The sequence below is a fragment of the Mchenga conophoros genome, linkage group LG17, assembly GCF_057382185.1.
Source record: "Mchenga conophoros isolate Kocher_MC1m ecotype Shallow Benthic linkage group LG17, M_conophoros_male_GT1.1, whole genome shotgun sequence".
In the NCBI taxonomy this organism is placed as follows: Eukaryota; Metazoa; Chordata; class Actinopteri; order Cichliformes; family Cichlidae; genus Mchenga; species Mchenga conophoros.
The window spans coordinates 11338404-11410492 of NC_140542.1; the positions used below are offsets into that span (position 1 = coordinate 11338404).

The 72089-nt window shown below is 40.3% G+C and overlaps 2 protein-coding genes across 4 annotated transcripts in view; both read right to left on the minus strand.

Annotated features, from left to right (window-relative positions):
- LOC146555119 (regulator of G protein signaling 21) overlaps nt 1-872 on the minus strand; it is a 3814-nt gene extending 2942 nt beyond the window's left edge. Inside the window, exons 1-4 of one of the 2 annotated variants that reach the window (XM_085252949.1) lie at nt 711-872; nt 531-602; nt 394-443; nt 127-293 (exon numbers count right to left, since the gene is read on the minus strand). In XM_085252949.1, the coding sequence (XP_085109075.1) occupies nt 127-293; nt 394-443; nt 531-602; nt 711-787 (366 nt within the window). In that variant the 5' untranslated portion in view covers nt 788-872. Of the gene's footprint in view, nt 1-126; nt 294-393; nt 444-530; nt 627-710 lie in introns of both variants that reach the window. The other variant, XM_085252947.1, reaches the window with a different exon arrangement.
- Nucleotides 873-20120: 19248 nt separating this feature from the next.
- Nucleotides 20121-33451, minus strand: LOC146555120 (regulator of G protein signaling 8-like). 2 transcript variants are annotated; one of them, XM_085252955.1, is made up of 5 exons: nt 33353-33451; nt 32488-32652; nt 25919-25984; nt 21969-22135; nt 20121-21736 (listed from the first exon to the last, which is right to left on the minus strand). In XM_085252955.1, the coding sequence occupies exons 3-5, from the start codon at nt 25971-25973 to the stop codon at nt 21560-21562; spliced, it is 399 nt and encodes a 132-aa protein (XP_085109081.1). In that variant the 5' UTR covers nt 25974-25984; nt 32488-32652; nt 33353-33451; the 3' UTR covers nt 20121-21559. The 2 variants fall into 2 exon arrangements, with proteins under 2 accessions (XP_085109081.1, XP_085109080.1); XM_085252954.1 differs by lacking the exon at nt 32488-32652 and having other exon boundaries at nt 33353-33432.
- Between the last annotated feature and the right edge of the window lie 38638 nt (nt 33452-72089).

Sequence of the window (72089 nt, forward strand, 5' to 3'; positions counted from 1 at the left end):
TTGATAAAATGCAGTTTATATTTGGGCCTACTTTTAGTTTACAAAGTTACTCAGAAAGTCCAAGAAAGTAATTTCTTCTTTTAAGTATGAAATATGATTTAGCTCTGGTATAACAGACAAACTGACCTCTCTGCAGGCTGTAGGCTGGATGAACTCCCGGTAGATCTCCTCTGCTCTCCATTGAAGGTCTTCTGGTGAGGTAGTCAACCTGAACTCCTCACATGCGAGCCAGAACTCAATGTTTTCCTCACTGAACTCAGACTGCAGAAAAGAGTGGAATGCTGCTAAATACTCTGCAAAGAGGGAAAGGGTTAAACATACAGAATTATTCATTACGTGAAATTCATTTGTAGAATCACATGGCTCAGTTTTGTGAAGAGTAACACTTCTTACTTTTGTCTTTTAGCAGTTTTTCCAGGTGAAGTTCATGGTCAGTCTGACAACTATAAGGAAATGATATATGGCTATTATTTTCTTTATAATATACACCATGGAGATGAAAATAACTAACACTTCCAATCATATGATACCTTAGCTTTGAAGAGTACATCTCATCATTACATTTCTGTACACTGACACACTGGATATCCTTCTTACGCCTCCTGCAGTTCAGTACAATGTCAAACCTTAAAAACAAACTCAAGTTCAATATGTTTGTTAATGTAAAGTTTATAAATGTAAACTTAGTATCATTAGTGTGCTTGGCTTACCTTCGTGGCTGCTTCATGTTGGGCATTAAATCCTTAAATTCGTAAAGTCGAATCCTTGAAAATAAGAGTTTGGGCATTTTAATATCCCTGTAATTCCCTGTAGGGAGATACAATAGCCTGCTGTGATATGTGTAAAAGCACTGTTCCCTCCTGGGCTTGTCCTTAAACTGCCAGGAAAGGTATACCTATGACGCTGTGGGCCTGCTGGTACCTGTATCTAAATGCCAATTGGATACGAATACAAATGTCTGTTGTTAGACTGATCTACCCTTGTTACTGACTCACAGCTGTAAAATTCCTATGGGAGAATTTTTTTTTCCGTTACTCAGATTTCTGGAAAAAGGTATTTAGGTGACTGATTGACTGCGTGATGTATGTGTAGTCCATATAGGGCGATATGAGCGTTTGCCTTTTACTTGTCTGTATGGAGATTCTAGATGCACTACCTATGCCATATTTTAAATCAGTACTTCACAAATGGTGTGCCGAGACATGGGTGTGCCGTAAGGGAAGTCCAGGTGTGCTGTGGGATCTTGTGAGAATCATGATTCATTTTTACAATGAATGGCAGGGCAAAGTCACGAATTAGCAGTTAATTTACTGATCAGTTGTTTGCATGCATTCATGTCCCTGAAAAAAGGCATAACATTTGTTAAAGGCAACCGACTGACCGTGATTGACAAGATTTGCTTGTGTGAAAGAGGCTATGATTACTTAACCACCAGCAGAGATGACCCACTATCTTAAAAACCCAGGAAAAAAAACAGCTGTATTGGGATGTAAACATGCAGTAAAACAGGGATTGGATATTGTATCTATGTCCATTTTTTGTTGCTATGTGATGACATGAAGAGAAAAATTATGGGAATTCAACCAATTGGTGAAGATGTGATAACACATACAGTGAGCCCAGAGGTACTAACAGGTCAAATAATCTTGAAAAGGAAGGGCGCCAAGGAGATGATGCCATCAGATAAAAACATAGCTGACAATGGCTGCAGTGAACAATGTCAATTGTTTTTAACACTGTTTCACTCAAACATTTTTGACACTGTTGTAGCAGTGATATGGTATAGAGCTGTTATATGTCGACAAAGCATCTACGGATTACCAAGACAATCCCATGCATCCACAAATTTTTTTTTCCCCCATCAAAAATACCTATGACCTCATCTTCTGATGCTTCTCGCACACACTTGTTGCCAGGTTACAAATAAACATTTTCCTTCCTAGTTCAATCCCCACTTTATTTTGATTAGTTGGCGAGAGACATTAAACATGGATGAGCGCAGAGAAGATTCAAAAGTTGAATCGTTTTGAGCTGAGTGCAGAAGCAAAAATGAACTTGGGGTTTTTATTTTTGCCGAGGACTCTGTGAACACGGAATTTCATTTGTCTAGATTTGTCTAGAACATTAGGCACTACAGGTCAGTTTGTATTTGTAGGCACAGGCCCTAAGCCACCCATTGGCAAACATTAGCTAATGCTATCACTGTGCACAGAAAATAAAGAGGAACCAACCATGCCTTCAGAGACAAACCTCACCTATTTCTGAATCAGAGTGCTGGATCTGAATCAGAGGGAGCAAAACTGTGAAACTGTCTACATGACAGTCTTGATTTTCAAAATATTAAAAGTATTTGATGAATTGGACAAACAGACTTTTACATTTTCTTGTGTAAAACAATAAAAGTAGAAACAAAGACAAGGCATAAAAAGGCTGGAATGTGCTTGAAAACTGCTAAAGTACCACACCCTTGAATCACTCTTTTTGCTAATTTGATTAAATGATAAGTTAAATATATTCTGCATACCAACAATAAATTGAACGTCATGGTAACAAGTGGCTTTCAAGTGAGAGCGGCATAACTCTAACACCCTAAATATTGGGTTGCAAGGCAATACATTGTAGAGCTAATGCCCTCTGATTTTAAGCAGGCTCCTGGACAATTGACCACCAAGTTGGGCCTTTGAAGGTATTGTTGAGGAATAGGGCCCAATAAGTCATTTGCAGGAAGCTCTTTAGATCAAAGACAGCATTATTTTTGTGCTGGCTATAAGAAGGACAACCAAAAAATGAAAAAGAATAACTCAAAAAAAGCTGTTTTGAAAACTGTGATGGCCCGAAAAACATGCGCACAGAAACTGAAACATGCACTGAGTCATACAAGGACAGAGTAGCAGCATTTTAAGGCACAGGATATTAGTAGGGAAGTTTCTATAAGTACTGAAACTCCTGAAGCAAGTGACCCAGACAGTTCTGAGAACGACTCCTAAAACACAAATGTTCCCTCTTTACTGTCCCCATCAGCCTTAACATGCAAGCCTTAGACTATATGTGTAGACAAAGTTCCTCTTCTCTGATGACCCATATTGATATACTAATGGAAATTTTACAACACACAAAGTCGGTGCTTGTGTGCATTTTTGGGTGGGTGCGTTAAATCAGGTGTATCCATTTGGTGCTTTTCAAGATTCCCTCAGGGGTCTCGTTGTTGGGTATACTGCTGTGTTTGTGGTTAGGAGAATGTTGAAGTGGGTTTATTTCAAACTTTCCCCTCTAACACTACAGGAGCCGTAGTAGATGCACATGTGAAGCTGGAGATTTAAATTTTCAGTAGCCAACACCCTTAATATTGCATGCTTGATTGAACTGCACTTTCACACCAGGGCATGAGAAAATCCACAGAATACAGAACAGCTCTTTGTTAATCAATGTCTTCATCATGGGTCCATTGAGTTTGTGAAATTGCAACGTTGTGTCGCAAGTTCATTAAGTTGTAACAAATGGAAATGGCATTTTAATAGTCTATATAAAGTATTAGCATTATACAATACTGTACAATCTGGATTATCATTGTTAGCTTTGATATATTGCCCACTTCCAGGTTAATGTCTCTTGTACACCCAAATAGGTTGTTAATCTGCTAACTGTGCACAAGCTATAGATAATAGCATGGCTAGCTAACTAGATTCAACAATAATCTTGTAACATTCAAAAGAAATAAGAGCTTTTGATAATGTAGAGAAACATTCAGCGAGGTTATCAATCACATTTAAAAATCTATATCAAAATTGTAAGCCAACGATTATTAGATTTTTTTTCTATTGCTGTCCTAACTCCAGAAGCAGTGTATATTACCATGCCTAGCTACCTACTAGCTTCTGCAGTGACCTTGTAACCAGGTGTTTTTCAAAAGGACAAGATTTACATATAGTTATTTTGCGAGTCAATAAATTGAATATGTATGTAGAGATAATAGTTAAATAATGAACCAAGATGAAAATATAGAGTTGTCTAGAAAGAAAATATTATAGGGTCATTTAGACTAATTGCAATGGCATTTACTGAACAACTGGTTATACAAAATATTTTTTCATCTGCATTCAATTGACAATAATTAAAATCAAACTTCATATTTTGAACAATCTCTTTCTATGTTAAAGTGTAGCTCTTGCCAGAAACAGAATGTGTTTCAGGTGTGATGCACGTAAAAGTTCTGTATTTGCAGCTGTTCAACATAAGTAGCAAACATGACTTTTAAAGTTTCTTTTAAGTTTAAAGTTCCTTTTAAAGTAAGTTTAAAGTGGAAGCATTATGTAGGCCTGTACATATGATAGAGGATACTACAGCATCTGCTGTGTTACAGGAGAATTATAGACTAAATGAAATACACTAAACAAGGGAAAGCCTCATGCTTTAACATATGCTGAAATCATTTCTTTAGTCAAATAAATGTAAATAATATGACCCGAATACAGGCTAAAATAAATTATGATAAGTTCATACAATTCAATTTCTAAACTGGAACTCTTTGGACCGTGGATAGAATTAGAAAGGTAAGGGTTGTATGACTATCCCAAGGATCAAACATACAGAAAGGACCATCACATTGTAGAAATGGTTCATTTTACTATAGGACTTGTATTCAGCATTCTTTTAAATAATAGACATTGAAACATGATTTTAAAGCAGAATTTAAGCTTCCCAGTGCATGAATTGACCTCAGCAATTAAGATAATTTCTAATAAAATAGTAATCCCAAGCATGCCTTTATCAAGTATGTGAAATATCTGAATTTGAATCCCACTGAAAGTCTCTGTGGGATCTACAGAAAAAAGCAGTTTAGGCATAGAAGAAAATTAGTAAGCTGGAAGCTTTACCTTAAGGAATAAGCTAAAATTGGAAGTTTAAATGTGTTTGAAGATTGAATCATTTTCCATTTTTTAACATTGTGTCTCAAAATACATCTTAAAAATGCTCTATTTAGTTATCTTTTTGAAATAGTTTATCATGACTGGCTGATATTTTTTCACTGAATTAAATTTGCATTAATATCTTGGTTAATTTATTTATCTCACCCTGCTTTGTTTTTATAGCCTTTAAAGTAAATGTTCATGTGTGCCTGGGCCGGCTTGAGATTTTGCAAATGGGCAACAACCTGCTACATGAATTATTTCCTGTTAGTATTTTTATACTTGATGCTGTTTCTAAATGAAAATGAAAGGCAAATGATAAGAGACCAGAAAGAAGAGCAACAGCTAGCCAGCTTATCTCAGTGATCCTGACACAGATTGTATTCCTTATAAGGTAAACTACACGGGACCCATTCAGTGGCCCAGGTGTCATTCAGGAGTCATTACAACAAAACCACTCCACAGCTTCATAAAAGTATGATTGGAGTCATAAAATATTCCAGAGATTATATTTTTTTCATGCAATTTACAAAAAAGTGGAAAAAACGGCTCTGTGCTAATTAGCTTGTGATGAGTGACGCTAGTAATGAGACGTCTTCAAGTTAACAAAACAGGTTTCAGTTGTGCCCTTTTTGTTCTCGAATTGTTTTCAATTTAAATATATAAAGTAATATGATTTTAATAGACTAAAATCTCAATTGTTTGTATATAGATGGTGAAAAATTTTAACTTCCGCAGTGAAACACTGGAGCTTACTCAGTCAAGAGGTGGGTTATCAATGAGAGTCAGCCTTTTGATTACAACACATTAAAAAAAACATGCAGGGCAGGGCACTTCCAGTTCTGCGGCTGCATGTGACACTTGCAAAACATTGTGGCTCTACAGCCTTGTCTTCTTCAGTCTAAAACATCAGCTAGCCTGACTGACAGTTTAATTAAAAACAAATGGAAACACACAGTGGGTTGATTTCCTCTTGTGTTGCACGGTCGTACAACAGAGCAACCGAACAACGTGCCTTTTTGCAGCAGTAACTTTATTGTAATTTTGCATCACAGGGCACTCGGGTGATTTTTGCCTATACTGTACATGAGTTTCATTCAGATTTTGTGGTAGTTAAAATGATTCCACATGCGTTTAAACTTCATTTACAAATGATCTAGAAATATGTGAAAATGCTTATTTTACTCAATTAATTATACCATCTTTAGTGACTCCTTTTTCTATTTTCTACTTTACTTACTGTGTCTGTTAACGTCATTCTAACATTATATCTTTGCTATTTTCCTGGTCAAGTGCAGTCCTTAGAAAATCAAGTAATGTTATCTGTAACAGACTGTTCTGAGGTGACAGCACAGAAGCACAAAACTACGTGTCATTTTTGCACTAACGAATTGAGTCAAATATTCCGCTGACGAATAGCAGTATAAAAACAACAAACACAGGCATCTGACTGAACAAAAAGCATGGTCGTGAACATTCTTTTCATATTTAGCCATTCAGAGGAGCTATTTTTAGACTACTAATATCTCTGTAGATCTTGTTGAACCTGACACATACTTTCCATCAAATCAAGTTCATTCCCACCTGCGTGCAAAAGAACATACAAAAAAAAAAAAAAAAAGCTTTATGCATCAATCCGGTTTACCTCCTTTTTAGGGTTTTTCAGTTTAAATTTGTATTCTCCCATTAAATATCTAATGGTCTCACTGTTATAACTTATTAAACTACGTAATGGCTACTGGTAATGCAGTAGCAGTGGTTCTGCAGCTTTGGTTTTGGAAGTTAAGGAGAAACAAAAGTTTTTAGCAAGGTTTTAAATACCTAATGTAGATAGAGACAGTGCTAGCTAGTTGCTGTTTACCAGGAGCAGTGTTTTTACTCTTGTTCTGATTTAACCACTTATTTGCATTTTAAACACCGTGGTTCTTCTTTTCTTTGTGTCGTATGTTTTTTCCAAGTATGTTTACTGCATTAGAATTTCCCCAGATTTTCAATAATGTCCTTCTTTCTTAGTCTGCTGTATAAAACTACCTTTCAGAAGTGCGGTTGTGACATTAGCATTACATAATAATGGAAACTCATGAAACATTTCAACATATCAGGCCTGACTGACTGACAGGAAGTGGACTTGGTGAGACAATAACTCTAGCAGCTGTAATAATGTGGTGGAAACAAAAAAAAAACTGAAACAAAAAAAAAAAACTAGAGACCATAAAAGGTTCTGTCACTTTCACTTAACTTTGTAGGAACAGCTTGCAATAATTATGTTTAATTAATTTATTACTAGGTAAAAAACAAAACAAAAACAAAGCGCCAGCATGTTTTCATTCTACACAGATGACAGAGAGGTATTTAAGATTTTGCTGTGAGTACTGGGAACGCTGTTGTTACTCTTACACGGAATTCAAACAGCTCTTTGATTTCTACACTTTCACAGAAGAAGAACAAACTCTGTTTTCTTATAGATGCTTTCAGGTCATTACAGCTACCAGCACTAACCCTACTCTGAGCCCAACCCTATGTTTTGGAGAAACACATGAGTGTCAGATTGATTATTTTCCTTGTTCCCTTGTTACAAAAACATATGAAAAAGATGTCATAAAACAAAAATTACATCTTTTGATTGCCTACGATGATGGTGTTACGGTTGGGGACTTCACCACAGGTGATCTCAGAGGGTTTAGTGATACCCCTCACCACTGGAATCCTCTGAGTTATCAGTAACCCCTACCTCTAACCGAGCCTAAGCAATCAGAAATTGTAGTTTGGATATTGAATCAGGGATGGGGTTAATTCTCATCATCACCCAGTCACTTAAACCCTTCTCTGATCCTAAGCTTATGCTATCAAATGATGTATTTTTTTCATTAAATTATCTCAGCCGTCTTGGAAAAAAGACATTTCTGTGAATATACAGAAAGGCACTTTTTGCTTGTTTCCAGACCACAGGGGTAGTTTTCAGGGCTAGATTTGGGGCTGACGTAAGCCTCACAGTGATAAGAAGAAGAACAGCATTGATGTTGCCCACAGATCTGAACATATCCTCTCCTGTGCTTGCTTGCCCTGTGGGGAATAACAGCTTTTAACTAGATTTTATCTCATCAATCACAGGCAAGTTTAAATTGGCACCAAGTTTTGTTTGCATGCATGACTCAGACGGCTCAAGAAAAGACCCTTTACTATTTTAATCATCATACGACACAATCGTATCAACCCGAGGAGCTAGAAGAGAGAGAAAAAAGCCCTATCTTTGTTTTTGGAAATGATTTCTGCCAACCACATAAATGATTGCAAACCAAAAAAAAAAACTGTGGTCACTGTGACATGCCGTCCCACTGAGCCTCAGGGTCGCTCGTAAAAGTGCCGCATTGGGAGTCGGAAGAGACGCACAGAGCTGATCCTCCGTGCTGTCTGGAATGAGCTTTTCCATCATGTTGGACATGGTCATGTCTATATGAGGTACAAGTGTGAATGAATAACCAGCTCGCAAGAGGAAGTGAGGAATTCTAGTACTCTTTTCTACAACAAGGCTCTGTGTTTCAAATTTAAAAAGCCCAGAAAGGGATTTTTTGGGAGTCTCTTTTAGTTTCTTTCACCGAGTAAACAAAAAAATGTTTTGTGATATAATTTTTGGTTGGGGGGGCTTCACACAGAGACATGACTCACAGCTCAAAGGAAGCGCCTATGTAGGTTTTGTTTCTTGTGAAAGAGAGGTGGGATGAGGAGCCGGTCAGGTTTCATTTTCAACATCGTTACAGTTCGAGAAAGCTGTATGCAGCGTGATGTTAGCAGCGCACATTGCATTCAGCATGATCATATTCCTGCTTTTCCACCCACGATTAAAGATCAGCTACTGAGCTCTAAAGCTTTGCTATTAACCCAAGTCTAAATATGTAAACAACTGATGCTATTAAATATAATAGACAATATCACAAATTGCATGCTGAGTCTGCAAAGACCTTCACTCATAGTCCTGCTACATTTAAAATCATGTCTCTTGGTGTGCTGACCTTCAACTTGGTCACATTGAAAACCACCTCTGTCTCAGCAGCCTGACACTGTGAGGAATCGGTGTCGCAAGTGTTTCACCAGAACACTGTGTGGAAGTGAAACGGCTTTCTATAGCTGATGGACACGAGGCCGTTTTGGAGGGAAGTCAGACTGTCATTTTCTTATCATGTCATCTACATTCCCCAGACTTGAGCCTGTGCCGCAAGTGTCACTCTTTGTGTCAGCATGAATTTTTACCACATGACACTTTCCTGTTTTTAGAGCATAGCTAATGATGAAATCTCTCAAAAGTCTTGTGAACATACACAACCTGGTGCTCATTCGAGTCCTGCAGTGTTGTAAACACAAAAGTTGCTCATTCTATGTATGTAAAGTTTGACCTAAGGTTAGAGTTAGGCTTGATGGCAACTTATTCTCGGTTTATGGTGCAGTGGTTGTGTTCCTACAGGTTATGGAACTATTTGCACTCCAAAAACCGCTATAGCATGTAGTAATTTGACTATGTGTAGATCGAATAATGATTGGTTGAAAAGTGGGCTGGAGCAGGGAAGGGAATGCCACTAAAAGTCACTAAGAGTGGAAGAAGTGCAAAAGAAGTTATCAAAGATCAAAAAAGAGAGCAGGGAAAGAACAGAGATTGGCTGCAGTGGAGACTTTTCATTGTTTTTAAACACTCTGCCTCAGTTTGGCCCTTTTCTGTGGCTGCTTGAAGGACCAACAACGGCGCAAACAAGAGTGGCCCACACACTGGTTGTGCCTACTTAAGACTCTTTGGAGCACCCAGCAACCAAAGCTCCACAGCCAACAGAACCATGTTCCAGGATAGAAGCACCTCAGAGGGTTAAAAAGCTTGCTGCCTTTCCTCAAAATAAGATTTGGGAAAAAAAAACAAAAAACCCACAAAGCCTCCAGGTATAATTACACAACATGCTAAGCATAACATGTGGTCTCAAAGGTCCGAGAGACGCAAATGAAATAAAAAATAATAGTTAAAAATGTGCAGTATAGTTTACTCTGCCTGATCCATGCCATACCCGTCTCATATGAGGCTGAAATGATAAGAGCTGGCATTTGTCTCCATCTAGTGGTTGGGTGTGAATGCTAATCTAAAAGAATATGCAGAGTGAGGCAAGACTTAATTACCCAAACAGTTGATACAAAAAAAGGAAACTACCCTCAGGCACAAACAGTACCTGGTCAGAGGGCCCGGTGGCGCCAGTGTCTGGCAGCCTCGCCTCTGTCAGTGCGCCCCAGGGTGGCTGTGGCTACAATGTAGCTTGCCATCACCAAATTCAAATTCAAATTCAAATTTTATTTGTCACGTACACAGTCATACACAGTACGATATGTAGTGAAATGCTTGGACAACTGCTCGTGACCTAAAGAAAACAAAAAAGGAAAGGCTATGAATAAGATAGGAAATAAATATGAAAAATTAAAAAGGGTAAATTTAACTAGGAAGGAATAAAATATAAATTAAGGTTAAAAATGAAATAACTGTACAACACAAATTAGAATGAAGGGTAAATTTAACTGGGAAAGAATAAGATAAAATATATAAATTAAAGTTGAAAATAAAATAACTGTACAACAAAATACACAATACACAATATAGAACTATATAAGAATGTATGAAGAAATCTAAATCTAAATAAATATATACACAATAACAGCAGCTGTACAAGTATTAACCGGAAATGAAGAATATAGTGACCAGTGTTGTGCAAAACCAAAGTCCAGAAAGTCCAGTGTGTGTGTAAGAACCATATGTGTGGGTCAGTACTGTGTGGTGGTGTGATTGAGAGACCGTATCGCCTGCGGGAAGAAGCTCCTCCTCAGTCTCTCTGTGTTGGTCTTCAGGGAGCGGAATCGCTTTCCTGACCTCAACAGAGAGAACAGTCTGTTGTTGGGATGGCTGAGGTCCTTCACGATCTTCCTGGCCTTGGTCCAGCACCGCCTGCTGTAGATTGAGTGCAGGTCAGGGAGCTCGGAGCGGATGGTGCGCTCAGCTGACCGCACAACCCTCTGTAGAGCTCGTCTGTCCTGCATGGTGCTGTTCCCGAACCAGGTTAAGATGTTTCCCGCCAGGATGCTCTCTATGGTGCACGAGTAAAAGTTCCTGAGCACCTTGGAGGGCAGTTGGAAGTCTCTCAAGCGTCTGAGGTGGTAGAGACGCTGTCGGGCCTTTTTCACCACGGTGTTGATGTGACAGGACCATGACAGGTCCTGCGTGATGTGAACTCCGAGGTATTTGAAGCTGTCCACTCTCTCCACTGGGCACTCGTTGATGACGGGGGTCTGGTAGTTCCTCTCCTGCTTAGTGCTGAAGTCCACTATCAGCTCCTTTGTCTTACTGACGTTTAGAAGGAGGTTGTTCCTCTGGCACCAGTTCTCCAGATTCCTAATCTCCTTCAGGTAGGCCGTCTCGTTGTTATCAGAGATCAGGCCCACCACGACGGTGTCGTCAGCAAACTTGATGATGGTGGTGGAGCTGGTAGTGGCCACACAGTCATATGTGTACAAAGAGTACAGCAGGGGGCTCAGAACACACCCCTGGGGGGCTCCAGTGCTGAGAGTGGTGGAGGCTGAGACATGTCCGCCCATCCTTACTGCCTGTGGTCTGCCAGTTAGGAAGTTGGAGATCCACTGACACATAGATGAGCTGAGTCCCAGATGCTCCAGCTTGGTGGTGAGTGTGGAGGGAATTATGGTATTAAATGCAGAGCTGTAGTCTATGAAGAGCATTTTAACATAATTCCCCCTTCTAGTGTCCAAGTGAGTGAGTGATGTGTGGAGGAGATGAGAGATGGCATCGTCTGTGGAACGATTTGGACGGTAAGCGAACTGTAGTGGGTCCAGTGTGTCTGGTAGTGAAGAAATGATGAAGTCTCTGACCAGGCGTTCAAAGCACTTCATCACTACTGAGGTGAGGGCTACAGGGCGATAGTCATTGAGAGAAGCAGGGTGGGGTTTCTTCGGGACAGGAACAATGATGGACTCTTTGAAGCATGTGGGGATCACCGACTGAGATAAAGAGATGTTGAATATCTCAGTGAACACAGGAGCTAGCTGGTATGCGCAGTCTCTTAGGATACGACCTGGGATGCCGTCTGGTCCTGCTGCTTTCCTGGTGTTCACTCTCTTGAAGGCTCTCCTTACTTCATGCTCGGAGATGACGAGCACGTTTCCGGTGCTGGCAGTATCTTCCTGTCTGCAGCCGTTAGCGCCGCTAACACTAGCATTGTTGGAGACCTTAGCTGCAGCCTTGAAGCGAGCATAGAAAGTGTTCAGCTCATCTGCCAGAGTCACGGCCGCGTTCGTCATACCGGTTGTTGGTGCTTTATAGTCCGTTATTGTCCTTAGTCCCCGCCACAGGCTCCTAGAGTCACTCTGTTGGAGTTGTGACTCTAGTTTCCTCCCGTAGCGCTGCTTCGCCTCTTTCACCGCCCTCCGCACGTTATATGACGCGGCTTTGTACGGGTCCATGTCCCCCGTCATGAGTCCCGTGTTGTAGGCAGCGGTGCGGGATCTCAGAGCGTCGCGGATGGTTTTATCCACCCACGGCTTCTGGTTGGGAAACGTTGTGATAGTCTTTGTCTCCACGGTATCATCCGCTAGTTTCCCGATGAATCCCACAACCGCTTCCGTAAACACGTTGACGTCATCGTCGGAGCTGTTTCTGAACATGCCCCAGTCTGCGTCATCGAGTGCGTCCTGTAACGCGGCCACCGATTGATCCGTCCAGCGCGCGACCTTCCTCTGAACCAGTGTGTGAATGTGTGTGCAAATGGGTGGATGACTGGATGTGTAAAGCACTTTGGGGTCCTTAGGGACTAGTATACAAATACAGGCCATTTACCATCTAGAGGCCACCTGCAGGTACTACTTTGTTTTCATTTGATTGGTTCTTAATCACAATACTCATAAAATGAAGGAAAATATTATTTTTTCCAAAATGATGCACTGTGTTGCCAAAAATACTCACTCACCCATCCAAATCATTGAATTCATGTGTCCCAATCACTTCCATGGCCACAGGTGTATAAATCTAAGCTCTCGGGAGCTGACATCACAGGGGGGGGGGGTGTCGGTGGATGCTGAGGCACAGCACATTGTCGACACAAACAGAAATACGATTGCCTTTCAGTTATGGAAGGCATGCAGTGACGTGTTTGTCTGACTGCACTGTGCCAGAGTTTGGTGGAGTAGGGATTATGGTGTGGGGTTGTTGTTCAGGAGTTGGGCTTGGGCCCTTAGTTCCAGTGAAAGGAACTCTTAATGCTTCCGCACACCAAGACATTTTGGACAATGTCATTCTACCAACTTTATGTGAACAGTTTAGGGATGGTCCCTTCCTGTTCCAACATGACTGCACACCAATGCACAAAGCAAGATCCATAAAGACGTGGATGACTGTGCAAGCTAGCCGAGTTCTTCTCCACCAAAACACAGTCAGAGAGAGTCCTAACCTCAACCTTTTGGATGAATTGGACCGGGGACTGTGAGCCAGGCCTTCTGGTCCAACATCAGTGTCTGACCTCATGGTCAAAAGAATGGTCAAAATTTTCCATAAGCACTCATAAACCTTGTGGAAAGCCTTACCCGAAGAGTCAAAACTATTATAGCTGCAAAGGGTGGGCCGACATCCTATTAAACCCTATGGATTAAGACCAGGATGTCACTCGAGTTCATATGCGTGTGAAGTGTGTGAATATTTTGGCAGCGTAGTGCGCCTTAGTGTATCACTGAGGTTGAATGGACGTCTTGAGAGTACTTCCTTCCTCATGAAGCCTATAGCTATTATTAAATCCTTCCTCTTTCCTTCTCTCGCACATTGTATTCCCTCTTTGCACCCTATTACCACCGACAGCTGATAAACCAAAAAAAAAACAACAGCGATAACTGTGTCAAATATTTTCTGTGAATGATACAGCGTGGTTTTCCCCACTTTGTTTTTTCCCCCCACACTAACACACCCGTTGGCACACTAGCTGGGAGAAAGCTACACGGGAAAAGTTGTTGCATCCTTAGATTACAAGCTAGCGTAGAAATAAAAGCACTCTTTCATCACTTGCCCCGTATCTCTAAAGCTTCTGTGCTAAAGCGCTGAAGGTCTGCCACAGGAGAAGTTAATCTGTGGGAGTGTGTGTTGAGACTGTGTAAAGTTGGGGGAGAAGGAACAGTTGGTGGGAGTCAGCAGAGACTCGGTTGCCTTATCTCCCACCCACTGTGAACTCTGCCACTCGTGCCCCTCCGAGTCCCAAATTCCCGGGGCATTATCTCTGCCTCGGCTGCTCACATTACATCGACCTGCTGGGGCTTCTCTGCCCCTGAGCCCTCCTTCTTTAACACAACCCCCATCTTTTTTCCTACCCTTCTTTTGCCCTGCCATGCTTCTCTTCTCAATCACTTCCTGCTTCCTCTTCCTCCCTGCATCCCCCTTTTCAGTTTTCTCCAGTGTTTGTGCTTTCACTTATTTCTTTCTCTATACCCTTCCTCCTCTCCTTAATGCCTCTCCTAATTCACCCCCCCCCCCCCCATTTCATTGTAAACTCACCACAAATCCTTCTTTTTCTCATTACTTGTCTCCCCATCTTCCACTCTCCTCCCTATTCCTAATCCTTCTCTGCTTTCCTTTTTTTCCTTTTTCTAAATTACAGATTCTCTTTTCTTTTTGTCTCCTTCTCCTCCTACATTTTGACCTTCGCTGTCAAGCCCCTTTTCTCCCATCCCACCCTATCCTATCTTATCCCATCCTATCCTGTCTCTCCTGAGTATTAAGCCCATGCTGAGTTCCACTAGCACCAGAAATACAATCAGATAATGCCAGACCAATCAGACAGGCAGAAGCTAGCTCCCTGCAGGATTGCTTGCACAGAGCGACTACATTTTGCAGATGTCATGTGTGAGGTCCACAAAAGGTTTCCGTGCATGGCTCATTCAGGAAACACAACATAAGGTCAGAAAATATATGTCACAATCTCTTGTTTATATCATGCCGTCCTCATTTTGATACATCTTTTTTTTTCCCTTTTACTATAAATGACGGTAGTTGGGAATTAGATGCTAATTTCCGTCATGAGAAATGTGTGTTGTTACATTTTACTTTATACTTTTCTTGTCTTTTTTTGTTGTGCTATGAAAACAGATATTTTGCCTTTTAGGGAAAATAAATGACACATTTACATACTTTGCTGTTGTGTGGGATGCTTGTAACCACTAAAAGATTAATATCTGTAAGCTCTACTCTGCTGTTAAAGTAACACAATATAACAGAAGCCACTAAAAAGCGCATGACTGACTATGCTTAAGAAACACAGATGTCCACAGAGAGTCGGTACATTTGGAAAGATCATCATTTATTAACAAGTTTCATGCTAACTACTGGAGTTGTTAGCAACCCAAGGAGGACCTGTTCTGCTCATTTCCAACTTCATGTAGTTATTCTTGAACTCGTCTGTGGTAGCAGAATAGCTTTGCATAATTCACCGTTCAAAGTAGCAGATGCTGGGCCATCTTTGCACTCTGCACCATGACAGTGAATATCAATGAATGAAAGCTTTATTTGTCACAAGCAGGTTGCCCTGCAGTGAAATGGGAACCCTCCCCCCCCCCCCCACCTGACCTTACACACATAACACAGACATCACATGGGGTTACAAGTCGGAGATCGGTAGTGTGAGATTATAATATTATTTTTATGCCATGTTAGACCCCTAATTAAAGATTGTGAATTATTATGTAGTTTTAGTTTGCATTATTCTCCTGAATTAGAAGAAGGTGATAATTATTGCATTTGTTAAACTGATTTGCATTACATTGTGAATGAAGGATATTGTTTTATGATGCATTATACTGCTGAGTTATAAGAAATACTGTTCGCAGAAAGTCATCGCCTTATTTGTCTGATTGGAATAGAACAGAACTGTCACGGTCTGCAGAGACAGGCCGCGCGGTGGTGTGTGTGATGGACCCAGGTGCATACACAAGTGAGTAGACGGGAGTGGACTTAACAGAAAGCGAGCCTTTATTATGGCTGAAGACAAAGTGCACAAACAAAGCAGGGATGGCGTGACTAGACTATAACTAAACTGGGAAAACTAATACTGCGACAAACTAAGAAAACTCAGACTATGATGATCACTGCAAGGACTGACCGTGAAAACATGGAGGTGAGAACACAGACGATGCGACACAGACTGTACGAAACACAGAGACTAAATACACATGAGGGATGATCAGGGGAAGTGGATGCACACGGGGAACACAGGTGACACTGATAATCATAACAAGACACGGCAGGAGTGAACGTAACACTGATGGGAGATGGGCAAAGTAAAGCAGGAAGTACACAGAGGTTCAAACAGGAGGAGAGAGAGCACGGGGAGAACGCAGACATAACGGGCTGGGGAAAACATAGAATAAAGCACAAAGAGAGACGAGGGCTCATAAATACACAGAGGGGCACACAGGGGGTAAGAGTCACGAAGGGAAAACACATAAGGAACAACGTAACAGATCAACCCAGGAAGCATGGCCTAAATAAAGAACAAAATACAAAAATACATGAAAACTAAGAATACTGGGCCCACATGGCCCAGGACCATGACAAGAACATACTGGAGTTTTCTGCTCCATCTCGGCAGGAGCAGATAAACAGGGAGCCAAGGTCGTAGCTTAGGCGCTGTGTGAGAGAAAGCATGTGAATGTTTAGGCTTTTATGATAAGGTGGGGGCCACTAGAGGCTATAAGAGTTTGATCAATGCTCCACCATTTTGAGATCTGATGCTGTCTGCGTATGGTGTCCATCTCCCACGCGTGTGATCATTAAAATCATTGTTTGACTCAACCTGGCCGGACCAGTGTTGTTATTGTGGTTTTTCCTCTTGTATCCATCCCCAATATTTGAATCCGTAACAGTAGCGTTGCAGAAAAACACTGAAATGTACATATGTCTGTGAAGGTTCTCAGTCATCCAGGTCAGCTTCTTCAGTTCAGAACTGAAGAAGCTTCAGTTCTGAACTGAAGAAGGTTCTCGGATGAGAGGTGAAACATCTTCAAGCAACTTAAAGAAGTCCAGACGCTTTTCTTTGCAAGCTCCTTTGACTGAAATGTACACAACAACGGGAAGGTACAAGAGGAAAAAAAGAGACCTCCACTCATTCTGTGCTTCCATGGTAGGACAGCACGAGAACAGGAAACAAAAAAACTCCTCTGCACAAAAAAAGCACATGAATGTTCACAGCACAACATTGTGGAAGACATGACAAGCCACAGGGATGGGTAGGGGACGAGGAGTAACCCCAGGCAACACAGCAGCCATCCTGCAGATTATGCTATACATATTGTTATTGTCTGTGCCATGTTGTTATTGTCACTATTGTCTATTGTCTGTTCTGTTATGAACACTGGGACCAAAATAATAGCACGTTTCCTTGTATGTGTGCACATACTTGGCCAATAGAGATAATTCTGATTGTCAGTCCACCTTCTATAGCCAGGTAGCTGGTTTAGCTCCCCTCCCTCAGATCTGGATTCTTCTTGGAAGCAGCAAATCTGAAAGACGGATCATGGCTGTTTGCCTGACAGGACCATATTAAGGATATCCATATCTGTCCTTTTGACATCTCTTTGGTAGCTGAAGCCTGAGTTTTTGGTTTAGAGGCATTACCTCTACATGCACCGTGCTTAATTTGAGCATTCTTCACTATAACGATATCTGTGCAATATATGTTCCATTGTAAAGGGCTATTTTATTCTATGTGCATGAGAGAACGTGATGGAAAGAATGAAAAATCCTCTCTAACCTTCACTAAGCACCCATTAACTGAACGCAGGACACGTGTGTGAGGGAAGCAGTCTTCTGAATGTTGGGTCCAATCGTCACTCTTACCTGAACTGAACCGAGAACCTCCTGCATCTCCATCAAAGGGACATGTTCAATCAGCATGGGCTGCAAACTTGAGAAATAAACTCACTTCTTCTTCTTCTTCTTTTTTTTTTTTTTAAATTTTTTAAATTTTTATTTTTTTTTTAGAAAAAGTCACTTCAGCTGGAATTTACTATATGCTTAAAAGCAAATGTTTTTTACCCATAACCCCCCTCCCCCACAAAAAATAAATAAAAAATAAACAAGTAAATAAATAACTATTTTAACCAGCATGGTGGTGTCAGCTTGCTTCACATATTGAAGTTACAAGAGTATGAAGAATGCTTCATTGCTTACATGGATGATGCAGTGGTGCTATGTGTTATGGAAAATTCATGTAAATCACTGATTCCCATTATGTAGACCGTGGCCCTCTGGTGGACCAAACGTATACTGCAAGTGTACAGTGTACAGAGGTATGTACAGTTTTCTTGATCTATCTATCAGATAGATAGATAGATAGATAGATAGATAGATAGATAGATAGATAGATAGATAGATAGATAGATAGATAGATAGATAGATAGATAGATAGATAGATACTTCAGTTTCTCTTGTATTTGGATTCAACCGAACATTTATGGTCAGATGGGCCTCTGTGGGATTTTCTGCTTTTGAAGTGGGCTGCAGCACTTTGACTTTGAGAATGGCTGATGGAAATTATTCCAGTCTTATTCAGTGACATTAGCTCCCTATGAAAAAAATCACTATGGAATTAAGTCTTAAATCACTTACAAATAGTGACTCCTTGCTGGAACATGTTACTTTCCATGTTTTTTACACTTGTTGTATAAAATCAGGCCCAGGACTCTTGATGTCCATTGTTGGATTTGTTTACTTTTCATAGCAGGCTGTGGTGTGCTGATTAGGAGAAGCATTCATATAGCTGAATCAGTAACTTTGGAGAGCACCTCGGTGTATGCTTTTCTTTTTTTCTCTTTGAAAGGCCTCTTACATTTTCAGTTTCATTCCAAAATTTCCAGAGTAAGCTTTTCATGACTCTTCAGCACTTGCAGTTCATCAGCTCTTCATGTATGGTTACAGTATCTCTTCTGCATTCTCAGTGACTGTCCTCCATAGAGGAAATCAAACCTCTTGTCAGGCTCTATTTGCACTTGAAAGCACTTGAGGTCATATCCTCAAAATGCTTTAAACCACTTATAAGGTGGCAGAAGACTTTTATATTTTTATAATGAACATCTTGAAAACTGACATTATCTTTAGTTAGCTTGGCTCTTAGATTTAAGCCTCTTTCACAGAGGCCATGGAAGTAACCATTAGTTGATATAAGTCATGTCACAAATATATGAACTTTTTTTTTTTTACACATGTAATGCAGCCCTGAACATTTGTAGTATTATCACCGTCGTTAGGTCCCTGTTGTCCTTCTTTCACACCTCAGTAGCTACAGTATGGGTTGTACTTTAAACAACACTTTTGAGAAAGTTGTAGAAGCTTTTTTTCGTCCTCAAAAACACTTTTGCGAGTAATTTATTTTAATTCTTTTTTTTTCTTTTTTTTTTTTGCTTGAGAATAAAACAGCAGAGATTCTGTTTCTCTTAAAGCCTGTTTTTCAACGAGACCACACAAGGACACAATATGTCTTCATACCCAAAGTGGCTCAAACTAGGTGTTATTTACCTTACTTCTGAGGGGTGTACTATCTATGGAGCAAGCTTGACCTAGCCTTCATCAACAAATGTTATCTAGAGATGATGAGTTTAAACTTTATCTGTTAACTTAGGCTGTCTGCGTCAGGCTCACTGTGACACGTGACATTTAACTCTCCATTTGTGCAAACACGGACCTGATTCAGGCAACTGGAGCAAGTCATTTACAGTTTTAGAGATTATAAGAAAAATATAACAGTCAAGGCAAGAGTGCAAACCTACCATAGACGGTATAAAATGGGTGTCAAACATCAGAGGCCAGAATTAACCTGGAAAAGACGACAGTTGAGCGCCCTAAATGTATATTTATAACAAAGTATACTATATACTATAGAGTCTTCTGTATTTTACAATGTGTCTACAATAAAATTAATAAATTAATAAAATAAATGTATTGTATAATTACAATACAATCATTGCAACAAGCTACCAGAACGTTTCCAGACATTTTTACATGTGTATTTCCTACAATTTCCTACAAAAAAGGCCAAAGAGTCGTGCTGACAGCAGCATTTCTTTTTGAAATGGTCCACGTAAGTCCTCAGGTTGAGTGTTTTTACCTTCACCATCTTGAAACGGAACATGACAAGCAGGAGGCATGCCTGACTGTGAAACCTCATGCTCATAGGCCAATTATTAATCCTCAGCTCTGGCTTTTAGAATAACTCTAATTTAGAAAATTGTTTTCTTTGTTTGTTTCTTTTTGTTAAATATGATCTGAAATTAGTGACTGGAGCCATAAACTCATCTGTAAAGTATTTATTGAGGTCAAATCATTTTCTTACAGACTTCTAGAGTTTGCCCCCTACTGGCAGTTAAACAGAACGCAAGTTTAAGGCATTTTCCTTCTGTCTAACCTTTTTAGGCCTGGAATCTAAGTCCATCTTTGATAATGTCCACATGCTACACACAATTCTTATTCTTATAAGTGAATGTATTTATTTCACCACTCTGTTTTAGCAAACCAGCTGAACTGTGCTGGTCCTAAACGCCAAACTTGATATTACAAAGCAAGTTTTATGTTAGCTGGTTTGTCAAATGCAAAAACTCCAGTTAGACATAACGGGTATCACAATGGTGCTCATCAACTTTTTGCTGTTAACCCAGGCTTTGTGCTTCAGGCTCTGTGCATGCTCATATAGAAGAGGTGCTTGACACATCATTTGACAAAATGGCCACAGTGAAGGCCACACACACTCATTTGCGAACACACAGGCTCGTGCGTAGAACTATTTTTTAACCACTAATCAGCCACAGCAGCTGCAGGATTTATCCAACAAAAACAACAATACAGTGCTCTTTTAATACGATATTTACTGTCAATATTTTGACAGGGAGCGTACAATGGTCCGGTGGTATCACATTGTACAGTAATCAGATGATTGGCAGCCTGTTTCCAAGCTGTGCAGCAAACAAACTCTTTCCAGAGGCAGCAGGTTATGTACAGCCAGACTAAACTAAATCTAAGCCCGTGTGATTCACCGCTGCAACAATAGAACATTTTTGTACATTTCCTACTGCCATAAAAAAACACTTTTCAAATATACACAAAGAGAATTTCATCAGGCCAAAGAGATGACATCACCTGTTACATCCTATCATATTGCTTAGGTACTGTTCACATCTTATTAGTTTGTGTGATTGGATACCAAAAGACAGTGTAATGAAAAATTAACTTTCCCAAAACATATTCTAAATCATTTAAGGAGGAGTGTTTACAAATGACAGAATTTACCCTTGATGTTCATCCAAACAAATGTCAACTTTTCAAGGCGTGATATCTTTTTTTTTTTTTTTTTTTGAATTACAGGCGTTTTGTGCACCATCAAATCCAAAACAAAAATTGACTTCAAAAGCAGCTTAATACATTATTTAGATCATGTTTGGCTTTTAGATCCTGTCAGTCTCCATACCAACAGCTCTGTATGTCCTTTCACTCCTCCTTCGTCTGACAGGCAGCCCTGTCTTCTGAGGTGCAAAATCAATCATTCAAAGAGGTGTCAGCCATGTTTTTTTTTGTCTTCTTCTTCTTCATCTTACTTTCATTGCTGTTCAGCCGGCTCCAGGAGATCTTGGTAGATTTCTGATTTCAGAAATCGTGGGTAACAGTCGTTTTCCATCAGGCCATATATCAGTTTCTGCGCCCCGTCGAAGCAATTTGGCCCCGGCTGAGAGATATTTTTACTGATTTCTTCTCTGGTCACAGAGTCAATGTTTATCTAGGTTCAGAAAACAGCAGCTTTTATTTCACCCTTTCTTTCTGAATATATTTTTACATCATGTGTTTAACTGTAAAAGATAAACTGTTTAGTACTGAATAACAGAGAGTGAAAGATTTCCTTTTATTTGAATGTTTTTCTAGTAAAAGTGAGTCAAATCACCTCCAACCGGGGGTGATTTGTAGAGACACAGGTCTGACTTTGTTTACTCCTCAATTCACAAAAGCCATACCTGTCTAGGTGCACCAACTTGGACAAACTCAGTGTATATCCGTTTGGCAGCAATGGTCATTTCTGTCACTCTGGTTATTTTCTTGTACTTTTTGCAGGCCAGCCAGAAAAGAAGGTTCTCGTCACTGTACTCTGTCCTCAAGAAGTCCTCAAACACCAGCTGGCCAGCTGTGCAAAAACAACAAAAGCACTTTGAAATACAGACAGTTTCATTTCAAACCCTGAAGAAGTAAAGACTTGAATTTTTAAGGACCTGTGTGTTCAACTGCTACAGTTTTATAACTTCACAGGTTGGATTTTTTTTCCCTCATCTGTATTACACCACAAAACTCAATCAGTCGCTTCCAGAGCTCAGGTAGCTGACATTTGTGATGCTAACAACTGCATATATAAAACAGTATATCTGGTAACACCCTAAACATACAGTAAAGGCACTTTAGCCTATTATTTGTGAATCATAACATGTCATAGGCCGTTACATGATTATATTTTCTTTTAAAAGTGTCTTATAGTGTTATATAAATTATTCCAAATTGTCTAAATTTGCTAGTGGTTTTGTGTCCATCAAAAAGTCTAGATTTTCAATTCCATAAATTATTAAAAAAAAACAAACCCTTATATTCCTCAAAAGCACGTTTGCTGGAATTATTATTAACTATGTAAGCTGTGGAAAAATTATGCTTAAATCATTGGTTTCACTTGTGCTTACTGATAGTTGTTACTTTGATGTCTTGGAAAAAAAGATTATTGATTAGACAGCTGTTTAAAAAGAAATATATTTGAACCATGGTTTGATTATTGCTGTGTGCTTTCACATTTATGCTATCAAGTGAAGTGTTTTTTCTAAAGGTTCAAAATTGTTCCAAAACAGCGGTGGGGTAGTGGAGGAGGGAGCCACGTAAACTTTCTTGCCTGAGAGTTTTACAAATATCATTTGATTGATAAATACATTGTTCACTACAAATACAGTATGTCACTGTTATCATGGTTTGGGTTCAAATACAGCTGCTGCCAGATGCTGTTTTCTTAGTTACCATGGTGACACAAATTTGAAATGCATCACTACAAATACATGTTGTTCAGAGACAGGAAAAGCGTAATAATTTATGCCCACAAAGACCACAAAATATTTATTTTTTAAAGTTTTTATATGACTGTTTCACAAAATGCCATGAGACCTGACAGAGCCAAAATAGGATCATTTTTAAACCATAACCACATATGGCAAGGTACAAGATAGAAAAAAAAACAGCTTGTTGAATAGTTAAATTAAAAATGATCTTGTTGAACATTACATTACTTTTGGCAGCCTTCCTAATCATGCTGCATCTGTAAGCTACTTTGCAACCCACCTAAACCTCAGCTCATCTATTTCACGCTATTAACTTTATTTTTGACTTCATCAGTGTCATGTCATTGATGACAATTGCTCTCTGTACTGAGTAGGGATGGGTACCGGTTCTGACATAAACGGTAGTAACCAGACCGAAAAGCAGTGCACATTTCGGTGCTTTATTTCGGTGCTTTTTTTTTTTCCTGAGCTGTGATACACTTTAGATTCTAGCCAATCATTTTACGTTTCCGAGGATAGTAGGTGGGTCCAGGTATGTACGTTCTTTTAGAGCAGAGCTACAGATTAAAAATGCCCAAGGCGAAGCGGTCAAAAGTCTGGTTGTACTTCACAGCAAAAGATGCAAACTCAGCAGCCTGCAACAAGTGCTTTAAGCTGATACTGTGATACTGTCAAAGGAGGTAACACCTCAAATCCGATGAAACACCTGGCGATGCATAGCGTTTTTTTTAAAAGCCGAGAAATGTGCCGTATTTGATAGCTTGCTGCGAGACCTCACACCGAGCACATCTACTGCGGGTGTGGTGCCTATTGTCGGAACCAGAATTTGCAACATCCCCAAAAACCCGAAGAGTAGAGTCCTGGCCCCTAGCCCTGTCAGGGTAGCAGAAATGATGACGGATGATGATGGCAGCAGCAGCAGCTTCTCTGCATGAGTAGCTTAATGTTGTTCGTGTGTAATTTACGTTGAGTACGCTAACCACGTTATTAAATTAACGCATGTAAGGTGAACTAGCAAACACAGCTGAACATGAGAGGTTTTTGGACCAATTTTGTGTTCTCCATTCTTTAAGCACCGGTTTGAGCACCGTTTAAGCACCGGCACCGTTTCAAAAGTAGCGGTTTGGCACCGGTATCGGATAAAACCTAAACGATACCCATCCCTAGTACTGAGGGAAGCTACTACTGCTCTCCCGACTGGGGAGGACTCAGAGCAGAACCAAATCGCCAATTATACAAGTCAATGAGTTCTTTTAGACTGAAGGTCTGAAACTTATGCTCTACCATTCCTGGGACTCTATCCACCTCTTTAGATGATCATTTCAGAGTGAATTAGCTTATTAGATGGCTATTTTACATCCATGCGCATCGTCATGATTCATCGCAGTCATTGCGGCTGATTTCAGTGCAAATAAATGAAAGATCCAAGATGGTAGCATGGACGTAAACTTGAAAATAACTTTTTACACTGATTTGAAGGATTCACATATCTAATCTACAGGAAACAGCAGCTCATTTGGACTTTTCTGCTATTTCAATTTCACTGTCTGTCACCAGAAACTTCTACCCTGTGCTCTTCAAAAGAGGCCTCTTTTGTTCACTGTAAACTGCTGTAAGCTCTTGAATCAGGAACAAGTTTTTCTGACGACAGGGACAAAATATTGGGTGAAAGCAAATTTAAACGAATCATTCACTTTCAAATTTATAAAGTATTTTAGGTAAATTTCATGAGAGCAACAAGCCTCCTCTGAAGGTTAAGCAATTCTGTATCTTTCTCTCACATTCTCCTTTCCTCCTAACAGTGCTCGTAAGCTCAAAGAAGGCAGTGAACAAAGAGACGATGCAGAAAACTGCCAGGCATTGTGGTGCATGTCTGGAGGCCCTTTTAACTTCAAAACCTTCAAAAACCGAACCCCGCGTGCTCTGCTTCTGCATCATATAATTGCACACACCAATATTTCTTGTTATCTGCTCCCCACACTCCTTACCTTTGTTATGGGCGTATTCATGGAGCTCTGATGCCAACGCAGGTGTTAAATACTCAGCTCGTCTTAGGGGAGCACAAACAAGCAGCTAACTGCGAGCACCAGTGTTATTCACAGAAATCGCTTTACATAAATCACAGCTGGCGCTCTGACAGTAATTGACAGGAAACAAAACACATCCAGAGGCCGCTTGTTCCCGTCTACAAATCACTCCATATCTGAACTTTCAATCACAACAGAGCTGAGTTAAATTCGCATGAGACGTAAAGGTATATGAATGGCATTAGATTTTTTTTCTTTTCCTTTTTTTTCTGCCCCTGTTTACCTGTTTATCAAACGTGTCATTGCAGTCCTTCAAAGGGAAATGGAGCAAATGGAATGCGAGATGAAATTTATACTCTGGAGGGCAGTCAATCTTGATGCCGAAGACAACAGGCTAAAATATTACAGATGGGCTGAGTTCATTTCAGTGGAGTGATGAGAGACGAAAGGCAGCGTAAAGAGTGAGAAAAAGAAAGAACTTATCTGCCACCTCTGTCATTTTCAAAAAAAGGGCAGGAGTGTGGTCAGGTGATAGCCGCGAGCGGGTGCCGGCTTTATAAATGAATAAGAGTTGGTTGAAATCATCCTATCTACACCGGCAGCTCAGATTACGCTTCTTATCTCGGCCAGTGTCGTCCTCCTTAAATATATCTTCCAAATGGGTTTGATGAACTTGAGAGGAGAATATATCCTCGATCCTCCTAAAGAAGTCCCGAGGGCAATTCACCAAGATTTGCAGGGCCGAGCGGTGCAGAATTGAGAAGGTAGAAAAGAAAAAAGACAGAGAGAGAGGATGAGGAATTGAGAGAGAGCAGCCTTTGACAGGACAATGAGAGGAGTAAGTGGCCTTACTTTTACACTCCAGAAGACGGTCAAATGACTCCCCCCACGCCATCAATGACATCATTAACAGGAGCTCTGCAGAGCAAAATTGAAAAAACTTCATGAAACGTACATCTTGTCAAACAGACAGTGTACATTCTGTACAAAGGACCAGGGCACATTCACGTCAGAGATAAGCTGATAAAAAGTTAAATCCCAAATTGTACCTACTTATTACATTAGATTAACTAATTAACGTTTTATCTCTTAAACGTCACTTTTTAAATTAACTGATATAAATCATTCATATTGTCAGTTTAATAAAACTCCAAATGGGTACCTCATCTTGTCATATTTCCAAGTCTAGAGGATGAAATTAATAACAATGAGTAACATCTTAGCTGATATTGGCTCCTAATTGAATACCAGGTATCAGTACAGTGAATGACTTGATATCTGATGCCAAATATTAGATCAGTCAATGCTTCTCCTGGATGTGAGTTCATTCCTGCCCACAGCAGTGAAAGAAGTATTCAGATATTTTCCTTGCAATTTTTTGCTTTTACGTATCATCACAAAGTATGTCATAAATGCTGACTTCATAATGTAAAAATCATTGGTTTGATTGGTTGTCTATAAAAAAAGGAGTGCATGATTTCATCCCAGAAGGATGGGACCATCAGCTTAATCAAATGATACAGCCATGCGAAAAATGAAGTGCATATTTACTGTTTCCAAAAGGAATTTTGAGGATAAGTGCTGCACCTGATTAAATGATCATCATCAAGTGTGAGCATTTGTATAAAAGCATAAGAACCTGAATGCAGTCTGGAGCAGTCAGATGTGTGTTAACACAATGCCAAAATCTTCCCTGGAGTGGATGGATGCCCCAGAAATTCCCCCAGAGAAATTTATGTTTAGAGGAACTGCAAAAAACCCAAGAGCTGCATCTCAGAGTCAACTGGCCTCAGTTAGCGTGTTAAATATTAAAGTTTATGACAGAGCAATTTGGAAAAAGCTGAACAAGAACAACAACAAGTATAGAAAGTCTATTCTCTCTAACAATAACTTGGCAGCAAAGGTTTGCAAAGCTCCATCTGAATAATCCGCAACCAAATTCTTTGGACAGAGGGACCAAATTGGAAAGGTTTGGTCATAAAGTACAACACCAAATCAAACACAGCATATCAGCACAAATACTTCATTGCAACTGCCGAGTACAGTGGTAGAAGGGTGATGATTTGGGTTTTTTTTATACTACAGGAGCTTGACACCTTACAGTCTTTGAGTTCATCCTGAACTCCTCTTTATACCAAAGTGTTCTAGAGTCAAATAGAAGCCATTGTGCTGACAGCTAAAGTTTGGCAAACGAAAAGAACAATGATCCCATTCAACAGCAGCAAAGCTTTCACAAAATGACTGAAAAACAAAACTACCATGGTACTGCAACAGCCCACTCAAAGTCCAGACGTCAACATGACTGAAACGCTGTGGCAGGATCTTAGAAGAACTGTGCATAAATGAATGCCAACAAACATCAATGAACTGAACCAACGCTGTAAATAAGAGTATGCCAAAATTCCTTTGCAACAACATGAGAGTCTAATAAATTAACTAAAAAAACAAACAAACAAACAATTACTTCAAGTTATTGCTGCCAAATGTTTTTCTACAATGTACAAAAACATAGGGTGTATGTAGTTTTTCACAGAACTGCATAGAGTACTGTGGAAACATTTGAGAGATAGCCACCTGTCATAATAACCACTTTTACGTTAATTGTCCCTGTGGTGTTAACACATTTCACCACAAAGGTCGCAAAGAACCCAGGATGAGCGTATGCTGACTCGTGCACTGCATCCAGAGCCTGAGCTTGCTTGTAGCCTCCATTGACCATGTTTCTACAATGAAAGTCTCTATGGGCTTGTTTTCACCTTCGATTGTGTTTCTGGTTTTGTTTCAAACTTAAACATTAAAAGACTGATCTTGTGTGTTCTGATTAGCATAGAGATTTTTGTCAATGTGTGGGATTATAGCCCAAGGTTTATATTTCTAACTGACAATGCATTTCAACTCATGTTACACAGTGAGGCAAATGTAATGTAACCAGTTGGGTAACAAATAACTCCATTGAGAAATAATACAACATGATGTATTAAAAAAATAATATTGAGTAATGCTTCTCCTTCAGAAGATTCCTGAATAAGATGTAAAATGTCTTCAAAAAAATATCTATAGAAGTTCAGTTGCCTTTTTCTGACTAGCAACCCCAGCACTTCTTAAAGGAGGGTGAACAGAACAGTTCACTCAGAGGCAGGATAAAAGTCTGTACCTCAGTTTTAATTGAGTGTTTAGGTCAGTTGACAGAAAGAGCAGGAAAGAGTCAAAAGTCCAAAAATGCAAAAACTCCAAAGGAACCCCCCACTTTGCTGTAACTAAAATTGCAAAATTTAAGAGTCGTAAGCACACTGCCCACTAGAGGACAATGGGCTATCAGGCCACCCTCATAAAGTCTGTTGCTGATTGGTTGGTCAGGGACAACACACCAGTGATTTGCTGGAGGTTATGTTGTAGCTGTGGCAGTGCTCACCCTGTTCGTCCTTGCACAAAGGAGCAGATATTGGTCCTGCTGATGGATTAAGGACTTTCTATGGCCCTGTCCAGCTCTCCTAGATGAACTGCTTGTCTCTTGGAATCTCCTCCATGCTCTTGAGACTGTGCTGAGAGACACAGCAAACCTTCTAGCAATGGAACATATTGGTGTGCTATGCTGGAGATGTTGGATTACTCCAGATATTGCTTGATGCTGCCAGTATTGACCAGCCAAATACAAAACGACCCCAAAACAGTCAAAAAAGATGAGGAGGGGGACAGTGTCAGTGACCATTCTTTTTTGGGAGGTTGTCTCATTGCTGTGCCCTTAGTGCACCCGTTATTAATTTCATGAACACCAAAGCAGCTGAAACTGATTAACAATAACCTCAATCAATCAACCAGATTAATATCCCAGAAGTTTAACTGACTTGATACAATACTCATTAAAAAGTGCTGCTTTAAATTTTCAGAGCAGGGTATATTGACACATTGGATAGTTCACTGGTGAGGAAAAAGTGTGATAGTACACAAAGGGAGGAAGCAGAACTAGGAACAAAAGGACCGGGTTCATGCAGAAGCATTACTTTTATGAGAATACTTGTTTAGCCATTAGGTTACTCCCTACAAAACAGTTTTTAGGCTCTCCTAGATCCAAATTTGATGATGAAAAGCAGATAATATCATAATAGTCTTTTAAAATATCAATATAAAATGATACAAATGCAGGAAAATTATCAATACTGCAGTTTGGAAACAACAGTAACTAAATATCTTACACATGAGCTGCTAACATTATGCAGATGGCAGTTAGACAGCTGTGGGGACTGGGGGTACTAGCATGGACTGAAAAGCCTGTAAGTTTAATTGTAACTCATCTACAGTGAGTTAGATTTATGTCAGAAATCTGTTTTTTATGGCAAACCAGCAGCATCCTCTTGCCATTAATACACTTGTTCAGAGATTCTAAATTAGATGAAACTTTAATGATTCTTGTGGGCAAACTGGGTCGTTGCAGCAGCAGGGAACCAGATGAGAATAAGTCAGAGCGGTAAATGTTATTCAAGGAATTAAAGCAAGTGAACACGCTCAAAAGTAGAGCAAATAAATAAAAAAAATCAGCGACAGACTCACAGGATCAAATACTTGGCAAGACCTAGTCACGCTATCTGACATTCGGATGACATAAGAGCTGCTTTACAGATAATGTCAATGACAGATATAAATATTGATTGCAAGCAGGCAGGTACAGTAGCTTAGGGAAACGTGTGCTATTTATATCTGTGACAGCTCCTCAGGATTCTGTTAGGTACTATTTTTTTAATGCAACCTCCTGTATATTCCCACAGGCTCTTCTAACTACAACATACATATTCATAACCCGGGGTGGGCTTTCAATTACTTGCTGAATTATATAAGGCTTAGAACTATTTAAAGTAAGTGATCTAAGGGAGCACTAATAGGAACAAACAGGAAAAATGGCCAAGATCTGACGGGAGGAATATGACGCACTGATGATAGCAAAGGTTTCACTTTTTATGCTCTTAAACTAGTCTGACAGTACAAAGTGGTAGAGCAAGGACTAAAGCGTCCAAGCTTTTAAGCGTAAAAGAAGACTTTATTCTACCTGTGTTAAAGAAATGTTCCAATAAATACTTGAAGATGAGCCTGCTTGAATGTTTTTGATACTGTTGTTACTGAGTTTCTCAGAAGTAAAGATGATATTAGAGCCACATATGCTCCCATCCAGATTTGATATCCTTTTAATGGAAGCTGTTGCATACAGTATTTTGGCAAGACAGTGCTAAACCCCATACTGGAGTTATTAAGAGGGCATGGCTTTGTTGTAAAAGTGTCCAGGTACTGAGCTGGCTGCAGTCCAGACCTGTTTAGTCAGACCTGACTGGGCACATCATGGAACGGAAAATATGACAATGAAGATCCAGGACTGTTGAGGAGCTGGAATCCTACATCAGACCAGAGCAGGACAACATTCCTCTCTCAGAAATCAGCATGCAACGCAGTGAAATCGCCACCAAATTTAAAGTGAGCTGTTGTTTGTTATCAACAAGTAACATGTCCAACCTAAAACATCTGATATGTTTTATATATTCTCCTGTTCTCTAAGTAAAATCAAGATTTATGAGATTTAAAAATCATTTCATTCTGTTATTTACATTTTACACAGTACCCCACCTTTTTGGAATTGTGGCTTTTTGCTTTAGCTTGTGCTAAATTGGCTGATGCTTAACAGTTCAGGTTGGAACTTTTGTATGTATAAAGCTAAATAGATCTCATTTAACAATTTCAAGTCACCAGGTGGCCAATTACAGTTAGGCCTTCTATTTCTGTAGGACTAATATTTGAGACTGGAGTATAAAAATAAAAACTGAAAATGAACTGAGAAAATAACAAAGGAAAGTGCTGAGAGGAGCAGGTGCAGCAGAGAAGAAGCTGCTGGTGTGTCTGAAGCCACTGGAAGACAGCGCTCCAGAGAGGGTACGCTTTAAACACTGCTCTGCCCTGCTTCTTTATAAGATACACACTCAGAAATGTGCACATCATAGATGAATGTCCTGTGTCTGAGATTCAGAGGGTGCCTGGCAACCAGAGCTGTGAGCTTTTTTGGGGACAGTTTTTAGAGCCTCAGTTATGGGCATCATAATTTCTTTAACAGTGCTTGAGAATAATTTTCCCATATGCTAGGCTATAGAGAGCTGTCAGTGTGGAGAAATATAGAAATCAAGAACACTTCCTCATGTCAGTGGATTTTTTTCTGTCTCTAGGATGTCATTAAGTCAGCAGCATCAGCCTGACACTGTAAGCCAAGCATTAGTACCTGGTGCAAGACTGCTCCAGGCAGCAGAGTCCAGCCTGCTGTGGCAAGCCAACATTGCAGAGTTAGTGTCACACACTTTTCTGCTGTGACAGCTGCCCAAATGACTGAGCATAACAGACAGATGCTGGAGACTTGTGTTGCTTGCAAACTAGCAGATTTCCCCCATATTTTTCTATCAGATTCTAGTTAACAGATTAACATCTGCTTTTGCTCAATTCTATGAAACATTTAGCTGCAAATTAATGCCCTGATGAAGGTAAGCATATGAACTAGAGAACCTTTTCTTCTTTTAAATTAAATTAGGTTAATTCCGTTCCATTCAAATAAGTGAAAAATGTAAGGGAAGACCACGCCGCCTTGTCCTTTAATGTGCATTAAGGTTGACTCGATAAGGGGAAAATCCTGGAAACCATTTTTTGATATGATGGGAAAGATTTTGACCCCATCGTTCAACAACAGAAGAAATAACGACAAAGTCAAATGCTGACAAAGTTGACTTGTTAATTAACAACTAATTTCCCCTATGAAAAGTAACTTTTTTACAAAGTAAGTATTTAGGACTCACTATAAAAGGTGCATTTGTTTTAGAAATTATTTTGATCATCACGAATCGTGAAGATAACACATTTTAAAACCTACTAATAAACAAAGGATACAAGAAACAACACAATACCTGGAATCTCAATGATTTAATTATTGTGGAAGAGCAGTATGGAAAATGCAAAAGAGACACACACACACAAAAAACCCCACAGATCACTCACTCACAGTCTGCATTTCTTTGCATCCTTAGCTCTGCTTTTCAGGCCTGAGGTCTGTCTGATTGCACTGCTGTGCTCTAGATGTTACTATTTATTTACTCAGATTAGTTCTCCAAACTCTGAACCCTCTGCTCAGTTCAGCTACAGTTCCCCGGCTGCCGTGCACAGACAGCAACCTGACGGATTCTCTACATGTCCATAATCTGCTCTGTCATGGCTTAATATCCCATCTCTGACCTGTAGTTATTCTTCTTTTATCTAACTATCATTGCTAGTCTTTATTATGATGTAGTATAGTGTTATGAATGTTAACTACTTCAGCTGTTAGTGAGGGGAGGCACTGTGTCCCTGTGTCTGGAGCCGTGCAGTGTAAAGCTGTGTGTTAGCTGGAGGAGGCAAAGACAGACCTGCTTGTGTTGATATTGATGCTAAACATCCAGAAGAAGAAGAGACGAGAGATGAGGGTGGAGGTGGGTCTCAAAGTAGCTTGCAGATGCATATAGCACATCCAATATGAGAAGCTGTCTTTACTTTTTCAAACCCTTTTGCTTTTTTATGGTGTTGACAAGATGCTGAAGGAAGAAAATGCCATATAAGAGATTAATAGGAAGGTGCAAACTGACAGCTTTGGCACATATTTCTGTTAGATAATTGTGTAAAAAGCTCACTTGTCCAAGCACTGTTGCTCTAAATCATTCAATTCCTAAAATTATTCATAACAAAACAAAACTCAGTCTAAGGCTGTGACATCTTTAAGTTCTGTTTGCAGTTTCATGACCATTATCAAGCAGGTCTTCAGAAGTACAGGACAAGGCATCAGAAGAAAGGCTATCCTAATGCAGGCACTCAGTTTTTGGAGTGCATCATATAGAACAGAGAGCACATTCAGCTCAAAGTATTCTCGCTCGTCTTTGGCCCTTTTTCATGTTTTCTTTGGGAGGGAAAGAGTGAAGGGAAAGAGAGCTGCAGGCATACTGAGAAACACAAAGGAAGAAAGTTCCAATAAAAACGGCACAGATCACAGGAGCCCCATCAGAAATACTTGTTCTCCAACTCGCAGACAAGAGAAAACCATCCGCAAAACACATTCCAGTTTTATTTTAGCAACATGTTTTCTGTATGGGCGAGATCAGAGAAAGTCAGTCATTACCGAAGAACAAAGCAGACCGGAGGGGAAGTAAAACAGTGAGAATATTCAACAGTACCAAAAAGCTCACTGACAGACAACCTCTTTGTCTTGAAGCGTGAAGCCAATTTGAAGCTCATACTTACAACATGTGTTTTCTGTTGCCGAAAAGTATTTTTCTGCCGTTGTGCAGATAAGTGTCCTCCTTGTCGGGCTTCTCTTTCTTCCTCTGACTTACTTTACAGGTACAAGTCTGTGCATGTTGAGCTGCGCTACAGGCGTTCCCAGGGTTGACAGAAATGTCACTTTTCACTCGTCAGTTTTTAACTTAAACAGAAGCGAAGCCACAGGACTTTGGCACCAAAAGCCCACATTTTGTTGCTTTCCACAGATGTGTTTCTCAAGCTAGCGTTTATAGACATTTAGAAATGTGAATCATTTAAACTGAGAAAGAAAGATAGACCTCAAGCAAATCATTAGTTCCTAACTCCTCCCTGCTGCTGCATACCTGTTTGGCTAAGATTTTGGCCCTTCGAGACTGCCATGCAACCGATGTGAGAAATCTGTTGATTTAACAATAAAGCGCAAACATTTTCTTTGCTCATACTAAAAAATGGCTAAGATAATCATTAATGCTATTTAGTGAGATGAACATGTCCTCACTATTTGTAGCAGTAGGTGTTACGCTTTTCAGTGACCCAGTAAAATTTGCTTTATGTATTTTCTCATGGAAGCAATTGTGAAACTGTCAGAAGAACACTGGCCAAATTCAGAAATAGGAAACAGGAGGTCTGAGAGTTTGTGAGCCACAATTGGATATAGAAAATTGTACAAATGAGCCAGTATAATAGAAAGGGATCAGCATTAAGGCCTTAGGCAAAGGAGGGACACTAATGACAGCAGTAAATATCATTCCTAGTTGTTTAGGAATGGTTAAAATAAAAAGAAACCCAGAAGGTAATGCTTTAAGTGCATTTGCTGTCTGACAAAATGGCAAATTTCACAATGTGTGAGTATAATTACTGTAGATCTGTGTGACTAGTTGTTGCTATAGCAACATAATATTCAACCAAAAAAAGCAACAAAAACAGCAATCACTGCTAGTGACAGAATATCATACACTTTTCCTTTTTTTGCAGTATTTTGTAATACTTTGAATCCACTTTGTTATTTTATTGGTATCAACTGTGAGTTGTTCTTATAGGAGAGCTGATTTTGCTGATTTGTTGATTAAGGATTTAATTCAGGAGACACTCTCTTGATTGGACCTAAATGTTATAAAAGAAGTAAAATGGTTTTGAAGCCCATCAATGTCAGATGCCGTCTGATTGTAAAGGGGCTGCAGTTGGCACCAGTAACGGCCTTAATTTGGGTCAAGGATCGCCCAGTGTCTTGACGGACAGCCAATTGGACCCTAGAGCTCAGTGCTGGTGAAATATTTTGGGGTCTTCTACTTGACTTTTTTGTTCCATAACCATCAGGATCATTTAAGAAATTCCAAATGACTGTCTTACTGCCTCCCACCTGAGCAGCGATGGTGTGCTGCGAGAGACCCTGCTTATGCAGTTCAACAACCCGACCATGTTCAAAAGGGGAAAGTTTTTTGCCTTTACCATCAGAACGTCATGACAGTGTGACTACCTGACAGAAAATGACAATGAATCCACATTTTTGCACAGATGTGACCTTTTAAAGACACGTCTTAAAGTTTTGATCAGCTGTAAATCAGCCTGTTTCAGTTTAAGAGTTTTCAATAAATTGCATGCTCAAAACAAATGTTTTGTCTCACTCCCATTTCTTCTTGTTGCATGTTGAAGCTCTACTTGGACCCTTTTTAAGATCCAACCATGCAAAATCTGATTTTTTGCCATTTTTCAAGTGGTCTTAAGCTTTTGATCTGGACTGTATAATTGGTGTGTCACTCAAACTACAGGCAACCTGCTAACAAACAAAACAATCACAAAGAGGTTTTCACTGCAGAGCTCCGGACCTCGTGCACTGTGGTGCTACATGCCAACTGCTCAAGTAATACACATTCTTATGACTGGTGGTTACTGGGAGGGTAACTGACCAGTCTTTAGGCCTGCATGACTGGGACTTTACCAGTTGATTTCACCGGCTAACAAGTAGATTTGCTGCCTAATATTCACTCAACAGGAATGAAAGCCAGTCCTAGATGAAACTTAAACCAGTGTTCTGGTTGAAAGTTGGGCAGTTTTTTACTTTCACCATGGAAACACTCCTAAGTAAGAATGTGTACATGAGTTGTTTGAGTTATCCTCCTTTATGTTTCATCCTGAACAACTAATTGGGCAGCCCAGTGTTTGTATATTTGCAAATCCACGCTGCCTCCGCAACGTTCCTGTGTTGCGACTGTCTAATCAGCATGCCTTTGTTTGTGAGTGGCCTCCTACACTTTTAATTATTCACTATATTATCCCCATCATCCATTCTCCTGACCTTCAAACCTAACTTACTTTCTGGCTGACAAAACTTTACTGAATGTTTGCACTGAGCGTGAAAGTACAAATTTATTTCTTAAATGGCTGTGAGTTAGTTAAATGTCACTCTGCCTTTACTGACTCAACCTCGTTTTATGATTTAGGCAGCTAACTATGCTGTAGGTGTGTTCTTACAGGCTTGTCACCTCATAACTATCGCGGTCTCTTTCCCTTGCATGAAGCAGGCATCTGTATAGGGAATAGGAAGCTCGTTGACCCAGTTCACTCTGAAACATCAAACTCCTTGGAGAAAACCATTGGCAGAAAGAGGCAGATGCTGAAGTATCAGGCAGAGGTTGGGGTGTAATGTCCTCATCTAACACGGAGAGAGAAAGACATGGAGAGGGATGGGGCAATGAAAATGACTGATGGCAGCACAAATGGCAGAGCTGTGATCAGTAGGAAAGAAGTGGAGAGGAAAAGAAGGGAAACGGGGGACAGCGCTGACAGCTGAGCGGGTCTACCTGTCCGCCCATCTCTCGTTTTCTGTCTTGATTTGCAAGTCCTCGATGGGACGCTTGCCGGGGCCAACCCGGAGAACAAGAACAGATGTCATAAAACACCGCTGCGACTGGGATTTGCATCTGTAATGACCTCACTGGAGATGCTGCGAGTATGACGTTCCCACCGCAAACCTGTCACATACGCACTCTGAGCAGTTTTCATCCCTGTATCTGCCAACCTATCACTATCACCGTGATGGAAAACTGCTTTTTCTTTTTGCCTTTCCCACCATTGTACATATCGCTTGCCTTTTCCTCATGGCCCACAGTCTTTGTCTTAAGTTTACTTGTAAAATCTTATGCAACATCATTTTTGAAATATAATTTTATACATATAAACTTGGTCAACACACTCTGCAGGTATAAGTGAAAAAGATTGCCAAGCAGGTTTACAAATCCGGTCTATACCGGACTGATAATGTTTACGCTTTAAGGTTGCTGAGCAAGTTCAGTGTGTGGAGATCAAAGGTTCAAATAAAGAGCAACAGAGTGATTTTCCAAGCCTGGCTGACAATGAGATGAGATGGAGTGGTTATATTTAAGAGTGACCCAGATGCAGCTGTATCTCCAGCTCCACTTTGTAAATCTACAATAAGCATATTACCTCAGACACTTCTGAGGAGGCAGAGTGGATTTCAGACATTAACACAGGTCACTGTGGCTGTTTTTCTATATTATTTTCATAGTATGGCATGATGACACCAGGTGTTATGTGTTATTGCCTGGTTTATGATTGGCTTATAAACTACGCCTGTTTCACATGGACGGTTCTTGTAAAGTTGATGTTTATACTTATATGCCATACTCTAGACTTATATAAATATTTTTACTATAAAGTTAAAATGGACAGTTATATAGTGCTGGTTTTAAAGAACATATAGAGAGCCCAATTGGCAATGGTATAATTCATTAACCGTAAACACTGAGACTAGCTTGTGTTCAGATTTACTCCTCTTTTAGTTTCACTCTTATTTATATGTTATACATTGCTTGGTAAGACTCGGGTTCTAAAAGTAATAATTTATATTAAAAATGAGTTAGTCTCACAACCGCCACATCAAGTGCAAGTTACATGTATTCATTCTGTCCGATTATAATTGCGAATGCCTTTTACATTTCAAAAAATCATTTATTTATCACTTAAATTGTAGAAAAAGTGATTCGTAAATATAAACATTTAATCATATGTTGACAATAGGATGATTTTATAATAAATTAAATTAGCTAAAAATTTGATCGTTGTTATAAAGTGTTATGTTCATGTTGGTACATTCTAGATTTTCATGCAGTACTACCACTACTACAACTGTAGCTTGCCTCCACCAGTGTGTGAATGTGAGAGTGAATGAATAGTAGAATTATAAAGCGCTTTGAGGGCTCCGAAAAGCGCTGTATAAATGCAATCCATTATTATTATTATTATTACTATGAATAATAATAATGGTAATAATGGTGATTTTGTCCCAAGGTGACATTGGTACATCTCCATGTTTCACATTAACAAAATTGAAAGCTAGCAGGTGAATACAGAACTACATGTAGCTGCTTGAGAGCAAGATATAGTCCCCCAGACTGAAACATAGAAAAAAGAGACAGAGGGTTGAGTGAATGCTACTGTTAGTCTCTGCCTGCTGCATGTGTAAATATGCAACTTCTTGCTATCATGTGCCTCTTTTAAAGATAGTAATACATCAGTCTTGTATGTACAAATTCTTTTGTTACACCAAAGCAATCAGATAATCATTGATTCCACTCAAAGTCCAGGCCAGTGTAATGCAAATTATGTCTACTGACTACAATTAAGAACAACTAACATGCCGTACTCTGGGATTCAGTGAAATAAAAGCCCTCGCCCTAAGTAGATAACCTTGGCTTAATTAAATGAAACAAGACGCTTCTGTGAAATGTATTTCAATTACGTTAAACTCCAGTACATTATTTTATATTTTACAAAACACAAATAAATGTCTATATTTAAAGCTTTCACTTACTGGTGACGTCTTTCTTGCCCAGACAACACAAACAACTGTTTTGACTATGTATGAGCTGCTGAAGGACAGGTCTCTCATGCTTGCTCACAGGGCACATATTGAACAATGGGAATATAACAGTTTTGCATGGAGAGAACATCTGCTTAGAATTTATTCATCAAGGTCCGTCCTAAATAACCCACCTTTGCTTATAAGAGCCAGGTAATTGAACTGTACATACCCATATTCATTTGCATAAACCATTAACGTAAGATGCCAGTAATTTGGTAGATGAAGGCCACGGGAGGCCCACATCCAGCCTAATAACACCCTTGGATCACAACAAGCTATTTAAAACTACATACACAGGTAATTTAACTTTGGTATCCAGCGTGCAAAAGTCTTGAGCCACACCTCATGCCTTTTTATTTTGTTGGAAAATGGGTGGAAAGATTTATTGAAGCATGTACAAGAAAATGTAGTTTATACAATAAAAAACAGAGTTTCTGGATCAAAATCTGACGGCACTTTTATGTTTTAATAATTCTATGAATTTTCAAAGAGTCCCAACCCCACTGCCTCAAATGTAGCCCCAAATCAAGACAGAGCCTCAACTGTGTTTACAGGATGGACACACTTACAGAGGTATTACTGTTATACCTCTCCCCTGACCCTCTCTGTACATATTGACTGTGAGTTTAACCAAAAATTTCAAATTAGCATTCATCACCGACTTGTTGCTGCTGATTTTCTATTCAGTTTTCTATTCAGTTCTTGTGTAATTTCCTCCCTGTTTCACTTCCTGAAGATGGTTTCTTGACAGCCACATATCCATTGAGACTATTTCCAAGGAGGCTTCAGTGAACAGTAGATGGATTAACTGAAAGGCCAGATGTATCCCTCAAATGTCCTGTGTCAGGTGTTTCTGGATTTCTGTTTTGTAAGGACAAGGCTTTCAGATACCGTTCACCTGCTGTAGATACTTTTGTAAGCCTGCCACTTTTTCTTTTGTCATCCACTTGTCCAGTTTCCTGAAATTTTTAGAGATACAATTTAAAATTGGTTCTTTTGTCTGCTGCTATGTGTAGACATAACCCTGTCAGGTGCCTTTTTTACGCTTGAATGATTTATAGGTCAAGAACTATTGCTCAAGATCATAGAAACAACAGGAAAGTCTGGCTCCATGGAAGCAACCTTTAAAGAAACCTTTTTGCACAGTCCTCTTATTGGCACATTTGCTTTAAAGCAAAAGCAAACATTTGAAATGATTTGGACTTCTTCTTCTTCTTCTTCTTCTTTTTTTTTTTTTTACATTATTTACACCCAAATCCACGAGACAATCAGGGAGACCAGAAAAACTCCTTTTCAGATATATTTAGAAATAAATACAAATACAAAACACTGTGTTTATTTTAAGAATGCCATTAAGAACAACAGAAATAGACATGAAGATGTAGGAAATGCTGCTGTATTATAATTAACAGAAATGCCTTCAGAATGAGGAGGCTATAACTCTATTATTTTAAACAGAACTGTCGCATGAAGCTGTTGCAGCTTATGCTGCAGTATAAATAACACAGACAAATGATGTTTCTGGGAACAGCTAATGGCATCATGCTCATCAGTAGTGCACAGTATAACCACATGTAATAATGTTTAATTGCTTGATGTGACTGTAAATAACTGCGAAAGGCCAAAATACATCACTGGCTGGAGGTTGTATTTCCTGGAGTGTTAGAGGATTTTTTTATGTCAGGGCATGAAGTTCTGTTTTACTAAGTTAACAGTGGGTTTCCAAGTTTGTGGCAGCAGTTTGGAAAAGTGCATTTTGTGTTTTAACAAGACATCATCCCGAGCTCCAGTCTGTCTTCATGAAGAAGCTGCCAATCCGGGATAGTGTCGAAGAACTTGACTCCACTGCTTACAGTCTCGACCTCACTCTATTCAACACCTTTGGGATAAACAGGGATGCTGGCTGCGAGCCGAGTCTGGCCTCGCTAATGCTCTTTTGACTGAATAGCAGAAAATCCTTGGAGTCGACGAAGACGTTTTCGTCAACGCTGGGCGAAAAGTCCTCTCAGGAATGCTGTTATGGCAGAATCATGTTGCAAATGCGAGCTGTTTAACAATGAAACGTAGGACGAATGCTCAGGTGTGTGCATAGCTTTGCACAGTATCTGCCTTTTGACAAAGTTTGAGCTCAGGTGAAGTCAGGGAGATGGAAAAATGGAGGCAGAGGCTGGGGAAATGAATTCAAAATCTGCATAAGTGAACAATTTAATTGTAATTAACTTCTCTTAGAACATAAATGGTCTGGGATTTTAATTTCTAATCAATTTAATCTCCCTCTGTATCTGTCTCGCACTTGTTGTCCCTCTGATTACAGATGGAGAGCAACACAGAGAGTTGATTAGCCTTCCTCACCCCTGTTTGGCTGTGTCACCCCTATTCTCTAATTACATTACGTTTGACAGAATGCTCACGGGGCACGGCCTATCCAGAGCGCTGTTGGAAATACACGCGGCTTTGGGTGTGATGTAAAAAAGTCAAGACAGTGACAAAAACAGGAAGCAACACACAGATAGGAAAAAATATAATTTCTCTGTTTGTGCGTCTGGAGGGGAGAATCTCGTTGCCGCAGGCCATGAAAGTACATCTCAGAAGCCCTCACAGCCTACAAAGGTTTATTTATTTTTTTGCCTATTTTAATGCAATTCTGCTGTGAAGCGATAAATAACACCCATGCGGAGCATTAAAAGATGGTATAACAGAACTATTGCAGCTGCTGTGAGGATCAGGAGTGAAAACCTGAGTTGCAGGTAGGGTAAATAAAGCTCTCTGCTGGTGTTGACGCTTTTATATCTTTTTTTTTTTTATGTTTCCTATGGTGTTTTGTAGATGGTACAATACAGCTCCACTGTGGGGAGCTGTGTCTCTGCGTCTGCTCTGTCTCGCTCTGGCTTCCTTTCTGTCTTCCCCTCTGCCTGTCTGTCTCTCTGGCACATGGCATCATATGCAGTGGCTGTGGGCCGTTGTTCCTCATGTTAAAAGCTCAGCTGGGAAGTCTGAATCCCTCGGACTAATGCTCTGTGGCCTCGGCGTTTCACAGCTCTGTAGCTTGGAGTGACCATTTGGGCGAGGGAAGCGTGCACGTGTGTGTGGCACATGTGTCTGTTTGGGTGTTTTGCTCTTTGCGTGTGCTAATTCTTTAATTTACATTCATCATGCAGAGAGATGAGACAGCTGTCAAAGTGAATCTGAAATGCACATGTGTGTGTGCATGGCGGTAGTTAGGCTATGTGTGGTGGGAGTAATCTCTCTGTTGGTCTTCATGCATATGTAATTATCCTCTTCTCTGTAGGCAGAGTTTGCATTAGTATGAAAAAGGTGCTTAACTCCAAATTAGTGACTGCATGGCAGGTAGCTTTTATGGGCAAGAGGTGTTTTTGTCTTGTTTACGAAGATGAATGGTCAAATACAAATACAAGACCAACTATTAATGGAATCTCATTTGCAAGCACACCTCTCTGCGGGACAGCCGAAATGAGTTATTCTTTTTCTTAACATTTTTGCAGTTGCCTGTGATTTATTATCCTTCTCACATTGACAAACAAACTCACCTGAGTTCTTTAACATCATGTTTCCTTATAACAGCTATGTTTATAACACTTCAGCATCATTATTCAATCTGATAATAAGAAGACATGCCAAGGAGGTGAACGAATTAAACGATCACGGCACAGGATCTAACGAGGTTTCAGTATTCTAGCGATTTAGCAGACAGGGAGAGTCGAAGATAACCTGAGTGAGTCTGAAGGTTGTTAGTCCTTAGGGGTGAGACAAACCTTTGGGGTCCCACACCTAGCTCTAGTTGTACTGCCACATGGGGGGCAGTGTCAAAAATATGTGCAACAAACTTCTTCTAATATGGGCTCCATTTGTTTGTGATTGTGTTGATGTGTTCCCTGAGCTAATCACCTGCCTTGGAGAACACCAAGGGGAAATATGATGGGGAAATAATGCCTTTGTAGACGAGTAAAACCAAGTGTTAAAAAAATCATCTCAGCTTTTTTGTCTTTGATGTTTTGTATGTTTTTGTTTTTTAACCAATCAGCACTTCACCTACACTGAACATAAACGCCATTGAGTGAAACGCTATTGTCTTCTCGGAGAACTGCATGCAGGTTTCCCCAGCTGCTGCACTGGTTTCTTCCTTTAGTCCTTCTCTTTGTCTCCAATGAGCTTTGTAACTTGGGGCAGGTGGGGATGCAGGTGAATCAATCTTGTTAATATTCGGGCAAAGCTCCACAAAAACATGCCGCTAAAGTCCCCATAGTGCAACAGATCTGACTGCCTCTGATGCAATGGCATAGATCAAGGGTGCTGAGCATGCAGCCAGCTAGCTAAAGGGTCAAATCTCTCCCACTGGATGGATTTGTAAAGTGTGACAATCAAAACAAAGTTATTATTAATTACCATAAACTCCAATATATATTTCATTTTCCAATGAATGGAAAATGGAAGACATGCTGAAAACAGTATCACAACACAGACTGAAAATCTATTTAAAAAAATGAAAATGTATTTTTAGACATCACTAAGATGTATAAATAAAAAAATTAAATAATATTTTTGCTTAGTTCAGCTGGATTCAAACAGCAATGAATATCACTTCAGGAAGTAAGAGACACATTCTACAGCTAGCAGTTCAATATTCAGGCCAAAGAAATTTTTTCACAGTAACGTATCCAGGATGTCACCACTTGTCAATCATTTCTTTGCAGTTGCTCCAAGTTTCTTACCGCTTAGTTTAACATGCCAGTCGCCCCCCAAAAAAGTCCCGAAGCCAGGTATGTTCATGCTGTGGTCAGAAGTGTCACTATGGCAACACTCAGTGATGCGCATCAGGCAACATTGACTTTGACGGTCTTAATCAACACACCAAGTTTGTCCATATTATTTTCCAAACACCTCATTGTTTGAGCACCTCTAGCACTGAAATCCAATTCCTCTGTAGTTTCTCTGGGATTACACGACTCACTCGGGGTAGTAGATCTGGAGTCCGGCAGAGCAGTCCGGCCCATTCCACATCAAATTCGGCTCAGTTTATGGTCTCGATTGCCTGATTCGACTCTTATTTATTACAACATCCCGCCAATTTTTTAATGATGGTCCTGTTTAGAATAAAACAAAAGTTGTACTTCAGAGTTTACCTACTTTTGCATTGAAGAGCTGCTACTGTATGAATGTGCATTGTCCTCATTTTCCAACATAACCCATGCTCTGGTTTCATTCACACAATTTTAGGTGTGCAGAGAATTTGAAACAGGGTTCCTGTTACATAAAAATGTACCGTCTCGAACCTGTGTCTGAAAACTGTAGTAGCAAAGTAACACTACAATAATTTGAAACTTTGAAGCAGCTCCATCAGATGCAGATGCATATTTTGGGGGGGCGTTTCAGCAGATAGCTCACTTCCTGGTCCATCGATCCATTCTTCAAAAAAGCTGATTAATGTATGTAGCCAAGTGAACTAATACTACGCACTTCGGGATCAATTCATTGAAGGTGTGCATGCCCCAAATCTTCGGCATGAACTACGTAGGCTCACTAGGGACAAGCCTGAGTGTAGTCTCTTTGATGTTTGAGAGGAGGCAATCATGTGGACTATGGAAGATCGTCCACGCAGCACTGATGTAGCCAGACATAGAAATATAGTGAGTGACAGGCCAGATAAAAGCTGTGAAAAGACAACCTCCACCAGTGATGTACAGACAGAGTTTACCATGGCTCTGCAAGAGATGGTTAAAATAATCACACAACAGGGTAAAGCCATAGGGGAGTTAACTAATGCAGTGAGGGAGCTCACAAGACAGACTGCCAGTTCTGAAGACAGTAGAGGTGTTAAAGCTAAGCCCAAGCCTAAGTACACTAGAGAGGGTCAGCCTATTTGTCTCCGATGTGAAGGGGTGGGACATATGGCCAGACACTGTAATGCACCCCGACAACCTACGAGCCAGTCTGCAACCATGCCCAGTTCACCGCTAACGAGCACCCACCATTGCTATGAGCCGGGCAATGCGAGGCAAGTCAGAAGGCTCAAAGGAAGCTCTAACCAAGGAACATTTTCTAGAACATGCTGTTGGTCAGTGCCCTGAAGTAGATATCCAGATAGGTGGTGTATCCCTTAGATGTCTGCTTGACACAGGAAGTAATGTAAGCACTTTGACAGAAAGCTTTTTCAGAAATCATCTCCAGGGAGAAGATGAAGATACGCACTGTACTGCCAAGTGGCTTAAAATCACAGCAGCCAACCAGTTGCCACTGCCCTATTTAGGCTATGTAGAGTTAGATGTACAGGTCATGGGGCTCACTATACCTGAATGTGGTTTTCTTATAATCAAAGATGATAAAGCAGAAAGAGACAATCCCAAATGGTTGGATTCGTCATCCCATGGCATTATAGGGATGAACATTGCAAAACGATGTAGACAGTTAGTACTCTCAGAGTTTGACACCACTCTAGGGGGAGAGCTGGAGTCCAGCTGGAGGAAGGCCTGCCACTGCGTACAAGCTGCTGAGCTTGTGGAAAAGGTGTCTACTGCCCGTGTTGCAAGCAAACACAAAGTGCGGGTGCCTGCCTCATCCCTGACCACTGTCTATGCAAGGGGCCATGGCAAGCAGTTTGGTAGCGCATTGGTTGAACCAGGGAATGTTCAGCTCCCAGGTGGCTTATTGGTGATCCCAACTCTAGTGTCAACTAACAGCCTGGTATTCCCAGTACAGGTGATGAACATCTCACAGGAGGATATCTGGCTTCCACCTAAGGCTAGACTAGGCATTATTAGTCCTGGCCGCTGCATTGAGGGTGACCCATGCGAGGTGAAATTTGAGCGCATATCTGCCAACCACGAGGAGGTGACTCTTAACCAAAAGGACTGTCAGGGGGCCAACAGCTGCGTACAGGACTTATTGGGAAGATTACACATACTGTAGGTGGCACACCAGGACAACAGGTCGAGGTCAGAACTCTTTTGAAAAGGTATGCGGATGTTTTTGCACTTCATGATGAGGATTTGGGGTACACTGATCGTGTGAAGCATGAAATTCCTGTTGTAGATGAAGCCCCTGTCTCTCAGCCATACAGGCGCATTCCACCAAATCAGTACAAAGAGGTCAGGGAGCACATTTCTGAACTGTTGAGAAAGGGGGTGATTCAGGAGAGTTTGAGTTCCTATGCTTCACCAGTTGTTCTGGTAAGCAAGTCAGATGGGAGTCTTAGACTGTGTGTAGACTACTGCAGACTAAATGCGAAGACCAGGCGTGATGCATTTCCACTCCCTCGCATTGCGGAGAGCCTGGATGCCTTGAGTGGTGCAGAGTTCTTCTCAATCATAGATCTTGCCAGTGGCTACCATCAGGTAGTGATACATGAGAAAGACAGAGACAAAACAGCATTTACCACACCATTTGGCCTGTATGAATACTCAAGGATGCCTTTAGGGTTATGTAATGCCCCCGCGACGTTTCAACATCTTATGCAGGCCACAATGAGTGATTTGGTCTTTCAGATTGTGTTGATCTACTTGGATGATCTGCTTGTGTTTTTATCAACATTCCAGGATCACATTGTGAGACTGGAGACTGTTTTGAAAAGGCTGACGGATACGGGGCTGAAGGTTAAGGTTGAAAAGTGCCATTTTCTCCAGCCCAAGGTCAAGTTTCTCGGTCATGAAGTGTCGGCTCAGGGAAAAAGCACAGATCCTGGCAAGATAAGCACTGTGGAAAAATGGCCCATCCCTAGTACTGTGAAAGAGCTAAGGTCCTTTTTAGGATTTTGCAGCTACTATAGGAGATTCATTGAGGGCTTTTCCCAAACTGCGGGGCCACTCCATGATGTAGTGAATGTCTGTGTTAAGGAGATACAGTAAGTCATGTCAGGGCTAAACAGCTTTTTGCTTCAGCCTGGACACCGCAATGCTTAAAAGCTTTTGAGTTGCTTAAGGAAAAGTTGACTAGTGCCCCTTTTCTAGGCTATGCTGACTTCAGTCTCCCTTTCACGCTGGAAACGGATGCTAGCAGTCTTGGATTAGGCGCTGTCCTGTCCCAGAAGCAGGGGGGAAACTTTAGCAGCATGAAGCTCAAACTCCTAGCGTTAAATTCAATTCAATTCAATTTTATTTATATAGCGCCAAATCACAACATAAGTCGCCTCAAGGCGCTTCATAGATACAGAGAAAAACCCAACAATTAAAGTGGGCAGTGACAGAAAAATTTAGGAGTTATCTGCTGGGGTCCAAGTTCACAATCATAACGGAAACAATCCCCTGTGCCACCTGCCCACTGCTAATTTAGGAGCCATTCAACAGAGGTGGGTAGCTCAGCTGTCTGTGTTTGACTTCGATGTTAAGTATCGCCCTGGCCGCTACAACACTGCCGCTGATGCCCTCTCTCGGCAACCAACAGTTGACACGGCAGAACCTGACAGTGAGGATGCAGAATATGATGGCTCTATAGCCATATGTAATGTGCTAAGGGCAGGTACAAGTCTAGACTCAGATCTTGTCATGGTTGGAGTTGAGGCTTGTAGGATCAGACTGCTGCAGGCCTCTGAACCAGATGAGGAAGCAGTCAGTGAGGCTGTGCTGGGCAACACCCCAATGATGCCTGGTTATTCCAATGCGGAACTCTATCGCTTCCAAGTGTCAGACCCAACAATTCGTGTCTTGAGAGAGTTTTGGAGCAGACAAAAGAGACCTACCTACAGAGAGAGAGGGGGTCTGTCTAAACCAGTACGTTCTCTACTGAAGCAGTGGCCTCGGATCAGAGAAAAAGATGGACTGCTATACCGTGTGATTGAGGATGCTCACCTTGGACAGTGCCATCAGCTGCTACTACCTGCCTGCCTTAAAGAAAAAGTGCTCAGGAGTGTGCATGATCACATGGGACACCAGGGAATTGAACGCACACTGGGATTGTTGAAACAAAGATGTTTCTGGGGGGGGGGCATGTTTGAAGATGTTGAGCACTGGGTGAAGAAATGTCAGAGGTGTGTGTATACAAAGATGCCTCAACCCAAAGTTCAGGCACCCCACGCTCCATTTTTGGCTACCCGCCCACTTGAAGTTGTTGCTGTTGATTATACCACCTTGAGCGGACTACAGATGTTTGTGAAAACGTTCTTGTAATGACTGATGTGTTCACCAAGTTCAGTCAGGCATTTGCCACACGAGATCAAAAAGCAGATACCACAGCTAAGATTATCCTGAAAGAGTGGTTCATGAAATATGGGGTACCAGATCGCCTGCACTCAGACCAGGGCAGGAATTTTGAAAGCGCAGTGATTGCTGAGCTATGCAAACTGTATGGAGTCAAGAAAACTCGTACAACACCCCACCACCCTCAGGGTAACCCTCATTGTGAGAGGTTCAACAGGACTTTGCACAACATCCTCTGTACGCTTCCCCCTGAGAAGAAGCGGCGCTGGCCCGCGCATCTGTCAGAGCTGGTGTATGCTTACAATGTCACGCCGCACTCGACCACAGGGTATTCTCCCCATTACCTGCTGTTTGGGGTCCACCCACATCTACCCATTGATGCATTGTTGGGCCGGGAAGAAGTAAAGGATGACAAACTGGACTGGTTATTAGTGCATCAGGAGCGTCTCCAGGATGCACATGCCAGAGCCAGAGAATTTGCCGAACGGAAGGCTACAGAGAGAGTGGTTCAGCAGCAAGGAAAGGTGTTCTGTCCACCTGTTGACATCGGACAGTTTGTGTATCTCCGTTACCGACCACCTGGAAGGAATAAAATTCAAGATGCCTGGGCAGCCCCTGTGTATAAAGTGGTTGATATCCAAGGGACAACATACACAGTAGTGCCACTGGAAGGAGGGCCGGTGAAAAGAGTCCACAGATCTAACTTGAGGCCATGCGTGGGGTCTATACCTGCACCCAAGCCAAGGCTACGTGACCAGGAAGTCAGTTCTGCAGATGAGCACCAAGTGTCTGATATGGAGGTTGAGCATCCAGAGTTTGCCTTGATGGAGGAGGTCCAGTACCCAATGGAGCTGCCAGTGGCTCAGGGACCTGGGAACTTGGTTCCGATGGTCGACGAACCTGGAAACCAATTGGAGAATGGAACTGAAAATATGGGTGAGGATCTGCTAGGGCAGGAGAGCAGCGACTACCCTGATGACCTCGAGGTGGAGCCAGCAGCTTACCTTCCACCTGGACCAGGAAGCATTGGATTCTCCAGTGAAGAACCGGTGGCAAAACCTGTTCCAGCTCCTAGGAAAGGAAAGAAAGGGAAAGCGGAGGCAGGTCCACCCACACCTGCTACACGCAGGAGTAGGAGAGAAACTGCAGGGGTCCACACAAACCCATTTAATCTACCTAGGTCAGCATGCAATGCAGTATCCTTCAGTCCAGATGTACTCTCCCAGGTGTTAGCCGGTATGGTTCTCTACACCACCAAACTCAGGGGAATGGTGGATGAGCAGAGGGTCACCGAGGACGTTGACTCGTAGCAGGGGAGAATGTAGCCAAGTGAACTAATACTATGCATGGAAAGGGTTTAAAAAGAGGGGATTGTGTTTTTGACTGGTTGCCTGTCTACCGGAGGTCTGTTGTAGGGTTGTCATGGTGATGACTAGACCTCGCGTTTTAGGGGTATACTGTCCCTTTAAGAGCCGTCGTAAGCCAGAGCACGCATGCACTCAAGTTTGCGTCACACACTGAGCGCTGTGAGCGGGAGCACTGGAGAGTTAGAGACTGCAAAAGATTCTGTGGCTAGCTACACAAGAGGTAAATGTGCTAAAAAGTGTAGCATACTGCAAAATATTGTCACCAGTGTTGTAGTAGACTGTAATTAGCTAAGTTTCTTTAGCAATGACTCCATGTTTGTGACCATTTGTGTAGAGTTCTTAACGCGCGACGGGTGCATGTTTAATGGTCACGTGCTGTGAAAGGGACTGAAGAGCGGGTTGGCGTGAGTAGTGACAGTGTCCTAACAGATTTCAAAGTTGTTAGGTTTACACTGTTATTCACTTTGCATAACTCTGTATGTTTCTGTTTGATTCAGAGGGGAGATCACTTGCTGTGTGATTCCTGTGTGTGTACTTGTCCTAGCACAGTAGCTGTGTGGAGAAACCGAAGTGAGTTCATGATGTTCTCCCATAGAAATGTATGTTTAAAAGAGAGTTTACAGTGCACTTTATTGCCAGTTGACCTGCGAAGTTGTGAGATGTAAACAATGTGTTTATTTGTTTTGTTTTCTCTTTTTTTGTTGTATTTGTTTCTTGACAGGTCCCTACTGTTGTCTATACTGTTTGAATTTAACATGTACATATGATAGTTATTGTTGTCTCAGACCCTGAAAGGCAGTTTTAGGCTGAGCCAGTGGAATAGTTAAATTTTGCCGTTTCACTCAAAACTACAGAATTAAAACTGTGCTCCTCCGAGTACAGTCGGAGATTAAAAAAGCCCACAAAAGAGTATTTCCTGTGTCCTGTTTCATTCCATGACCGGGCCACATGTATATCCATTAATGTATATAAAAAAAGCTATATAACTGTCAGAATTTCAGACTGTTTTGAGATGGCTTTTTTGACAATGCAGTTCTCATTTTACTCTACAATCCTGCTAAATTTGGTTGACTAATAAAATCCTGAATATAACAGACAGACAAGTGCAACCTAGAAAGCTTCCAGCACCAAACACTGCATTACTTTGCCTACATACTCTGCATGTTCAAGCAGATATCTGTCTACAGAATCAGAAGCAAATGATTACTTACTTCTCAAATATAATCAAGTGTCTAAGTACTGAATTAATCCCACTGAAAATATTACTTTGAAATTTTTTTTTTTTTTTAATTCACAAGGTTCAATTTAAGATTTGACATGTGAAATTGAGGGCACTCTGGACAATGTTTCAGAACATGTTGGGAAGAAAATCCAAATAGAAAGAAAATTCGATCTCGTCTGTTTTCTTGATGTGTTTCTGAGGTTACTCGTCTTGAATGTCGACTGAACCTAGCACAACAAAGATATAATTTGGTCCATTTAAGTTCCTTGTATGCTGGATACACTTTGAAGAAAGGGAAAAGAAATTTCTGGAATTACAAACTTGTATTAGTGGGCAATTTCAAAGAGAATTCAAAACACACATATTCAGGTAAATGATTTTCAGAAATGCAATACGTTCAGTCATAACTTTAAACATGAAGTATTTATGATTACATTTTAAAAATTCAGTTTCCAATAAAATCTTTACAGCCTTTCTTTTCTTTTGAAAACCTAAAAATCATCTGAGTAATACTCATACCCTGGCATTTAAAAAGAGTCATTAGTATGGGGCTGTTTGCAGGCACAACAGCACAGAGTTTAACTGAAACGTGATGGAAACAAATTGCCACTCTACTGCACACTGGTTTCGTCCAAAATACAGCAGCAGCAGGTACGCATATAGTTACACTTTAAGCTTTCACTCACCAAATGTTCACACACATCACACATTCACACAGTACAATATTTCTCTCCAGCGTACCCCTCATTACGTCTTCTCGGTAACTAATGATCCTCACTTTCTATACCCAACAAAGAGAGATGCCATTCTCCAGTCTTACAGGCTACAAGACAAGACAAAAGCAGCAACTTTGTTGTACACTTTCCTCCACCAAGAAGAAAAAAAAGAACAGAAAGAAAAACTGGGCCAACAGCAATTAAATAGCCAAATTTCAGGGTTTGTTAAAGCTGAAAAAGTATGTTCATGGGGGAACGAAAAGAGGCAGGCCCCTTGTTCTTCAGTCAGAGAACAAAGACTCCCCACCCTCCTTTGCAGTTTTTTTTGCATCTCTCCAGCCTGAAGATGCAGATCAAGACTAAGTAATTATCCTCTGATTGAGTATTCATAAACGATTATGCTATTGTTTTGTCTTTAATGATGCAAATTACGACTAATTACCTCACGTTAATGGATACCGAGAGTCTTAACAAGCTGTGGAATAGTGCAATTAAGCAACTGTTTATCTAACAGTACCATGTGTAAATATTCGTTGTAGGTGTGTATGTATAAATAAAGTGAATGAGGCCATCTTTTTTCTTGCTCATCATCTTCATGAGTTTGATGGATGAGGAGGGGAGGGGGGGGGGGGGGGGTGCTCAATCTGCATTAAGAAAACTAATTCCATTAGTAGGCACATGAATAATAGCACAGCCTAAAGAGAAACCCCCACAAATCCTTTAAGAGGTTTTATATAGTTGATAAGTAAAGATGTATTTTTTTATTCTTTTAGCCATACTGAAAGTATTTAAAGTTTGTTGTCAAAAGTATTATTTTCAAATTTTTTCTTAGTAGAGGTCAGTTGCCTGAATTAGTCTGTTCCCTTCTTTTTCTTGCTTTTTTCCCCCTGTCAAAAAGCCTCTCATGGACTCCAGGGAATCATGTCGCAATTTGCTGCTGGCACTTTCATCATTAAAACTTTTGTACCAGCCTACAAGCCTACAACTCTCCTCTGATAAGATTTTCTTGAGCGTGTGAATAGAAAATGAGTTCAGTTACAGATGAGCAAGGAGAAAAGGCAAGGCAGGGCTATTATTCTGAAGGCTGCAGCCTTACACCAAGTTTAAAAAAAAAACATGTTAAAAAATATCGCTGAATGGTAAGAAATGAGATGAAGATCTACTTTAGCCTTTAGTGCTGCTAAATGAATTAATTGCAACTGCAATTAACGATTAATGCTACGATCGGATTGTGGAGTCTCTGTCACAAGTTGATTTAAAGTAGTCGTAGTTGCATCTCTCATTTCCTGCTATATTTCAAAATGGAGTCGAAAGCAGCCAGTCACAAGGCTAGAGTTGTGTAGCAAAATAGCAGAGCAGCAGAAATCAATGGCAATAAACTTCCCGCCTACTCTTTTTTAATGAAATAAAGAGAAATTAATTTTCTTAAATGTTTCCTTTTTATTTCTTATTATCTTTAGACGAACAGTGTCAGCGCATGTTTAAAGAATGTGCGGGCATTAATACAATCATCATTGTTTTCTGATGCTAGTTGTAGGCTTTATCTGTTTATTCTCCCCACACAGCTGTTCAAATACTCTAGCCTGAAATAGCTAAGTAGGTGTTAGTAATTGTTTTAAGCAATTGGCCCATTTACAAATAAATACACAGAAAGTAAAATCACTAAATCCTTTTTCCGTGGGTGAACTGATTTTTTGTCCCCATCTTATATTAGAGATTGTACAACCAATATAGAAATGAAAAAAAAAGTCCTCAAAACAATGTGGTAAAATCCTCTTGTGTAATTGAGGTCATTTGGGATGCTAAATAAAGCCCTCAGATTGAAATTCTGTGCAATTAAAAACAGATAAATGTGTGGCCACATATTATGAACAGTTTTGCACATGCTAGGGTTAAATCCATTGACCTGTTTCTGTTAACAAAGTCAGGCTTGTGTGACATCAATTGCTATTCAAGTCACTGCCTTTTTTATTCATTATGTTGCAAGCTCAGGATGTTTCAGGTAGAATGCAACAAACTGATGTTCTTGTTGCAACCGTTAACCGCTTACATGCATTAATATTGTCTCACTTTTTTCTTTGCTTTCTATCTTCAGAAGCATGCGGTGAACAGGATGTTACAGATATGGCCCTTTAAGGGTGAAGCCTATTGGTAAATGTATTGCAGACTGTGGAAAAAGGATGCATGGGACTGCCCCTGGGTGTTTGTGTATGTGAGTGAGGGAGCGAGTTGGAAAAGGGGAATTATGAACGGCTACCAAAAAAGGAAAAGAAAGGCATAAAAAAAGAAATATAATAACTTCCACGGCAGCCAGAGATGTGTCGGCGATGCCCGTTGTGAGTAAAGTGTTAGAAGCCCACTGTGCACGGTGTTTGTGCCTCTGAAGAAAATAAAGTTCCGGTGAAGAAGTTTCCACTGGCTCCTTCTGTCTCTTCAATCGCAAAGTTGGCCCGCGCAGTAAGCTAGTTATCGGCTACGAGCCAGTCACGGGATCCGAAATAATTGCCAGAGGTCTCCTTACTACGGTTCAGGGGCGCGGACATGGCGAGGTAACAAGGAGGACCTAGTTTGCTGTGTCTTTTCGCAGCTGGATACTGTTGGGTGCATATTGGGCACATAAAAATGTAGGTGAAATCTATTTTTTAACTGAATTTAGATAATCTTGGGGTTTTTTTTGTATAATACGAAACAAATTGACCTAAAAATATAAACATTTTCTATATTTGGTTCTGGCTCTAAACTGTGACTTCATGTGTAATGGGGGAAATTAATTTGATAAATAAAATAAAATAGTACTTAAAGTGACTGAATATTATTGTTTTGAAGGGAAGCGAAATATTCAGAACTCGCAAATACAATGAAAAAATCTGCATATTACATGATAATCTACAAACTTTACTATTATCCAATTTCACATCGCCATGCCATCGCAGCCAAGAACACAAACTGCGGTTCATATCTTTAAAAGATATTTGTCTGCCATCAGAGATTTGCTGTTCCACTTTTACCACAGTAGCTAACACTTTAATATCCCTATAAGGTCACTGAGGGAACTTTTGCATTATTTTGCAGCATCACCAAATTTATAGGACTTTTGCATTAGCGTGATGAGGTGCCTTCACTTATCAGGCATTTCATTCACTGTATTAGCCAAAAACAGACACTTTACACTTTCGTGCAGTCATTTTATCTTTAATAGTAACTCATTTTACAGAAAAAAAATGTACATCAACTGTGACAGCATGAAATGAAAAATAACATGATAGTGAAGTTTAATGTCCACACACACACATACACACACACACACACACACACAATTCGTAATCATAAGGCACATCTACTTGCCTCTTCATTTTCATTAGACCCAATAAATATGATATTTAAAAAAATTCACCATTTTTCTAAGTGGTAAAGGGTTATTATCAGGAAGACAAACAGGAGGACACTTTTCTCTGGATGAAGAAGTGGATCAATGAACTCACCGCACACTAGGACAGCCGACTGTGAGTGCAGAATATCCTCACATTTCCATTTGTTTTGCAATTTCCGAGTAGAACTTGCAGCACAAGCTGATGTATGACCTCTTTTTAGTTCCAAAGAGAGATGAAGGGGTACTTCCCAAAGTCTGATCTGCATAGGCCCATTCTCTTAGTGTCCTCCTCAATCATGCTGGTTACCACGATTGCTGCAGAAGCATTAAACTACTGTGAACCGAATAATTAAATTAAGCTTGCACTGCAATAACTTATCGGTGATATGGGTGTTATATAGTATACGTTTTCATTACTAAATTGAATGAATTAGTCTAACTTATAGTTCAACTATATCAGTAGATTTCTGAGGGGGCACAGTGACTTTATTGGGTGGGCTTGGACCCCTGAGGCCCATCCATAATGCCGAGGCTCTGAAGATGCATTCTCCAAAGTGCCTCTCTTCTGTTCCCAGCATCACCACTGAACAATACATATCAACAAATGACCAGCAAGGAAGCAATCTAACTGAAGTAGCTGTTATGTTGGTAGCAAGCTAGCTGAAAATATCTAACACCAGCCATAACACATACATGTTTTTCTAAAACAAAAAAGGCCATCTGGCTAAAGGGATATTTACCTAATCAATTGAAAAGATGGTTAACTACTGCAGGGTGTTTAATTAATGAAGGGATTGTTTGGTTTGTGGAATCTAATCCGGCCTTGAGCAGTCTTTCTACTGGCTAATGCTAGCATGGCTGCTATTATAAATGAATTGCTAATTCAGGTTGTAAATTCACCCTAAACTATCAGGGATGATATAAATCAGCTGGTCATTTCCATGCTACTTTATCAGTTAGCATTACAAATTACCTCTAATTGTGCCGAGTAGCTTGTTAACAGCTAACTGGCTGATGTTCGCTTGATTGCACATACATATAAAATACATTGGACGTAGCTACCATGATGTTACCCATTAATTTATTATCAAAAACTACTGATATTTTTTGCAGACCTGCGACCGTGTACTTACTGACATTAACTTGTCAGCCATTTTAAATTTGTAACTATCCTGAAAGATTGTTAAAAACTTATTTATCAGTATTTTGTGTCAAGATGGGTAACAAACCCCAGCCACTGGACTCTGCCCGGAACTATAGTCACTGGATCAAGTTGGCTTGCTTAGGTATTTGCCTGATATTTATTACATTTTGATATTGACATGTCTCTGTGCATTATCCCTAACACCGTCAACCAGTCAGCATAGCTCATTCTGAATAATGACAGCGAAACTGAGGTGAATTGTTGAGGATAATTTTCCATCTGTAAGCACTGGTTTTAACGTGGGCGGACTCACACTTAGAAAATAAACTTGTGATGTGAGAATGTAATCAAATTGTTGATCGGAGGGAAAGTAGTTTAAAAGTTTTAGGACGCTACAGTCTAATGTTAGCTGGCATGACGTTAGCTTGTAACTTTATGTTGCTGTTTAGCCATCTCTTGTCAGCTGTGCAGAGACAGGAGGGTCGCATATCTGATCTGCCGACAATAATTAACTGTGACAATGTCGAGATTAAGTATGTTCATGTAGGATTTCTTATGTTTGAATCCTCACTTCAGTTCACGAGTGAGGCTTAAGGTTAGGAGGACGAGGATGAGATTGAGATGAGAATAGAAACAAACCGTTCAGCTTTTCATGTATTTTGAAACTGGGTTTTTTTGGAGGCCTGGAATTTAAATGTGTCTGTCTCTAAAGCACTTAAGGTCAACTTCTGTTGTTAAAATGTGTTATAGGCTATAAATAAAACAGACATGACAGTTAACAAAAAAGATTCAGACGTGTGTCATAGTGCATGTTTGAGGTATATTTTTTCATGTCCAAAAAACATTTTTTGAACACAATACAGTGAGCTACATGCTGAAGTTAGAGGATAGAAACAAGGTATAGATCCTGTCAGGCTAGTAGCTATCCAACATCAATACCAGAATTAGTATCGACATTTGAATCGATCTGCCCGCCTCTACTAGACTGCATGAGTGTAGCATTGACTGCTTCACAAGTGAATGTTCTTGTCATTATACATACATTGGTCTCCCAGTTGTACAGCACACAATACAGAGATACAATAGGTATAATCATTTCAAATATGCTAGTGTCCAACAGAATAAAGCACCTTCAGGTGACTGTTGTTGTAAATTGGCACCATATAAATAAAATTGGATGGACTTATTAATGCAACATAATACCATGCAAAACAGTCTGTACCTCTCATCACTCTTTTCTTATGGAAATCCCAAGCAACTCTGCAGCTCACCAATAACAGTGGTTTTTACTTTAAATTTAATTAAAATGGCCAAAAAATGTAGTACAAACATCTGTTTTCCCTGTAACCGTTTTTCCCTTCTCTAACTGTTATTTCAATAATAAATGCTCATGGATTCTCCGTCTTATACTGCTGCATGTCCTTTCAAAGTATCATGTTTCTGGAACAATATGAATATTCATTACGCGGTTGCGCCGTGGCTTTGTGGGCATGTTTATTAGCTGTCTTTTAAACTTTTTGCATTCCCTTTGGAAGCCGGCGCTTGTGACTGCACAGCAATATGCTCACAACTGCTTGCACCCTGAATCCTGACAATTTGTTTTCCTTGAGGGACTGTAATAACTTCAAAAAGAGAACATTTGGCCCTTGCTTGTGTAAGCAGATGCGAAATGGCATGTACAACTTAAAAAAAAAAGAAGCACACGTAAGTTTTTGTGAAATGCCACACAGAAAAGCAAAATGATGACTCTGTTTTTAATGCATCTACAATGGGAAGTCCTGTATTTTTGTATCTGCTGTTTGGTTCATGGAGCAACAGAGGGATGCCTGCCTGTGCAGCTATTCCTTTTCTTTTTACCCATAGAGAAAGCTCTTTAGTGGCAGCAGTGGCTCAGAGGATAAAAACGTGATGGTGAGCAGTCCCTTCCATGTCTCTTGGTGCTCCACTCAGTCATTGCAGCCCAGTTTCATCACAGCCACTTGTTTTGTCTTCTTTTTTTGATTTGTTTATTTGGGTCTCAAAGTCTTACATAAAACAACGTGAATTCTTGCACAGGGCTGTATTGCTTCTAATGCTTGCTCAATATTTCAAGGCTGCAGCTTTTTTTATTTTATTCTTTTTTCTTTTTGCCCTTTGTGCTTCTGAAGACCCTCCTTTTCAAGGGTATAGTATCCTTCTGGTACTATTTATAGCCAATCCGCACTCATACACACACACAGTCAGAAGGAGAAGTAAGCATGTGTGTATGTTGTGCACGAGTGTGTGGTTCGGGGGCCAATTTGATATTGGTAGGTCATTTAATAGAAAAAAAAAGTAGTGAGAAATGAATACTTTAGTTCTCCATGAATCTTTACCCTCTGCAAATTGTAGATACAGCTCTCTCATGTTGAGCGCCTGGCTGTCCTTATTATCTCCCCAGAATGCCATCCTGCAGGTTGTCCCTTATTTGCACTGCATTGTTTGGTGCCTTTTCTAAAAAAGCCGCCTGCTCTAGCTGAAGAATGTGACACATGGCGCCTAATGGCATGCATCAATGACACGCCAGCAGGAGAGCGAGAGGCTTCCTTCCTTCCTGCCAAGCTCTGCGATCAACTTGGAGTCTCACCCCAAACGACAGAGCAGAATAAGTCCTCAGATAGGGATTAGTATGAGCGCAAACCGCAACGGGACAAATCACAAATAAACAAATGCTGGATGTTGGATTTGGTTTGGACTGCATTGGACACACAAGCTAATAACACATGCAAATACCAATGCGAGCATGCATGATCCTTTTTTTCACACTAAAGTGAGCACACGCCCACCCACACCCACAGAGACACAGTCACACACCCTCCTCTCCACATGTATCTTAGTAGTGAAGTCACTGAAGCGGAAACTCATGTTTATGAATGTGTAGGGTTTTTGGATTGCAGTTGTTTTGTTTGTGAAATTGCTAAATTGGCCAACCTTTAGTTTCAGGTTTTAGTAGACCTGCGGGCTGTATAATAACACATGAACGGCTGAACATTTTCTCTACATAATCATTACAAAAAACAGTGCAAGCTTGATTGACAGAGCTTGTTAGAGGGCTCTTATTTTTCCAATCAGCAAAGTAATTATAAAGAGAGCCTCTTGGGTTCCCCCCATGTAATCTGGTCACAGTGGCTAGATCACCCCCTGATAGGAGAATGATTGCTGAATCCCCCTCAGATGTGTTGCCTATGAGCCTGCTGACTCTCGTCCCGCTGTCTCCATTAATGAAAATATCCCTAATATTACCAAAAGGTGTTCCTCCAGTCATTTAAATGTACGCCACAAAATATTAGCTGTGCAGCAAACCAACTAACAAGCTACAGCAGGCGGGAATGATGTAAACACCTTATGGAAAATGTTAAACCCTCTGGTAATTTCTTATAATCATATTTATAAGCAGCATTTACATGGGAAGGTCACATTAGGGCAAAAAACAATTATTCTAAGAGCATTTGCCAGGTAGAAAAGACATGCGTGGCTGATAGCAGTTGGAAATGTGTTTTCAGAGAAGCAAAATAATTGGCGTGTTACATAAAGTTGACCCTGCGTTTTAGCAGCATCTGCAGAGGGGAGTCAGAAAAAAGATCTTTATTATTCCAGACTTTTAATGCAGCTCGGTGTTAGGCTAGTCCTCACCCAAAATGGCATCTTTGGTGTTAAAGAGTTTTTCGTTTAATCTCCATCTAATCACATGGTACCTGAAAGCCTTCAACACCTTCTGAAATCTGCAACTAAATCTATTTCTCAACATAAAAAGAAGTGTTAAAATAATTGTATGTATTTAATATCTATATATACCCAATTGATGAGCTCTATTATGTTAGCCAATATGGTTACTACTATGATTTGTTAAGTCCTGTTTTGCCCATTGCCATCTTGGTTTTTTGAAACCATACCTGATGAGTTACAGGTGGATCTTAATGAGACACCGACAGTACTGCTGGGTAAAACCGTAGTGACTTGTCAATCACAAGAGGCCCTACCTGCTTCACTCTGAACGGGGACCTTAATTTCAAAATAAACATTGTGTCTGGTTTCTATGTACTTGAATGATTTTTCAAGATATTGAAGTTTCTCAAATGATGTGAGAAATGTTCACAGTCCTCGAGATTTGTCTGCCATATTGGTGTAACAACTGGTTGCTAGGTAAAAATGTGTATTCCTTGACCAGCTAGCAGTAGTTCCTGGAAGTTGCTGGCTGTTATTGGGCAAAATCAGCTGTGAAATAGGTGCTGGACCAAAAATCTCCTAATAATTAATTTTTTCCTCGCTGGTCTTTTAAGAGGTTTTTAAAAGGGGCTTTAGAAATCACTTTCTTAGTGACTGCCTTCGGCCTCCAGCAACTCCTCCCAACTGGTTGGTGATACTCATTTTTCTTTTGTTGCCAGATGGTTGTGAACTATCCTCTTAGCCTGTTTGACTGGGTCTTTATTGACTTGATCTGGTCAAGTCGCATGTCCAAAATGGCAGGCAAGTCAACATCATGTGGTTAGTGCTCACGTGTCAGCAAAACCTCAATACTTATTGGCTAATGATTTGTGATTGACAAGTTGTTAGTCAATGAGCAGTCAGTTTCAAAGACATATCAACTCCTCACTCAAAACATTTGGTTTCAAACATCAAGATGGTGATAACAAAACTGCTCTTCTGGGAGCTTGACAAACTGAGCAGGTGACATCACAGTGACTACTTCCATCTTTTATATCTGTGGAAGTAGGGTCATTTTCTCATAGATTATTACAACCAGAAGAATCCTCTGCTGGCCATTATACAGAATACAGACTTAGAACATTTCCACATTGGATTTCTCTATCAGATACTACGTACCTACTTAAGATAAAATAAGAAGGTTATGTGAACATCATGACATTATGAATGCATGAAGAAGAGCAGAAACAGGTCCAGGTTTCTGCAAATTGCACACCATTTGCTGAATGGTCCTGATGGCTATCAGATGGAAGTAGTAAGTGTCCTCATAACTGTCCTCATAACATTACCAAATGTTGTAAAATGATCCTGGGCAGTAGACGGTAGTACATATAATGAAAGGAGTCTTTCATTTACAGAACCTGCTTTAGAAATTGCACCTAATTTAGACATTTTAGGCACACAAAGACTTGAACAAAACTAGTCCAAGGGCTACCAAATTTGTCACAAGCACACTTAAAGTTCACCAATGAACATATTATATAAGTTTTAATACATAACCAAATGCAAAAATTTCAGGGTGGTTTAATGAGAACATTTAATGGGAAGCCATGTGCCATCTATTTCTTTTATTTCATGTCAGAAGCGTGAAAATGATCCCAGCATTTTCTGTTGCCCAATAGAGAATACAGTACTCAAAACTGTTTCCACAAGCATGCACGGACGATGCATATCAACATATGGGTGGCAATATAGTGTGAAACATGGAAGATAGCTTACTAAGTGGCAGTGAGATTGGTGTGGTGGAGAAAAAGCTGAGCTGTGAGAAGGCAAATTTTCACATTTTTAATGGCAATGCTGACCAAAGCAAACTGATGGCATGGCCAGTTATTGGGTTTGAGCTTTGCAACCTTTTAAGATGCTAAAAACGTTCCGGGTGCTGCAAATTCTTCAGCTTGAGCATAATGCATCGAGGAAACCTGCCTTATTTCTTTTAAAACCAGCTGTCAAAAGGTGCTAGAGTTGGATCTCACTGTGTTTTTGAAGACGCAGGTGTCTGACAGCGCAGAACTTAGATGTATTTTTAATTGGATGTAACAGGCGTATGGCAGTTCAGCTTCTCACACTGGATGCGACCAAATGGATGAATATTGCTTTTTGTTCTGAAGCTGCTCAGTACTCTGAGAGAGACTTGCTCTTAAAGCATATTAAAAGGCTATAGTGTCACCTCCATGCTTGCCTTCTCATCACTGATGGGGTACTGATGATGCGTTGCGAGTGTAAGCCCCCTCTAAGCCGCAGTGATTGGACCCATCAAGAGCGGCAGAATACACGGGGTGATAGCTGTAATACTAATCTCTGTCACCACCTTTTTAATGACACCACTCACTTAGCCACAGGTGTATTGAGAAAGCCACGTCTCTGCTCTGATAATGGGGGGGGGGAGAGAAATAAATTCGGTTACCCCAGTCTTTCAAATTGGACATAATTCCACAAAGCACACTGACACAATTCACTCGATGTTTCGCTGTTGACCCGGAAAGGAGCCGAGGCAGACAAATGAGGCCACAGTAATCCATTCTGCCCACCGAGTTCAGAGGGAAAAAAAAGAAAAAGAAGAACAACGGCGAGGCCTTGTGATATTAATGCAGGCGGCGACAAAGAGACCACAGCGATAAACATTGAAATTCTGTGAGATACATCAAAGCCGCTGCATAATGAACCCGTGTATCTTTAGGGCATGGAGACATACAGTAAACTCTATGCCTGTAATGTGATATTTGCCCATTTCAGAGTGAGCCTTGAAATCATATTTCATCCACGACACCTCCTGCATTCTGTCCGAGCACAGCTGATTCCCACGGGCCCGGCTTGGCGCAGCGGCAGTTCTCGTCAAGAGCCGGGGACAGCGCAGGTCGGACTGCTCGACAACACAAACACCCCCAGCGCATGACACCCTGCCGCTGACGCTGTACTTCATCCACTTAGGGCAATCACCTGATCCCTTCAGGTTGTATGAAAATTAAAGAGGTTCAGAGGTTGTTGTGGCAATTACTGGGGACTTACAGTTGCTTTTTCATTGCAGCTTCCAAGCCACGAAATGGATTATAAACATGCTGGCCTTTCTCCACACTCGCCAGCCTGTGCTAAATTATGTCCCGAGGAAGTGTTTTAATAACAGATTTTTGCAGAGTTTACACCACACTGCATAAGAAGCAGTGAAATGAATAAGTACCCCGCCACCTGGGTTCTGGGTCATTCTGGTTAATAGGGTGTGATATAGTCACTGTATGACTGCAATAGCGGCTTCTGGTGGGAGGAGAGCCAGGTTACTGATTACCCCTCCAAAGATTTCAAGTTGCCTGTCACCGAACAAACGATGCAACTCTATACTGCACTAATTCCGCTAAACTGAAAAATCACCCCACCCCCCAACTGGTGTTGTGTTTATATTAATTTTACTTTCTATCTGTATAGTGTTTAACACATTTGCCTTACACTTAAAAAAAAATCCCTGGTCGAGACTGGGAAGAGATACAAAAATGCCGGCCTGAGGGAGGTCACAAGCTCATCTATTCTGTTTTCTGCCACTCCCAAGCCTAGATAAATGGGAACATTCCATCACGAAGGGAATTTGGCATCAAAACTGTAACCCCTGGGAAATAAGGGAGCAGCGAAAGTACCTCACTCTCTAAATAAATTTAAAATAAATTGAATTTTGTGTTACACAAGTGATAAAAAAAGAAACCAACTGGGAAGAAAACTGCAGTTCCCCTTGTGGCCACTAGAGGCTGGTTCCAAAGATAAGTCAATTCCGCAGAATACTATCCGGTTGTTCAGTCTGACGTCACTAGCCGTGTCTTGACCTAAACTCCGCTGCAGGTCCATCAAACGATCACTATGGCATTACTGAGAGTTGGAAAAACTGTCTAAAGTCTTTCATCTTTAATAAAATGATCAGCGTTCTGCTCTACCAGGTGTAACAATTGAGTTTAACATCCAGGCATCCATGAAAATGGAATTTATGACGTTTAACGGAGTTAGAAGTTAGCAGGAAGTTAGCTCGCTAGCTCCTATCTAAATACAATATAGCATGTCCTGACTGCTGACTTTTGGAAACAAATGAAAACGTACAGCTCTGTTATCACTTTCAATAAATGAAGACAGAAAACTAAAAAGCAGTGACGTTTGTAGGGTTACTGAAGTTGGGCTAGCTTGTATATAATGGTGTGCTACGTGACCGCTAGCGACACAGCTATGTTAGCATAATATAAACAAGCTAACTTTTTTTCCACTCGATAAAAGTTAACGTGAGTGTTCTCGGTCGTCAGGAACAAATGTAATCACATGGCAGGATGCTGTAAAAGGACCAAACTTCAGCCAGGAGAACAACTGAGATAATCCATCCACAATACGAGGTTAGTCATTCATATACTGCTGCATGGGCTGGGCTGTAGTTACATCCTAAGGTTTTAAAAACTGAGCTTAAATAAATGATTAGCAGTAATAAAAGCCGAGGGAGGTCAACAGTGATCACTGACTGTTTTAGGAGCTTTTTGAGATTAAATAGAAGAAAATACATAACATTAAACATGTTAACAACACAAAAGCCATATTAAACACAGACTACTTTAGGCCCGGAAGTAGGATTCGTCGTGTCATCACTAAACAACCGGATACTAAAATATAACATTTTGTAACCTTATACTTGTGCTGGTATAAAAACAGTTTTGGTTTCTGGTGGTCGATTTTGTCTTCTGTAAAGCATTTGTTTGGCATTGGTAAGGCTTAAAGTTAGGGGCTTTGATAGACCTATGCAGGGTAGCTGCAGACAAGAATTGCTTTAAAACTTCACCTCCAGGATTCTGAGTCACTGAAATGGACTTCTTGACTCTTATTTATTCCTTTTGAAGTGTTCTGATTGAAATGAACAAACACATGTTATGACATGCTGTGTAACAGACTGTCCAAACGCTTGTGGATTAGTTTTTATGAGGGAAATTTTTAATTTTGAAAAGTAACATTTAATTATTCTATTACATAGAATTAGCAGGTATTTGTGTCTCTGCCATACAAACAAACTCAGTAATGTTACCTGATAAATTAGCACTGCACACAAGGAGCTAAAGCCATCAGCAGAATGTGAAGATTTGACAGCATGTGTAAAACTTTTTATAGGTTGTTGAACAAAAACAAGCAAATGTTGCAGCAGCCATAAAGCTGATGGCTTAAAATCTGGAGCAGTCTGTAGTGCTACCAACCTAAAACATGTTCATGCGGAGCTCTTTGACACCTCTGAAGCTTTACGCCTCTTCCGTTTACTTTCATTTGGTAGTTAAATGACTTTTGGAATATACTTAAAAATGTAACACCTTCAGCTTCAACACTACTGAAATACAGTTTACATTCAGCAGTGCTGTTAATGTGACAAATCCCTGCAAATATAACAGAATTATTGTCACCTTGGAGCAAGTGAGCAAGTTGAAAGGTAACACCTATTTCATGAATGTGTATGTGTTAATGGGACTGAATTAATTTTATGTTTCTGTCACATTACCCATTGTTATTTTATTTATTTCTTTGAGTATATAAAACTTTTCTATTTCTATTTTAAGAAACAGTCAACTGAACGCTACTGTCTTTTGTCTCGATTAGGTTATTGTACACAAAAAGCAGCACCGGCATGGTGGGAGGGCTAGCATGGCCCTAACAGTAATTCATTGCATGTTTTCTTCTCAAAATGATAACCATCAAGTATCTTCCTGTGATGCACAAACTCCCCGCTGCTCCTATGGCGTTATTTTGGTTTTGAATATTATATTATAGTGACTGCCAACAGCCAGGAATAATAAAATCAATTTGTCTCGCTCACCGGGGAGGACACAGGAGCTATTGTGCGTTTCTCTCTCTCTCTCTCTTTGTTTTTGTTCTTTTTCAAACTTAAAGTGTTGAAACTTTAGGATTTCTAATCAATTTTCAGCCATGTCAACACTCTACTGCAAATCGTCATAACATCTCCGCTGGATCCTTTGCTTTCAGGGTGGAATGTTTGGCAAGCTATCATAACGATTTCCACATCTGAAAACTGAGAATAATGAGAGAATAATTACTTTCCTCTGATAAGTCCTCCTTATGTCGGACTTGCTTGTCTGTGCTTGTTTAACAATCTCAAATAGACACGTCTCCACTTTACATCCATTAATTTTTCCACACTATTGGTTTTAAACCAGCAGTGAAAACTCTTTAATATGTGTTATCAGGATGACAGTTACAGTTTGCAAGTTTTCAAGTGACTCTATGGGAGGTACACTAGATTTCCTGACTGCCTCTATTATGAGGAGCAGAAATGTAGAAGCTTCAATAATTAGTTTTGTACATGTTAGAGCATGAATAGGGATGTTTGTTTTGATCTCTTATTAATCGGCCCTGGGGAACTTTTGCTGATTGAATTTATGAATGCATTTTTGTCATTTCATATTATATCTATCAATGTAACCAGTGTGAAAAATCATATTGGGACCATTACTTGCACCTGTATGGGCAGGCCTTAATAATGTATAAGATTATTCTTGCAAGGCTTTGCAATATTATTGTTCGCACATAGAGAGAGCTAAAAACTGATTAGCCCATTTAAAACTGATACAACATGAATATCCCTTTAAAACTAGTGGAGTGGACTCCTACAGATTAGGAATTTGTCTTTTCTCCTGCCTCCCTCCCCTCACCCTTAACACTTAACAGATGGCTGGTCCTCCCTGAGCCTGGTGCTGCAGCGGTTTCTTCGTGTTAAAATTTAGTTTTTTTTTCCCACTGTTGCCAAGTGCTTATATACTGCCTTGAGGTGACTGCTAATAGATGCTGATGCTATATAAACAAAGATAAATTCAACGGAAGTGAATTAAACACCTGCTTTTTGGCTATTGCCATGTTGACTCTTTTTTTTAGCATAGCCGTTACCATTGTATACATAGGTGGAGTGCTAAATTCTCAGCTAATACTAGCTGACTTGTTTACGAAACAGCTTGCATAAAGTGTAAGGGTGCAATGCAAAGACACACATGTCGGTTAATATATGATTCACCATATGAATCATATAACCCTTATATGATTCACTATATAATCATATAATATAGTGAATCATTTTATTATTATTTTTTTTTCTTTGGCTCTCGGAGGAGGCGGACGCACTTTTTCTCCTCTCCCTTATCTTCCCTGCTAGTTCTTATGTCCTTGTCTAGTCTCGTGTCTTTTTTGTATTACTTTCCCTGGAACACTCTCTCACAGTCTGTGTCTAAAACCTAAAAGAGAATTATGGATTTGATCAACTGGTCTCTGAATGCTATTGACACCCTTTAACGAGAAGTCTGGGCTCGGGAGAACCCGAGTGCCCTGGAGGGACTTTCCCTGCCGGATACATGATGGACGGGTGGCAGAGGATCGTGTGCCTGGCGGGACTGTCGATCGAGGACGCTGAAGATATCTACCTATTCGGAACCATGATAACAGGGTTCTTGCTGATCGGAGCTGGCTTGGCCCGGGCTTATCGGAGAATTAAGAGAGCGGAACCGGCTGTTCAAACCTCCACAAGGCTGCCCGCTGGGATTGGAACGACAGGTGCGACTTCTCAGAAAGGGCTCACTGAAGGCAGCATGGTTAAGAGCTTGGAGGCGCTTACGACTGCAGTGAATGCTCAGAATAATACCTTTGAGCGTATGTATGTTGGATTACATCAGAAAAGAATCAACTCAGAACAACACCTCTGGGCGGAAGCTACCTCTCGGATCAGTTGGCTGCGGCCGTGAGTTCTCAGAATCTGCTATGTGAGCAAAAAAGAGTGACAAGACCACAAAATCGACGGCTAATAACATCACGGAGAAACTCGCAACTATTAACGGGAGATTGAGAGGCCAGTGTCGGAGTGTTAAAAACAGCTTGAAATTCTCATGAGTTGTTTGCAAAAGAAAAATTACCATCATAATGCGGCTACCCCTTCGGCGCCAGCTGTGGGCTCAAGGCTGGAGTCAAACAAAAACTCCCTGATAATGACTGTGTTGAGTCTGTCCCTTCCCATTCCATGCAAGGCCACCAGGGTTGGCTGGAAGACTGTTTACTTAGCCTGGCGGGGCGAAGGACACTGTCTCAGCTGAACTATGGACACGCAAACACATACATATACTGATACTGATAAGCACTCACCCTCCCTATCCAACGCCACCTCCAACACTTACCTCCCCCATGATGTAGACATCGGGTCAGCTGGAGGCGCAGTCGAAAGATTGTAGCAGTCCCAGATCAGATGTACACACTGGAACACTTTCCCATGTCCTCGCTACCTAGCCTGACCTGTCTCCCCAATGTGATGTTTGTATTGTACGTATGGTTGTCAAGGTCTGTCATCTCAGTTGTGGGCAAAAGACCTGCAACTGACAAATAAAGGCTATCTCATCTCTCATCTATATGAAGCAAGCTAAAGCTGATGCAAGTTTTTCCTATTTCTTTTCCATATGGGCATTTTCAAGCATGTACTGTAAAGTTTCTATTTAATGTTGTAAAGTTTAACATTTGTACATGGGAGCCATTTAAAACCAGCCTCAACAGACACCTAGAAGAACTGCAGTTTTTGGAATTTGCCTACATTTCAGGTCTTAAGGTTGCACAACTCCAAATAGCACTCATGGGAGACAAAAAGTTGATGAACATGAGTAATTATAGAAACGTTTACAAATGTAGAAATATAATAGAATGATAGCTCCATGCTTCATGTTTTGTTTTGTGTAGGCTTCAGTGGGGTGTTTGGTTTCGGGCCACTGGTTCAGTAAGGTGAACTGATGGCCCAAACTTGGAATTTTGGATTTCCAAATCAACTACAGCTGTGTTTAGAGTAATTAGTGATGGGTCATGGTCCTTGTCAAAAAGCTGTCTTTGGAGAATATAGGGAAAAGCTAGATGTTAGCACACTGCAGACTGAAAGAAAACTAAAGAGATTCTCAAAGAATTTATCCAGAGAATTTTGAATAAAACACAACAGGAGTGGTCTTGGGGTGAGGTTAATGTGAATGACCACCTGCAGAAGTGACAGAAACCAAAAGATGAAGGATTGTGCTGAGACATGCTTAAAAGAAGCATCTGATTCATCAGTGTTGTGAGGGAGAAAAAGATGCAGGCGTTTTCTTAAGTTACAGTCTGTTTGACCTCTCCAGGCCTCCATACATTGATCCCAAAGTGCTGTAGTTTTTACCTCTGCTTGTGGCAAGAGTCTTTTCTTCTTTATCTTACTTCTTTCTGTTCAAGCTTTTCTTTTCTTCTGACCTTCCATTTGACTGGCCAGCTTGTCTAAATATCATCATGTGGTGCACTGGGACTATTTGTATTATTGAGAGATGCACATAGGTGTGCACACACTTGCACCTGTGTATGTCTGACTGTGCAGAGCCTCACCCTGGGAATACTGCCGTGAGAGTGAGAATCTGCGTGATGCATGGACTCATCTTGCTTTGTTAGCTTTTGTCAAACAGACTGTTCAGGGCCGGCCAAAATAACTCTCAGTTTACCAGAAAACAGCCGTGAGAGCTACCAAAAGGCACACCAAGTGTGAAGATTTAATGTGATTTTTGTTCATTTTTTCTCACTTTAAAGGCAAATGCAAATGTTTTTCCAGTCACTTGTCAGCAGTGACATTAACTGAAAAGACACTTATGTCTCATCAGGCTTTAAAGTCTCTTAACTGCTTTTAATGTGTCAAAGTAAATACAAAGTTTGACATTTATGGAGTCCCAAAAGTGTTTTGAACAAATAAAGCAAATGATGCTGAGAAAGAAATGAGTAAACTGGATTTTGACCATGTTCATTAGTTGTTTGGTGAACTGATATCCACGGAAGCTGCCGCTTTACTGTCTCACCGGATCAGAAATTAGAGTGACTGAGTAGTCGTTAAGGGGTCAGGTACAAACCAGTTTTTATGATGCTATAACTGTAAATATTCCTCATCTTCTCTGAGACATATTTAGAGGATTGGAACAGCCTCATTTATGGTTGACCTTGACCAGTTTGCAGGTTTTGATTGGAGGACAGAGGAGTGAGGTAGCGATGAAGCATAATTAACACAATGCATTGTACCCCATACTGTTATAAGCCGACCACTCTTGCTGTGCTTTTTCTTTTCTTTCTTTTTTTCTTTTTAATCATCGTCTTTCCATAAGACCAACAGAGCACATTTGACAGCAGTCTAATGGCATTTATTTCAAACAGTGGGGGAATTCTGTAGAATCCTTTTTGACCCTGTATGTTGAAAAGTGCTAATGAGATAGCCAGTGCTTTAAAATGTGGCATCTACGTGTCTTGACTACTGTCAGTTTGTAATGAGTTTGGAGTAAGGATCTGTTGACCACCTGGCTATGTACATTTGCTAATCTAGACAACTGGTGCAGATTATTTTGAGCGTGTTTGGCTGTGGTGACGTGAGGAAAATCAAAAAGCATATTTCTTAGCTGCATCATCAACCAAATGAATAACCAACAGGACGTCTTGTGAATCAAATCAGCATAAGCCCCTCCCTCCTCTGGTACCAACATTAAATTATATCGAAAGGGTTTTTAACCTTAACCCTGGAAAAACTCACCTGACAAGGTGCCAAAAAATGGCAGTAAAAAAATGTAGTGAAATACAAAAAATATAAACGGACCAATTAATCACAGAAAAAAATAAAGTCATAATGAAATTTGCAACAAAAGAAATAGCAGCAATTAATAAAGAGATAAATAATTGGCAATATTAATGAAATAGACAGAAAAAAAAGTGCAGCAGGGAAAATTAATGAACAAAAGCAAAACAAGTTTTTAATTTAGGTTTGGAAACGCTTATTTATTAGCTGAAACCATGACAAGAATAATAAATAAACCATTTAACGGGATACTTTTTAAATTTTATTTTGTATCTTTTTGAAGCCAAGCAAACTCTTGCACTTAAGTGACCTCTAAAATGTTGATCTCACTTAGAGCTGATGCGTTTTAATGAGGGCCAGTGCCACCATTTCCTACTTGTGCACTCCAAAAGCCACAACTCACTGATTATTAGCACATAAGCCACATTTTATTAGCGCATTTGATGAAGTTGTAGCCAGTGCAACAAATGTACCCTGCAGCTTTCATATTCTTTCACAAATATTTGACTATTTTTCTGTTTGCCAAGAGCTTTTCAGCATGCCAGGGCCCAGAGCAAGCCTTTTGACATTTGCCAGGATTGCCAGATGGCCTGTGCATGTGTATGTGGCGTTCGGCTGTGCATGTGTGTACACTGCCTGCCACATATACTCCCATTAATAACATATTATTAAGGGAGATATTTTTTCAGATGGCATGAAATGCATTAGCGCTGATTTAACGTGTGCTGATGTCATCTTTAAAGCAAAGATGATTCACTAATGCAAGAACATGCTGTTTTTATTCGTTGCAATAAAATATTAATATGCAAGCCTGCGAGGTGAGGTAGCATCTAATATGTTATCAAATGGATTTCTGAGTTGCAAAAAAAGAAAAGCCTACCTTTGCCTGAATATGTCTGTTTTCTCAATAAAAGAGCTGTCTTCACACCGTCAGAGGATCTTTTATGATACTCAAGGAGAGCAGACAGTGAAGTATGAAAGCCAGGAAACAAAACAGGAGCCTTTCACAATAATAAAGAAAAAAAAAACAGATGTGAAAAATCTTAAAACAGCATACAGTTCCTAACACAGTATTAAAGTCCACAGGTTACACTATTTTTTTTCCAATTCTCCAATAGTTTCTTTAGTTTCATTTCAAGAAAAAAAAAGTTTTCCTATATTGCTTCGTTTTGCACCTTGGAGGCCTGAAACTGCCAGTCAGAATGAAGATGCTGAAATTGAGGATCGATCCAGTGCAAGTGTGGTGGAGCTACGTGGCAGCTGTGAGATCAACATTGTGGGTTAAGTGGCATTTAGAAAGCTGAAGAAAACAGATTCAATAACAACTAAATCAAGGATAAATGTGTTTATTGATGTTAAACGGAAAAAAAGCAGGATCGTGGATTCCTTATTTAACATTTTACATTTGTTCTCATTAAGTAGTATCCGCTTACGTCCAGCGCTTATAATCACATCTTAAAAAGGTTGATAGGAATTGTAGGTCACTCTCACAGGGGCTCATTTAATTGTTGGGGCTCTATCTCGTATTACAAGGTCTTTATCTTACAATACTGAGGCGACTGTTTGGTGAAGTGGTGCCACATAACAAAAAATTGAACTGCATTTTTATTCAGTTGAATATTAATAATTATCAGGTCACAGTTTATAGAATCAGTCCAGTACTGCAAGGTGTACCTAAAGTCTCGCAGTACTTGGTACCCCTTTGACATCAGAACCTGCCTTAATTCTTCATGGCACAGATTCAACAGTGTGTTGGGAACATTCCTTGACATCTGTTGACTGTGGAGACAATTTGAGTACAGTGAGCTCATTTATATGTTCAAGAAACCAGTTTGAAATGATTTTAGATTTGTGACATGGTGCGTTATCTTGCTAGAAATAGCCACCAAAAGATGGGAACAGAAAACAAAACAACTGCTGTATAATGCCGTCCGCCATCTTAGTTGAATTGGTCACATGACTGGACCACATGACTAAAAGCCTCCGTTTTCACAGTCCACGCTGCGATGCAAAAATGGCGTTTTCAAATGTATCCACTTTGGAGAGCGTTTTCAAAGACCTTTGTTTTCCTTGACCAAAAACACTGTCTCAATGTGGCCAAAACGGAGAGAAAAAACATTTTCAAACGAAAAGGTATTAGTGTGGACATCGCCTCAGTTTCCTGTAGCGACCTGACAGAAGAGGCACCCAGTGTGGTTTTCTGCTGCTGTATTTTGTGTTGTGTGTTCAGAGATGCTTTTATAATACCTTGGCTGTAATGAATGGCTGCATGAGTTACTCTTACACTCCTATCAGCTCAAAGAGGTCTGGTCGTTCTCCTCTGACATCTGACATCAACAAGACATTTTTCTACTCAATGAGCTCTAGAGATGGCTGAGTGGGAAAATCCCAGTAGCTCACGATGGATTAAATATTGAATATTCAGACCAGCCTGCCTGGCATCAACAATCATGCCACATTCAAAGTCACGAAAATCACCTTTCCCCTCCATTCTGATGCCCATTTTGACCACGTCTGCAATCCTAAATGCATCAAGTTGCTGCTGTTAT

Coding starts and splice junctions, on each gene's coding strand:
- LOC146555120 (XM_085252955.1), bottom strand. CDS start 25,973: ATGATGTCATTGATGGCGTGGGGGGAGTCATTTGACCGTCTTCTGGAG. Junction 22,136..25,918: donor CCGTCTTCTGGAGTGTAAAA/GTAAGGCCACTT, acceptor GTTTTTGCACAG/CTGGCCAGCTGGTGTTTGAG. Junction 21,737..21,968: donor AAGTTGGTGCACCTAGACAG/GTATGGCTTTTG, acceptor TTCTGAACCTAG/ATAAACATTGACTCTGTGAC.